Raw genomic sequence first — 72,089 nt, 5'->3', positions numbered from 1 at the left:
CTCTGAGTCTTGGTGAGGGCTTCTCCAATCCTTACTTCCGGTTCGTCCTCTCCGGAGGTCGCTGGAGCCGGATGTGAACGACCCGAAGAGGAGGGAGGTGGGGAAAAAACAGCCATCAGGCTTTCCCGTTCCTGCCAAGGTTTTAAAAGGTTGACATGGTATTTTTGTTCAGGTTTCCGCCTACCGGGCTGCAATACTTTATAGTTAACCCCCCCGACTCTTTCCTTTATCTCGTAGGGGCCTTGCCACTGAGCCAGGAATTTACTCTCCGCCGTGGGGATTAATACCAACACCCGATCCCCGGGTTTAAAGGTCCGCACGGTGGCTTGTCTATTGTAGCGGCCGCTTTGCGCGGCCTGAGCCTCCTGTAAATGCTCCTTCACAATTGGCATGACCGCGCTTATGCGGTTCTGCATACCTAAAATGTGTTCGATCACACTTTTATGGGGGGTGGGCTCTTGTTCCCATGTTTCTTTTGCCAGGTCCAACAATCCCCGGGGATGTCGCCCGTATAACAATTCAAAAGGCGAAAACCCCGTGGATGCCTGTGGCACCTCTCGTATGGCAAACATCAAATAGGGAAGCATCATATCCCTGTCTTTCCCGTCTTTTGAAATCACCCTTCTAAGCATGGTTTTCAGGGTTTTATTGAAACGCTCGACTAAACCGTCCGTTTGAGGATGATACACAGACGTACGCAACTGCTTGATCTGGAGTAGCCGACATAGCTCTTTGGTCACTTTAGACATGAATGGGGTCCCCTGATCCGTAAGGATCTCCTTGGGCAACCCCACCCGGCAGAACACAGCAAACAACTCCCGAGCTATAAGCTTTGCTGCAGTATGTCTGAGAGGTATCGCCTCGGGATACCGGGTGGCATAGTCAACGATCACTAGGATGTGTTGGTGCCCTCGAGCGGACTTTACGAGGGGCCCCACCAGATCCATCCCTATCCGTTCAAACGGGACTTCTATAATGGGTAACGGTACCAACGGACTGCGAAAATGGGTCAGGGGTGCGGTAAGCTGACACTCCGGGCAGGTTTCGCAGAACCGTTTTACCTCCCCAAAGACCCCGGGCCAATAGAACCTTTGCAATATTCGCTCCTGCGTTTTCTTGACCCCTAGGTGGCCACTCATCAGGTGTTTATGAGCCAAGTCGAGGACCCGCCGGCGATGCGGCTGGGGCACCACCAACTGTTCTACCCCCACGCCCCGTATTTCATCTACCCGGTAGAGTAAATCCTGCTTAAGAGCGAAATGGGGGTACCTTACCTGGGCACCGGGCAGCTGTGCCACCCCGTCAACTACTGTCACCCGACTCCGGGCATGTATCAACGTAGGGTCCTGGAGTTGGGCTGTCCCAAACGTATCCGGGGACGCCTCCAACTCCGGGATGGGCTCGACCGTCTCAGCCTCTCCTGCCAACACCTCTAGGGGTGACCTACCGGGTTCACACTCTGTCCCTAACATGGTGACCCCTACGGCAGGTGTCCCGGATTCAGGATTGTAGGGCTCAGGTCCCGGATCAACCGATATCTGAGGGGACTTAGGGGGTCCCCTCCACAAAGTCCAAAAATAGGGCAGATCCCTTCCTAGGATCACGTCATAAGGAAGAGTGGTAAGAAGTCCCACCTCATGTTGCACCTGCCCGCAAGGTGCTGTGATGGTGACAATCCCCGTGGGATAGTCGCGGCGGTCCCCATGTATGCAAACCACCCCCACGGTGCGTCCTGTGGTCTTTACTTTAGCCCTCAAGGTGGATCGCACAAGGGTCACTAAGCTTCCGGAATCCAACAATCCTGTAACCGGACATCCATTCACCTGTATTTGGCACAAGTGGGGCTCCGTCTCTGGGGAGACCCGGTCAGCGGTACACACCACCTGAGCATACATTGAACCCCGCCGGGTAACCCCACAATCCATGGGCTCCGTGGTGAGTGGACACTGGGCTTCCATATGTCCCACCCGCTGGCACCGCCAACATCTAATGGGGACGGAAACCCCCTTGACGGGTTGTCGTTTAGGGTACAGAACCTTCCGGACCTCAGGAATGGTGGCCACGGCCTCAGACGGGACGGTAGGCGACTCCTGCACCGTTGTCAGCGGTGGGTCCTTGGCCCTAGGCCTGGAGGGGCCGGACCGACGGGCGGTACGCAAAGTCTCAGTGTCCCGTATCAAGTCCTGTGTAGCCACATGCCGCTCTACCAGAGACACTAATTGGTCCAGGGTACTCGGGTCACCCTGTCCGACCCACCGTTGAACAGTGACGGGTAAAGTGCGCACAAAACGATCCACTACTACCCTTTCCACCATTTGCGCCGGGCTCAGAGTGTCAGGCTGCAACCACTTTTTTACAAGATGCAACAAGTCATAGGCCTGGGAGCGTACGGGTTTGGCTTCCTCAAAGAACCACTGATTTACCCACTGAGCCCGTACATAGGTATTCACCCCCAACCGAGCCAGTATTTCGGCTTTCAGGGTCACATAGTCAATGGCGTCCTCGGTACAGAGGTTCAGGTACGCTTTTTGGGGTTCCCCCGTCAGATAGGGCGACAATACCTCAGCCCACTGCGGGGTCGGCAGCTTTTCCCGCTCGGCCACCCGCTGAAACACCGCCAGGAACGCTTCCACATCATCACCCGGGGTCATCTTTTGCAACGCTTGTCTCACCGCTTTCCGGACGCTGCCGTCGTCATCCGGTCCCGGGGTTGTTGCTGCCGGTCTGGCACGGATCGACTTGGCCAGGAGAACCATCTGTTCTTGGTGCCTTTTTTCCTGCAATTGCAAGGCTTGCTGCTGACGTGCATTGGCCTGCTCCATCTGTTCTTGGTGCACTTGCAAGGATTGCTGCTGACGTGCATTGGCCTGATCCATCTGTTCTTGGAATTTTTTTTCCTGCATTTGCAAGGATTGGAGCAGGTGTGCATTGGTTTGTTGCTGCTGTGCATTAGCCTGAGCCAAATGCTTTAGTATGTCCTCCATGGCGTCGCCGGGTTTGGGCTGTAGTATAGCCGCTCGAATCCAGGACATGTGCTACTGGGTCACCAGGAATGGATGCTACACCTCACCGGCTGTCATGCCCGCCGATTCTCCACCATATGTGAGGTAGCGTGGTCGGCTGCGCAGCAGAAGACACGGGATCCAGGCATTAAGGTTCACAGCACACGGTTTAATGTCCAAAACAAAAGTCCATAACACAATACATGTGCCTCTCCAGCAGAAAAACTCAGGGAGTTGTGTTCACTCCCTCACACCCGGCACACCTGCCCTTGTTCCTGATTCTATTTAACCCTTCCCTCAGCCTGTAGGGAAACAGCATTAACCCTATAGTGGATTCACTTCCTATCATGGAGTGAGCACAACCGGGGCGAGACATACCGGCCGTCATAGATAACCCCGGTCACAGTCTCACACTAGTCAATTGAAACGTGTGACATCCCTCATACGATTTTGGTGTCTGATGCTATGTGCGCAGGTGTGCGCTCTGCACCGCAGCTTAAAAAAGGTCCGCTTCAGAGCGCAGCTGAAAAGCTGCGTTCTGAAGCGCTTCACAATGTCAGTCATTCACTAATCTCTGTCAGTCGGTCACTATCTCTGTCCCTCTCTCTCTGTCCATGTCAGTCTATCCCCCTCTCTCATACTCACCGATCCCCGATCCCCGGCGCTGCACGGCGTTCACACTGCTCCGGCGGCTTTTACTGTTTTGAAAAAGCTGGCCGCCCATTAAACAATCTCGTATTCCCTGCTTTCCCCACCCACCGGCGCCTATGATTGGTTGCAGTGAGACACGCCCCCACACTGAGTGACAGGTGTCACACTGCACCCAATCACAGCAGCCGGTGGGCGTGTCTATACTGTGAAGTGAAATAAATAATTAAATAATTAAAAAAACCGGCGTGCGGTCCCCCCAATTTTAAAACCAGCCAGATAAAGCCATACGGCTGAAGACTGGTATTCTCAGGATGGGGAGCTCCACGTTATGGGCAGCCCCCCAGCCTAACAATATCAGCCAACAGCCGCCCAGAATTGCCGCATTCATTAGATGCGGCAGTTCTGGGACTGTACCCGGCTCTTCCCGATTTGCCCTGGTGCGTTGGCAAATCGGGGTAATAAGGAGTTATTGGCAGCCCATAGCTGCCAATAAGTCCTAGATTAATCATGTCAGGCGTCTATGAGGCACCTTCCATGATTAATCTGTAATTGACAGTAAATAAACACACACACACCTGAAAAATCATTTATTAGAAATTAAAAACACAAACAAATTCCCTGGTTAACCACTTTAATCAGCCCCAAAAAGCCCTCCATGTCCGGCGTAATCCAGGATGCTCCAGCGTCGCTTCCAGCGCTGCTGCATGGAGGTGACCGGAGCTGCAGCAGACACAGCCGCTCCTGTCACCTCCACACAGCAACTGAAGACAGCCGCGGGATCAGCTGAGCTGTCACTGAGGTTACCCGCGGCCACCGCTGGGGATTAGCGATTAGTTCACCCGAGTTCATTCCGATTGTGCGGCTCTTTCTGTGTCTGCTGTCATCTGCCATTCAGCTCTGCTACATGGCTGTCTGTGTCTGCTGTCAGCGGCCATGTAGCAGAGCTAAATGGCAGATGACATAGTAAAAACGCATCCCTACACATTACACACGCTCGGCAAGTCAATAAATAATAAAAAAAAGGGTGCCCAATGCATACGTCACAGAACACATGATCTAAAGGATTGCACACAAAATTGATCAATTTAACATAGACTACTAACGCTCGTGTGTCAGCAAATGAACGACCTACGTGCAATCTCATTAGATCGCATATGCGACCTGGGTGTGTCACATCACATACGAGATCGCACACCTAATTGTAAGGTGTAAAGCTGGCTTAAGGCTGCATTAGCCTCATGCCATTGTGGAAAAAGTTCAGCACAAATTGTTCCCCAACAGTCCATCCTCTTTGTTTTCTGCATATAATCTGGGCATGTAGGCTTTTCCCATAGACTTTGCTGGAAAACAAAAACGCATGCGTTTTAGCGCAAAAACGCTGCTGCTCAAAACGCTGCAGAAACGCGGAAAAAAACGCAACGTGCGCACATAGTCTAAAGCCCAGAAAGGAAGCAGTGCAAGGAGATGCCAGAACAGTGACCGCATTATACAAACTGTACCCCTCAGTGAATACATCTAGTGTTGTAGTGAGGATATTGATGCCATTGATCTGTTACAGAATTTTATATCGTTTTATGGTGAAGAACTATTATTTGCATTTTATCACTAAAACACTATTTTAGCCCCAGATCTTTTATTTTCACAAAGGGAAATGGCTACAAAAAGGCCATATAATGTGTTACTGCTATGGTTGTGTTGCAACTCACAATAGATATAGGTAAGACACTAAAAACTGCAACTGACCCTGTCAGATCCTGTATAGACTAAATATCCCAACCTCACAGTCCCTAGTGGTTCCTGCATGAGTTGAAGTAGCCCTGACCATAGCCTAAACAATGGCAACTCAGACCTATTCTGCTTGATCGTCCATCAATCGCTTCACGTTCCTCCTAAAGAACCAAGGGCAGAGCTAAGTGCAAATTACCTACAGAAAGGAAAGTGCACTGAAGTAGAAAGTATTCCCATATATCTTTATAGCTGAAGAATATGATGCCTACTTAATCACAACAAACAGTAGATAGCTAATGAGTAAAGAGCATAAATAGCAGAGAGAGATGTACCCTATCCGGTCCTTCACTAATTGGTATAAACAAACAGCAATATGGCTCGACATCCAAATGGGAATATCACAGCAGAAAATACCAGCGGGGGAAAGAATTTAATGCCACACCCAAAAGGTGAATGGGCAGACAAATGAGCAAATGAATACACATGTTTCCTAATAGAACTAAAGTAAGAATAACAGAAACTAAACCCCCGAAGAGAAGTTGTAGCTGCTGTGTCTCGGCAGACAGAGAAAAAAAGCATAGACTCAAGAGTTCGAATACCAACCCATGACAGTTACACAAATTATGCTGAATGTGGAAGTACCCCATGTACAGTAAGTCTGTAAAACTGTTTGGCCACATGTCACTACTAGTAAGGAAAAAAGAGCTATTTGACTTTTGAGGACCAGATTTTTCTAGAATAGTTTGTGGACTCTATTTGCAGAGCCCCTGATGTGCTTAAACAGTGTAAACCACCCCCTCTAGTGACCCCTTGTTAAAATTTACATCCTTCTAGAAATTCATCTGTCAGTTAAGTGACTAACTTAACACTATGGGCGTTTTCTAGAAACAAACACTCAGTGGAAGATGAAGAGTGAAAATTGCAAATATGCCATTTTAGTGCCAAACACATTGTGGTGCCTTTACATTGTGCCCACCTGGTGCTTCTGGAAACATGCACCTGTAAAACAGATGGGCACTCCTAATAACGTGTGGAGAGTGTGTCAAACATGCAGGGGTCAGAAGGGAGGGGTCATTTGGCTTGGGGAGTGTAGATTTCTCTAGATTTTTTTATTGGGAACCTTGTCGCTTTTACAGAGCCTATGTGCTATCGGTAACGTGAACACCCCTTATATTTCTGTTAAAAGGTGACGAATACAAGTAGTGATTTGTTTTTTGTGGATTTAGTTGAAGCTTTTATAGCTGGTATTTTGGGTAGACAACAATTGGCTCATTTCCCATGTACATAGTGCTCTATGCTGAACACTTAGATCAGGGGTTTTCATCTAAAGATCTGAAACACATGAATGCTATGAAACCCCCAACAGATCATCACTGAAGAGGCAAGTGAAGTTACTCCTTTCTCCATTTGGTCTTTGTTTACTGATGTCCAGCTTTTTAGAGGTTCATTAACCTGTGGCCGACTACGCTTTTGTGCACGCCTTAGAAAAGGACACCGTTGGACTACTGGCCAGACAGCATCCACAGTGTCTCCAACTGCCTCATTATAGTGAATCTGTTGTTGGGGCTTTCGTCCAATTGACGTATTTCAGAGATTTACTCACCCAATTGTAAGCGCTCAGCGTGGAGCGCAGGATAAATTTGAACAGAGCTTTCCTGCAATCTTTTCGAGGCAGAATGAACAAATCAATAGCAGGTCAAGAATTGGTTTATTTTTTTTTATGCAGTTCACTTTGCGGTACAAGGGATTAAATATGTTTATTCTTCAGGTAGATGTGATTACAGGGCTGCCAGATTTATAATTTTTTTATATTTGGCTGTAATCACAAACTTTGGAATGCTTGCCATATTTTAAGTGCTATAATTTTCTGTATTTCTGCCAAAACAGTCATTTGGGGGCTTATTTTTTGCAGGATGAGTTGAAGTTTTTATCTGTTCCATTTTCAGGAACATAATTTTTTTTATCACTGTCCGTTCTGTTTATAGTAGTAAGAAAGTACAAAAACCAGTAATTCACAAATTGTTTTTATTTGTGCCATTGACTGTGTAGTAACAATGATGACACACCTATTGTTCATGTCAGTATGATTACAGCAATACCATATTTATATTGTTTTTTTTTATTGTTTTGTACAATAAAAACTATTTTATTGCAAATCCTCCCGCCATCTTTTGGGCTTTAGTCACGGAGGCTGCAAGGTGGCTGTAACACTACCCCCCACACTCACTGATAGCCGCTCATCATTAGACCTGGCTGTCAGTCACTGTGGGGGGGGTTGCAGTTACAGCCGTCGCTCTAGATTTACAGAGCGGTGACTTGAACCCACACCGGCACCACCTCTGTGACTCAAATCTCAATGCTGGCGGTGGGATTAAAGTTAATTTTCTCTCGGCAGTGGGGTTCAATAATTCAACAACATATTAAAGGGAATCTGTCAGCAGATTTGGGGCCTATAAGCTGCCGCCACCACAAGTGAGCTCTTATATACAGCATTCTAACATGCCGTATATAAGAGCCCAGGCTGCTGTGTAGAAGGTAAAAATCACTTTATAATATGTACCTAAATAGTCGCTGCGGTGGAGTTGGGTCATATGGGGGTCTCCATTCTCCAGTGCTGGTGCCTCCTCTTTCGTGCATCTTTGTCCTCCTTCTGAAGCCTGTGTGCATGACACGTCCTACGTCATACACACTCACCGGTCCCACACAGGCGCACTACAATACTTTGATCTTCCCTGCTTAGTGCAGATCGAAGTGCGCCTGTGCAGGACCTCAATGCTGACGAGTGTGGATAATGTAGGACGCTTCATGCACTCCGGCTTCATAAGAAGGATGACAAAGATGGCCGACAGAGGAGGTGCCGCCACTGGAGAACGGAGACGCCCATATGACCCAACTCCACCACAGTGACCGTTTAGGTAGGTATTATAAAGTTATTTTTACATTCTACACAGCGGCCTGGGCTCTTATATACAGCATGTTAGAATGCTGTATATAAGAGCCCACTGGTTGTGGCCGCAGCTTTTAGTCACCAAATCTGGTGACAGGTTCCCTTTAACCCAATATCTGTAGGTTAATAGCATTTTTACGGGTGACAGGTTCCCTTTAATGTCTTATTAATACTTGTATTTTAATCTCTTTCCAATATTGGACATATCGGTATGTCTTAAAGCTGCTTTACATGCAGCAACATCGCTAGCGATATCGCTCGTGAAAGCACCCACCCACGTCGTTTGTGTGTCACGGGCAAATCGCTGCCCATGGCGCACAATATCACTAGGAGCCGTCACACATACTGACCTTCCTAGCGACGTCGCTGTGGCCGGCTAATAGCCTTTTTTCTAAGGGGGCGGCTCGTGCGGCATCACACCGACGTCACACGGCAGGCATCCAATAGAAGCGAAGGGGCGGAAAGCAGCCACATGGAAGTCACGCCCACCTCATTGCCGGAGGACGCAGGTACGGTGTTGTTCGTCGTTCCTGGGGTGTCACACGTAGCGATGTGTGCTGCCTCAGGAACGACGAACAACCTGCATCCAGAACAAGGAACATCATTTGTGAAATGGACGACGTGTCAACAATCAACGATTTGGTGAGTATTTTGCATTGTTAGCAGTCGCTCGTACGTGTCATATGCAACGACGTCGCTAACGAGGCCGGACGAATTCCGTGACCCCAACGACATCTTGTTAGCAATGTCGTTGCGTGTAAAGCCCCCTTTATTTGTTAAAGTGTTCCTACAAATAGATGCACCAGTTTGTCTTGCAGGAAAATAATCATCGTGTGATAAAACATTTATTGCAGATTTCACTCTTTGCTATTGGAAGTGTGAAATCAGTGGCAAATTGGCAACACAATCTACAGCAAAATCACCCTATAATAAGTGCATATTATATTGCAAAAATGCCGATGAAAAAGCTGCAGCAAATCTATGTGTAAACATACACAACTAGTGATTAATTAATACTTTGGTATTTCTTCTCATCTGCTAGACCTACGGCTGCTATTGTAGACAATTACTCTTGTCTTGACAATCAGAAGATGGAATTTGGTTGTTCATGCTTACCCTTTAACCCCTCCCTACTACATCTGTTTCACATAAAATAAATACACAACCTCCTCCAAGTTTATTTAAATGGCCGCAGCAGCCTCCATATTAAATATTATAAACTTAAACTGGGGCAGCCATAACAATGGCAGCCAGGGTATGGTATAAACAAAGTAAACATTGCACTAAAATAAACAGCTAATAGGTCTGATCCAGACACAAACACCACAACCTTATAAATACCCCTTAACAGCAATGCACCAGCCCAGGGGTGAGGTGTTAATATCCCATAATATCTCTACCTCAGCAGGACCTATACCCTCAAATTACCTTCTACTGTAACAGATGTCCATTCCAATGAAGAGGACATTACCAATCCACCAGCATCTAAACAAGACCTATCCCACCACCACAGACTTGGCCACATGACACCTTATGTGGCCTGGTCCCACCAAACCACCAAAGCTTGTGCAATACTGTTCCTCAAACCCAACATCCATAAATCAGTGCCAATTGCATTGAAGTGAACACCATCTAACATCAAATGATCCAACAATGTTATCTCCATCTTCTTATGTCTCACCACTATGCCACCATTACTAGAAACAAAACAAGCTACGGCTTCTTAACTTTGATTCTGGCTTAAATAAATAGCTCCACCAACCTTGCATATCTTCAAGTAAGCCTAGCCATGATATCCGACCAGAAGATGATAATCCCCAGATATAAAGTCCACAATCTCAATAGGTCAAAATTTTATATCTCAAATCAACTTCCTAGAAGATCTCATTATAATATTATGGCCTCCTTCATGAAACACCAACACATTTGGTGGTCGATCCACTCTGCAAAAGTAGGAGAATTCCAGTAAAAAGCCTCCATCATGTCAAATTGCGGCTTCCGAGAGTTTTGGTCAATGCCAAGGACTGAGTTGTCAGCCATCAGGACGAACATTAGAAAACGACGCCAACCAGAACATGTACGAGTGCCCCAGGATCCAAACTAAACATGTACCTATGATGAAACAAACCAGTGAACACATAATACCCAAAAAACCTCCCATGAATCAAACAATCCTTTAGAAACTCAAACAGTCCTTTAAGAAGCTACCTAATGAGGGAGAGCATATGATTGAAAATGGGAGGATTCCCTACTCCCAATACCCCAAACCACTTCATCCCCCAAACCTCAGCTTGAAGACTCAGTTGCCTCCCCAATGTGAAAAGAATGCGACCCACACTTTCCAGACATTTCACCTTTATTAAAATTCCTCCCATAGACCCTTTTTTTAAGAGTACACCTATAGAGCCTGATGCAGAGCAGCCACACAGGCTTTTTTAAGAGTACCCCCACAAACTTTTTTAAGAGTACCTCCACTGTAACGTAACACTATCTGTTTCAAAGGCAGCATCCTGTCCCTACAGACGTTAGAGCAAAATGGTAGCACCACCCGCCCAGGTCACATGATGCACCTGCCAATCACAATTATGCTAATAATCAGCATAGCTGCGATGGCTTTGGAAGTACCACAGCCAAAAAGCTTGTTGATTGGTTGAGCTGCAGCCTTTCAACAAGCTTTATTCAGTATCGAACTACGAACTTAGAGATAAGGGGGCTTTACACGCAATGACATCGCTAACGAGATGTCGTTGGGGTCATGGAGTTTGTGACGCACATTCGGCCTCGTTAGCGATGTTGTTCCTTGTGACACATTCGAGCGACCTCTAACGATGCAAAATACTCACCAAATCGTTGATTGATGACACGTCGTCCATTTCCCAAATGTCGTTCCTTGTTCTGGACGCAGGTTGTTCATCATTTCTGAGGCAGCACACATCGCTATGTGTGACACCCCAGGAACGACGAACAACACCGTACCTGCGTCCTCCGGCAATGAGGTGGGCGTGACTTCCATGTGGCTGCTCTCCGCCGCTTCGCTTCTATTGGACGCCTGCCGTGTGACGTCGCTGTGACGCCACACGAACCGCCCCTTTAGAAAAATGGCTATTCTCTGGCCACAGCGACGTCACTAGGAAGGTAAGTTTGTGTGATGGGTACTAGCGATATTGTGTGCTATGGGCAGCGATTTGCCCGTGACGCACAAACGACGGGGGCGGGTGCTTTCACGAGCGACATCGCTAGCGATGTCGCTGCGTGTAAAACAGCCTATAGACTTTCTTTAAAAGTTTGTGTTCAGATTTAAGCACCTTTACAGTTTGGGCACGCTCATCCCTTCTGATGATGTGATGCTGCCATCACAGTAATGCCAGTAGCCAAAATGGATATAGGCATTACCATTTATGACAGGCAATGCCCGCATGTTTATGAACTGTCTAACAACAGGTAACTCTAGCATCCCACATGATCAACCTCGATATTTGGCCAAGTAATGAGCATGCCCGAGCAACCCCTGATGCTCGATCAAGTATCTAGCACTGCTGAGCATGCTCCCTCATCACTATTAACTACTATAAGAATTGTAATTAGAAGACTAACCATTCACAATGAAAAACAGAATAAAAAAAAGAGTGTTAAGTGCATAACTTAAATGGTTGGCCAAGACTTTAATATTGATTACTTAACCTCAAAATATTTTATCAATATTTGATTGGTGAGGCTGTTCCCAGTGTTGTTGCCGGCTGGAACTACTCAATTGCGGAGCTTCACAGAGCACTTATTAATGAGTATTGCATATCCACCTTTCTATAGAAATCATTGGGTGTGTGAGGGTCTGCAGCAAAGTGCGGGGTTGCAGATAAGTGCATAGTTTAAGCATAATCTCGTAGTTGTGATAACTGTGTAATTGTTTCATTTCATTAGGGAATTGTGTGTCTGTTTGTCTGTGATACTGTGAAAAAGTAAAAAAAAAAAAAAAAAGTGTCTTGTGATTTAATTAGTAGAATTAGCCACACCTGTTTCTAGAAGCTTCTGGAAGCTTCTTGTAGTTCTTCTGGAACTATATAAACCAGCCAAAACAAGCAAGGTTACTGAGCGTGCGAGGGTCTGCAGCAAAGTGTGGAGTTGCAAATAAGTGCATAGTTTAAGCACAATCTCATATTGTGATAACTGTGTAATTGTTTAATTTCATTAGGGAATTGTGTCTCTGTTTGTCTGTGATACTGTGAAAAAGCAAAAAAAAAGTGTCTTGTGATTTAATTAGTAGTATTAGCCACACCTGTTTCTAGAAGCTTCTGAAACCTTCTGGTAGTCCTTGTGGAACTATATAAACCAGCCAAAACAAGCAAGGTTGCTGAGCGTGCGAGGGTCTGCAGCAAAGTGTGGTTTGCAGATAAGTGCATAATTTAGGCACAATCTCATAGTTTGACACAAGAACATAGTTTGAATTTATCCTTATACGTTTCCCTTTGTTTTTTTTTTCTTTGTTTTTCTACTTTTTCTGTACTGTTTATCCCCATTTAATAGAGGCTCCATGGACAATGCTACCAGGTGTGTATCTTGTTGGATGTATGCATGCCTTGAACAGCCGTTCACGGGTGAATATGTCTGCACTCGATGCAAGTATGTTGCATATTTGGAAGCCCAGGTAACTGATCTAAATGAGCAGCTTGCAACACTCAGGAGCAATGCAAACCTGGAGAGGAGTTTAGAGCTCACTGAGCTTTCTCTGGCTGGGGCCAGTGATATGGAGGAGGGTGGAGATGGGGAAGATCAGGACCCAGAGGTAGGTAGCTGGGTAACAGTTAGAAGAAGAGGTAGGGGGAAAAGTGTCAGGAAGCCTAGTCCTGATCTGGCACAACCTAGTAAATATGCTTGTTTGGCTGATATTAGGAATGAAGGGCCAGGAATAGGATCACTACAGCAGGACGTTGCTCCTAGCAACCAGGAAAACGACTGCTGTAGGAAGGAGGGAAATAGGAATGCAGCAAAGCCCAGACAGATGTTGGTGGTACTGGAATCTATAATTAGGCGGACAGACAGGGTCATCTGTCGCCGAGACCGTGAACGCTGAACAGTGTGTTGTCTGCCGAGTGCTCGGGTTCAGCATATTGCAGATGGGATAGACAGATTGCTGGGTGGTGCTGCGGAAAACCCAGCGGTCATGGTGCACATTGGTACTAATGACAAAGTTAGAGGCAAGTGGAAGGTCCTTAAAAATGATTACAGGGAACTAGGAGAGAAGCTGAAGTACAGGACCTCCAAGGTGGTGTTTTCAGAAATACTACCGGTGCCACAAGCATCACTAGAAAGACACAGGGAGCTTAGGGAGATAAATATGTGGCTTAGAAATTGGTGCAGGAAGTAAAGGTTTGGGTTCATGGAGAACTGGGCCGACTTCTCAGTCGACTACAGGCTCTACACTAGGGACGGGCTGCACCTCAATGGGGTGGGTGCAGCTGTGCTGGGAGATAAAATGGTCAGATGGATGGAGGAGCTTTTAAACTAGGATTTGGGGGGAGGGAGGGTAGTGGAGCAAATAAGGGGATAGATAGGGAAGATAGAGACAGTGAGACGGTAAGGGTCAATGAAGGATTGGGGGGGCTGGGAAATGCAAGGAATGTAGGGAGGCTAGGAGTAATAAATGTGTTAATATTATTAAATGTCTACTGGCAAATGCAAGAAGCCTTGCAAACAAAATGAATGAATTAGAGACTCTTATGTCGACCATGGATTATGATGTGGTGGGCATTACGGAAACCTAACTGGATGAAAGCAATGACTGGGGGACAAACCTACAGGGTTATACTACATTCAGGAAGGACAGGAAAGACAAAAAAGGTGGTGGGTGTGCATATTTATCAAATCTAACCTAAAACCTGTGTTGAATGATGACATTGGGGGGAACTGCAACAATGTAGAGTCAATATGGATAAATATATATGGGGAGGGGAATAATGGATAAATGCTAATTGGTGTTTGCTATAAGCCTCCGAACATACCTGAACAGGTAGAGGCTGAAATGCTGCAACAAATTGAAAAGGCAGCTAATAATAATAATAATAATAATAATAATAATAATAATAAAAATCAGATTCTTATTATGGGGGATTTCAACTATCCAGATACTGAGTGGGACATAGAAGCTTCTGGTTGTGCTAAAAGATGTAAGTTCTTATCCACAATTCAAGACAATTTCCTCCCTCAGATGGTAGATGAACCGACCAGGGGAGATAATTTGCTAGATCTGGTCCTGTTAAATAGGCCTTTTACAATTTTAGATCTTCAGGTCCGGGAGCACTTGGGCACCAGCGATCATAATATGGTAAGCTTCAACATAATATTCAATAGAACATTTCAAATGGGAAATGCTAAAACCTGGAATTTTAGGAAAGCTGATTTCAACAAATTAAGGGAAGAGCTTAACCTTCCTCTTGTGTTAGCTTTCTGTAATTCTTTTTTATGTTAATGGCTCAGTTTTGACCCGTGTCTTAAATCACCCCTAGGATACCCTAAAAACAGTTATTTATGATCCAATTTGTTTCTTACCTCTTAGTTACCTTGTTAGGGTTTCTCATCCATGGAAGGATTGATTTTAATATTTTTGTTGTGGCCCCCTGGGCCTTTCATTTGAGAGCATACCCTTCATTTTCAATATAAAAATATTGTCAAATGAACCTCAAGAGAATAATATAAACTTAAAAAAGTTTGTTATATTATCTGACAATTACTGAAGGGTTTTAGAACACATTTCTTAAATTTAAAAAAATATACATATATATATTTTATATTATTAACTCTAGTAACATCTATGGTGTTATGGGTCAATTTTGACCCATATCTAACTACTTTATGAAAAAGGCAAAAAACAGATTTTTTTTTTTATAGACCTTTAATACAAATAAAAGATGAAAATTCTATTAACATTAATAGCAATAACAATAAAAAGTAGCTTTTCTAGGTCAAACAAACAAACAACAATCAATAAAGCAAATCAAATCAACAGAAATCAAGTACTAGTTTTTAGATGCATTAGTATTTAGATGCATGTGTGGCAAAAAGTGACACTTTTTGTGTGTTATTTGCAGAGGTATTTTTTGCAGGCAAAGCACGATGTGTTTGTCTTTCTGTCATTATTGCTAGGGCAGACCTGACACCTCTTTCTTTTAGAATCAGGTGGTCTCACTGGGGTTGTGGCTGTTGTGGTTGATGTTGAGGAAGGGCTGGTTGAGGAGGATGCTGGTGATGATGCTCTTTGTGTTGCTGTAGGTGTGGGTGAAGCACTTGTTGAGCTCTGGAGTTGTCAGACCAAGGCTGCAGCGGCTGGGTCTCGGGGCACTCGTTCCCTTTGGTCAATGTGCGCCTTGACAAGGGATCTTCCTAGTTCCTCAAGAAACATCCTCCGCTTGTTTTTTTTCTTTGAATTCCATCCTTGGTGAATGTGGGTCCACAACACAAATGCATTGTATAAGCATAGAAAGAAGAAATGGAGCTTGCAAGGCTATTAGTGTAAAATATCCAAAATTTTATTATACAAATTTCTTATTAAAATGGTTTCAATCACTATAGAAAAAGTACATATGCGGTGCTAATAAAGAAAAAGGTGAATTACCACACATAAGTGGGAGAGCAAAAGTGATAAACACCCCAAGTAAACATAAATTACTAGCAAGGGCAAAGGGTCATAAATAAACATAAGTGGCTGGCTGATAACTATGGTGTCTCTGTCTTGGCAGGAAACGTAATTATATATAGCCAAATCAGCATAAATCCCTAAAACAGGACAGAGGTTCCAAATATCAGACTAAAAAAGTCAAAAAATGACCACCAAGTATGGCGCCTCCACCCTGACCGGGCACATGAAGTTGTGCGGCCAAATCGGCATAGGTCCGTTTAAACAGGGCAGGGGTCACCCAATAACAAGCCAGTCACATGAAAAAGACCCTAAGAACCCATAACTTACACATGATTAAGAAGGGGGGGTGGACACCAGAGCGTCCCACGACAGTGCAAAGAGCCTTCCTACGCGCGTTTCGCACGGATTACATCTGCTGGCTTCATCAGGGAAGGTGCTGGCTTCATCAGGGAAGGTGCATTGTATGCTGACACATCAAGGATGTTTGAAAATACAACCATTGGCCATCTCCTAGTCATTCACTGGCAAGTGTAGGTGGCAGTCAGCTTGTCCAGGTTGTCCACTCCTCCTTTGTTTTTGTTATAGTCCAGGATGATTCTGTGCTTTTTGTCACTTCCTGATGACACAGCTGCATTATTGTGAAGTGTGGACATCAGTACCACATTCAGTCGTTTTTTGGGGCAGTATGAAACAGCAGTGGTGATGTCTGTAAAAACAAACTTTGAGGAAAGTGGAGCCCTGTGCTTCATCTGCAACAATTCAGCGGGCAGCTCAGGTTTGTTTTTTTTCACTGTGCCCACCATGGGGATTTTCCTCCTGAGAAGTTCTTGTCCAAGATCATAGCTGGTAAAAAAAATTGTCACAAGTAATGTTGTGACCCTGCAGTCCAGTAGTCATATCGAGGACTACACGTTTTCCTTGTTTTTTTTCAGGGATGCCGCTTGCAGACTTGCCTGTGTAAATCTGTAGATTCCATGCACAGCTAGTTTTTGCATCACTGGCTGCCCAGATTTTTATGCCGTATTTGCCTGGCTTACTTGGCATGTATTGCCGGAAGGGGCATTTTCCGCGGAAAGGGAGAAAACGTTCGTCTACTGTCACCTCTGGCCCTGGGTTGAACATCAGTGGAAAGAGCTGCACCCATTTCTCTCAAACATCCCTGATGGGAGCAAGTTTGTCAGATTTTGTTCTGGTGTCTCTGTTGTCAAATCTGAGGACTCTTGATATCATTTGAAACTTTTGAAGTGACATTGTTGCCCGGAAAATATTCCTGCCTGTCGATGCGTCCCAGAGATCAGTGGCCTCATTGCAGGATTTGTACACTCCAGCAAGGAGAAGAACACCAATGTAGGCATCCAGGTCATCATCATGAAGGTCATTCCACATGTTGCCGTGGACTTTTTTTCCTTCAAGGTTTGTCATAGCAATAATGACTTTTTTTTATTGACAATGGCATAAACAGATCAAAACATGTCTTGATGTCACTTACTCTTGTCACAGCAAACCTTGTGATCCCAGGGGTCATTTTTATGACATTTCCAGCATCTGCCTTGCCATGTACATCTGGAGGTACTGAGCTCCAACTGATCTTGCCACTTTGGGATTTGAATCTTTCAGCGGGAGCACTGCAAATAGAGGAAAAGTCCTGCACCGCCCGCCCTCAGGTTACCTTGTGGTTTGTTACACACGTGCAGAGGATGGGGTTGTAGCGCTTAGTAAGCTCCGGGTGCAGCGTGCACGTCAGAAAAGAAGATCAGTCTCAGTCATCCAGCAAGGAAAGAAGAAAAACTGACTGCATTCAGCTGCTGTGCCGGAAGATTTATTTAGGATTTTTCTCCATGAGTGCAGGTAAAAAAGCAGGAGGTAACCTGGATGCGAGTCCTTCCAGGAGGACGACGGCCATTTCGCCTGTCAATCAGGCTTCTACGGGTCCACATGTGGGGGCGATCGTACACTCCTTAAATAGGGGAGTGCACCCAGGTCACATCACCACACATTAAAAACAGAGGAATCACCACAAGTCAGTGATTTGCATATATGCAATCAAATGTTCAACATTAAAAAACGTGTTTACAAAACATCACTGTACAAATTTAAAAACATATCCAACAGAAAAAGGAACAAAGGGTTACATGGGCATAATCCAATGACATATCGTAATATACAAAATATTATTTTTGCAGACTCAATTGTCTGCTTCAAAATTATTTATAAGAACACCGTTAAATCGTTGCGGTCATTCAGTCCCAGATTACCCTGTGCTCCAAATTTTATTATTAATTTAGCCTCCTTTTGCAACAATAATTTATGGAGATCGCCCCCCTGGGGGGGCAAAGAGATCTGAACTAAACCCGCAAAACGCAGGGTATTAGGGTTACCTTCATGTGCTGTACATATATGTTCTATTAATCTCGGGGAACCCTTCCCAGTGGCGATGGATTTATAATGTTCCCTAAAGCGTATGTACATACATCTGATTGTTTTTCCAATGTAGAATCTTCCACATGGGCAATATATAATGTACACAACATACTTCATTTTACAAGATATGAACTGCTTAACCTGGTGTGAATAAGAACCAATCTGGAGAGAGGTGCCGGTGAGGTGTAAGCTACAAAACTTGCATTGACCACAGCGGAAATTCCCTACTGGGGAGCATTTTTCTAACCACGTGGATGAACAAGTTAACCTATTTTTCACCAGCAGATCTCTCAGATTGCTACATTGTCTGTAAGAAACTAAAGGTCCTGCATCTGTCATTTTTTTCAAATCGGAATCATTTGCAAGAATGTGCCAATTCTTATTTATAGCTTTTCTTATTACGTTATCTAGGGGGCCAAATTTAAAACTGAACACGAATCTATTTTCAGTATTTTTTCTCTTTTTTAATTTCACTTCATCCTGTACTGGAGTACAGACATGTGTCACCCAGGGCTCCTCCAGCTCCTCAACTAACGTTCTCTTATAGGCTGAATCAACTACTGTATTAGGGTACCCCCGTATTAATAGCCTTGATTTTAAATCTCTAGCTTGTTCCTCGAAGGTCTCCCTATTACTATTGACCCTTTTTAATCTCAAAAATTGGGAATAAGGTAAAGCCGTCTTCGTGTGAATAGGGTGGGCACTCTGGTAATGTAAGAGGGAGTTGGAGGCTGTCGGTTTTCTTTACACTTTGGTCGATATAGTCCCCTCTTTTATCTCAACCTCTATATCCAAAAAAGTGATTGTACTCCCTCCAAACAAAGAAGTGAAAGACATGTTCATGGTGTTGACGTTGTTAAGGTAAGTGACAAAACCTGAGAAATCCTTCTCAGTTCCATCCCACACCATGAACACATCATCCACATATCTTAGATACAATTTAATATGTTTTAGGAAGTGGTTTGTGCTGTTGAAAATGTACACACTTTCAAAAAATCCCAAAAAGATATTAGCCATGGCACAAGATACGGGGGTACCCATAGCGGTACCCCCGCACTGAACGTACCATTTTTCAAGGAACATGAAGGCGTTTTTAGACAGCACAAATTCCAGGGCCTCATTCACAAATTCACAGAATAAACGGCTTTTACCACAACGTGCTACGGTTTCCCTCACTGCCTGCATACCTAAAACTTGTGGGATACGTGTATACAAACTTTCCACGTCAATGGACGTTAAACTGAAACCCTCCTGCCAATTAAAACCTCTCAACATTCCACATGTTGCCGTGGACTTTTTTTCCTTCAAGGTTTGTCATAGCAATAATGACTTTTTTTTATTGACAATGGCATAAACAGATCAAAACATGTCTTGATGTCACTTACTCTTGTCACAGCAAACCTTGTGATCCCAGGGTCATTTTTATGACATTTGCAGCATCTGCCTTGCCATGTACATCTGGAGGTACTGAGCTCCAACTGATTTTGCCACTTTTGGATTTGAATCTTTCAGCGGGAGCTTCAGCACCGGTGACCTCCTCATCAGACTGATCAGAACTGGATGTGTCTTCCGGTTGATACTCCACATCATCTTCCTCCTCAGAAACCTGTTCATCTGTATCAGTTTGCTGCTGTGTGTCCTCTGATTCATTATCATCCAAGATATAATCCAGAATTTGGCTTGCATCTAATCTTGTCACGCTCCCCGTGTCCCAGCACCACTCCTTACCCACTGATCCAGTCCATGTGGTCACCAGTCATGGCTGCCGCTCCCGCTCTTGTTCCCCTGAGTCCTGTTCCTGGTCTCAGGAGTCTGACTCTGAGTATTAGCCTCATGGTTCTGTATAGGACCAGGCCGCGCCCACTCTCCTGGTCTTATAGGCTCAGCACACCTGAAGCAGGAAATGACATGGTGCTGTGCTGGGTATATAAGACTTGCCTTTCCATGTGGGCGGGGCCTGATCAACGTGTCTTGTAGCTAGTCTTATGAGCTAGGTGCTCAGGTCCCCTGGTACCGTGTCCTACTGACTTCTTGTCCTTGCACTCTGGTACCTGTGTCTGTTTACATTATTGTCCTAAAGAACTCTGTGACTCTGGTGACCTGCTTATACTTGTCCCTGCCACGTCAGTGCTCCGGCTGCCGTGTGCCCTGCCCTCCGGTGGGGTGCAAGGTCCAGTGGATCCACCTCCTGGGCCCACCAGTACTCCCGGCCCTGACAAATCTTCTCATTGTTGCATGGTGTAAACTGAAGATGTATACTCTGCAAAGTACCAACTGTAAGCTGATTTGGCCATACATGCCTGGACATGTTCCTAACTTAAGTTGTTGGAGGTAGAGCTGGCTGTGGGCTGTTGGTTTATATTGTGTTTATGAGTTCAGTTTTATTATTGTTTTTTTACTCTTATTTTAGACCTGGGACAAAATTGACCCTAACAACACAAATGTTATAATTTTAATAAGAGCATTTTACAATTTAGTAAAATAGTTTTATTTTATTGTATTTTGTTTAAAAATAAGTTCCAGAAAAAGTCAAAAAGTCTTGATGTAATAAACAAATGTATGTAGAATTTGTATGCATTTAAAACCTAAAACGGGTCGGTCACGACCCTAAGGGGCACTTTGCACACTACGACATCGCAAGCCGATGCTTGCGATGCCGACCGAGATAGTCCCCATCCCCGTCGCTGCGATATCATGGTGATAGCTGCCATAGCGAACAATATCGCTTCGGCAGCTTCACATGGACTTACCTGCCCTGTGATGGCGGGCGGGTTGTGCGGCGTTATAGCGACGTCACATGGCAGGCGGCCAATAGAAGCGGAGGGGCGGAGATGAGCGGGACGTAAACATCCCGCCCACCTCCTTCCTTCCGCATAGCTGGCGTGAGCCGCAGGACGCAGGTAGGAGATGTTTCTCGCTCCTGCGGCTTCACACACAGCGATGTGTGATGCTGCTGGAACGAGGAACAACATCGTAACATCGGTCATTTCCAAATTATGGAAATGACCGATGCTACACCGATGATACGATTACGATGATTTTGCGCTCATTAATCGTATCAAAAAGGCTTTACACACTACGATATCGCCTGCGACGCCGGATGTGCATCACTTTCAAATTGACCCCACCGACATCGCACCTGCGATGTCGTAGTGTGCAAAGTGCCCCTAACACTAGAGGAAGGTTAAATGTGTAGATTGCGACAATGTTATGGTAACTGGGGATACGGAACATAAATGGGGTAAGTTTAAGGATATACTCCTAGAGTCCTGTAAAAACCTTATACCCTTTGGTTATAAAATGTCCAGGAATAAAAAGAAACCACTATGGATAAATAAGACTGTACAAAGTATAATAAAACCAAAACAAAGGGCGTTTAAAGTCTTGATCTTATATTTTTAGACTCACTTGTAACAGGGTTGGTGCCTCAGGATTGGAAGATTGCTGATGCGGTACCGATATTTAAAAAAGGTAAGAGGGTAGATTCAGGCAACTACTGTTCAGTAAGCCTGACATCAGTAGTATGCAAAGTTTTGAGGGCATTTTAAGGGATGACATGCAAAAATATATTGCAGAAAATAATATAATAACTAGAGATGAGCGAACTGGTCCCGGTTCGGCTCGAGGTCGGCTCGCCGAACGGAGGTCCCGTTCGAGTTCGGTTCATCGAACGTTCGACGAACCGAACTCGAACTGCATAGGAAACAATGGCAGGCAATCACAAACACATAAAAACACCTAGAAAACACCCTCAAAGGTGTCCAAAAGGTGACAAACAACTCACAACACAAACACATGGGAAAGTGACAAGGACATATACTCATGCGAAAACAAAACAGCTGGACAAGGAAAAAGAGGAGGACACACAGATATATGAGTATATGCAAGGAAACATCGATTCCATTATTGTGCAACTTGAGCCCTGCTCATTTTAGGCTTCCAATCTGGATAAATTGCCTGAGCTCGCCACGTACGCCTTGGGGATCTTGTCGTGTCCTGCAGCCAGCGTTCTCTTGGAACCTGTCTTCAGTGCTGCTGGGGGTCTGCTGGCAGATAAGCACACGTGTCTGTCCACTGACAACGTGGACATGGCTCTCAGAGGACTTTTCTTCCCCTGGGTCAGCCAGGGGAGGCGAAAGGCACGCGTATTTTTGAGAGTGCTTCTTGCAAAGCATCTTTTTCATCTTGAAAATTGGGTCAACTGATGCCAGTCAAGTGGGGTGTGTGTGGCCCAGTTAGTGGCAACGAGGGAGACTGTGGTTGGAGTCCCCTCGCTGTGTTTCTAAAAGAACCAAGATGAACAAGTCATGGCTCTAAGAGGACTTTTCTTCCCCTGGGTCAGCCAGGGGACGGGAAAGGCACGCGTATTTTTGAGAGTGCTTCATGCAAAGCATCTTTTTCTTTTTCAAAAGGGGAGTCAACCCATGCCAGTCAAGTGGGGTGTGTGTGGCCCAGTTAGTGGCAACGAGGGAGACTGTGGTTGGAGTCCCCTCGCTGTGTTTCTAAAAGAACCAAGATGAACAAGTCATGGCTCTCAGAGGACTTTTCTTCCCCTGGGTCAGCCAGGGGACGGCAAAGGCACGCGTATTTTTGAGAGTGCTTCATGCAAAGCATCTGTTTCCTATTCAAAAGGGGGGTCAACCCATGCCAGTCAAGTGGGGTGTGTGTGGCCCAGTTAGTGGCAATGAGGGAGACTGTGGTTGGAGTCCCCTCGCTGTGTTTCTAAAAGAACCAAGATGAACAAGTCATGGCTCTCAGAGGACTTTTCTTCCCCTGGGTCAGCCAGGGGACGGGAAAGGCACGCGTATTTTTGAGAGTGCTTCATGCAAAGCATCTTTTTCTTTTTCAAAAGGGGAGTCAACCCATGCCAGTCAAGTGGGGTGTGTGTGGCCCAGTTAGTGGCAACGAGGGAGACTGTGGTTGGAGTCCCCTCGCTGTGTTTCTAAAAGAACCAAGATGAACAAGTCATGGCTCTCAGAGGACTTTTCTTCCCCTGGGTCAGCCAGGGGACGGGAAAGGCACGCGTATTTTTGAGAGTGCTTCATGCAAAGCATCTGTTTCATTTTGAAAAGGGGGATCAAGTGATGCCAGTCACGTGGGGTGTGTGTGGCCCAATTAGTGGAAACGAGGGAGACTGTGGTTGGAGTCCCCTCGCTGTGTTTCTAAAAGAACCAAGATGAACAAGTCATGGCTCTCAGAGGACTTGTCTTCCCCTGGGTCAGCCAGGGGACGGGAAAGGCACGCGTATTTTTGAGAGTGCTTCATGCAAAGCATCTGTTTCATTTTGAAAAGGGGGATCAAGTGATGCCAGTCACGTGGGGTGTGTGTGGCCCAATTAGTGGAAACGAGGGAGACTGTGGTTGGAGTCCCCTCGCTGTGTTTCTAAAAGAACCAAGATGAACAAGTCATGGCTCTCAGAGGACTTGTCTTCCCTTGGGTCAGCCAGGGGACGGGAAAGGCACGCGTATTTTTGAGAGTGCTTCATGCAAAGCATCTGTTTCATTTTGAAAAGGGGGATCAAGTGATGCCAGTCACGTGGGGTGTGTGTGGCCCAATAAGTGGAAACGAGGGAGACTGTGGTTGGAGTCCCCTCGCTGTGTTTTACATGCTTTTAGAAGGGCATGACATGGCTTAGAGGTTGACTTTCAGCATCTTGAAACTGTTGGCTACCAAAATGCTGCCTTTCCAACCTTTTTAACCGAGGATTTTTGAGACCTTATGCCCATCGCAGTGCCCCAAGAGCCGATGCCCAGGCGCCACTCCTTCTCCAACAAAGGCGTGCACGCGCTACACCAGCATGTCGCACTAAACATCACTGATTCCTTGAGAAACTCTGTGTGACAGGGTGCATTTCACCACAGATAATTGGCCCAGTAAGCATGGACAGGGGTGTTACATGTCGCTAACTGGGCAATGGGTTACTGTGGGGAGAGATGGAGAAGGGTCTGCTGTACAAGTCTTGCCGTCCCCACGAGTTGTTTCAATCCTTCTTCTGTATGTAGAAGTTAATACACTGCTTCTGCCTCTTCAACCTCGTGTGGGTCCTCCACCTTGGCGCAAACCCTGTGTGGTCAGGCCACCCTTCCTTGTAACTGCGCACAAGGAATACCACACACCTCCTTACTATGCTGGCAGCAGAGCTCAATGCCATCAGGCGGTCAAAGGTTTACTTTGAAATGTATGGGAAATGTGAGTCACACCGCTGAGAAGTTGTGGACGGTTAGCTCTGGAGACCGAGTTTCATCAATGGTTGTCTCCACTCAACCAGCAGCCAGGGAAGGCCGGGTGCGACAATGATGCAAACATGGGTGCGGCCCTTCACTGTGACAATGTGACACACGTGCCTTGTGTGGTTCACGTGTTGAACCTGGTTGTCCAGCAATTTTTAAAGCACTATCCTGGCCCACATGGCCTTCTGCAGAGAGCACGGTGTAACGCCTTCCTTGATCCACACACTCAGATGGGCTGTAAATGATAGGCTAGAGGGAAGCCACTCACCAAGCAGGACCCCTAGAACCCTGAAACCCTTTAACCCCTATACAGGGATTAGGAATTACACAGGGCCCAAGGTGATTAATACCTGTGGAAGGCTGCAGTTCCGGAGAATAGTAGTCAGGCAGGGTCAAAACATTAATTGAGGAACAGGAACAGAATGGGACGGCCAGGACTTAATCAGAAAACAAGCAGAGGTGAAATGCGGATCAACCAACAAGGTACATAAACAGCAAGCAGGAAAAGTAGTCAGGTAACAAGCACACAAAATCATAAAACTGAACTGGGGGTAAAAGCAGAGCTATGTCTGGCAGTGGTCTGCAGACAGGATGGGCATAAAAAAGGGTGTGGTGTCTTCCCATTGGTTGTAGCTGAATGATGGTATTTCATCTGTGAGATACCCACCAGCTACATTCAGCCAGAGATTCTGCATCTGTCAAGGTAATGCAGCCCAGTGGGTGAGCATAACCTGCGTCCACCTGCGCCGCTGGCATCGACTCCTCTCCCATCATCAGCACTATGCATGAAAGGAACACGTTGTCACCTGGCGACCGGAGTACAAATTGACGGAGCGTACTCCGTTGGTGACTTAACAGCCGTGTGCGGCAATGATGCAAACCTGGCTGCGGGCCATCGACAGGGCAATGTGACACACGTGCCTTGTATGGCTCACGTGTTGAACCTAATTCTCCAGCAATTTTTAAAACACCATCACGGCCTACATGGCCTTGTGCAGCGGGCACGCTCGCTATGTGCTCACTTCCATCGTGCGCACACAGCAGCTCAACAACTTTCGTCGCTACAGAAGTCTTTAGGTCTGGCGGTTAAACGCCTGAAATGCGATGTGCCCACACGCAGGAATTTGAATCTGCACATGTTGCAGCATTTGTGGCAGCACCGCCGAACCCTGCTGCAATACGTTATGACATATAGCCTGGGATAACTTGATCCAGAGGTGGTGCAGATCACGCTGCTGGAGTGGTGTCAGATCAAGGACCTATGCACCCTGCTACACAGTTTACAAATGTCGACGAAGATGTTTAGCACTGGCAATGTCATTCTCAGCATGACAATTCTGGTCATCTACATGATGGAGCACACTGTAATTATTATTCGGAGTCAGGTGTTGGGACAAGAGGAAGGGGAGGAAGTACAGGAGGAGTCATATGCGGAAGGGATAACAAGATCTACGAGGTCCAGATGGTCAGCGGCACCTATGCGGCAGTCATGGTGAGGGAGAGGGATTAACAAGGGCGCATAGTATCAGCAAAAAGTGTTGAGGAAGGTGCAGGAGCCCATGAAGAAATGGAGGACGAACTGGCGATGGGCATGGAAGACTCAGCAGATGAGTGAGAGCTTGCTCACATTTAGGTTGTGCAAGGTTGTGGGGAGAGGGCAGAGGAAGGAGGCACGATTCTCACCTCTCTGCCACCAACACACCAAGGACTTGGTCCTCCTGGATGCACAAGACACATGAGCGCCTTCTTGCTGCACTACCTACAACATGACCCTCGGATTGTACGAATTCAAAGTAATCCTGACTACTGGGTTGCCACACTGTTAGATCCCCGGTACAAGACAAAATTTGGCAAAATAATTCCTGCCATAGAAATGGACGCACGTATACAGGAGTATCTGCAGAATGTGGTACGCAATCTTAGATCTGCTTTTCCACTAAACACCAGTGCTGCACAGAGTGAATCTCAACGGTTTGTCATGGATAGGAGGAAATGGTCTTTTACTTGTCCACATCTGAGGGACCGAGGGATGGCTGCTGTGCTGAGATGGCGTTGAGTACGGTGTCCCTGCAGAGTTGCACTTTTGGTCATATACAAAATGAGTTGAAAAAGGACAGATGCGGGTGAAAAGGGGAACAGGTGTGTTTGAAAGGGGAAAAAAGTTTTGGTCCGTGGGTTTGGTGGTTAAGCAAAAGTAACATTTGATGAAGAAACACCATCTGTTACGGTGGGACTGGCAGATTTGGATAAGGTGGTATATACTATGTTACCGCTATATAACGAAAATTAATAAGAAAAGAAAGATAAAGGTATATATCCCCATCAGCAGTCAGTGTCCACCGTGCTCCCAGATGGAAAAGGAGAGGTTGGCAACTGGAAGGTTAGATGGAGGATACAGATCTGTGTGGCTATGAAACTAATAGTAGCCTGAACCAAGTTAGATGCCACTCGGATCTTGAGACTGGGAGCCCTGTTAGCGTCACAGGGTCCACACGCCCACCCAGCCCAGGAACTCCCTGTTAACATCACAGGGGCCATTCAGTACGCTGACCGTGTGCATTGGGGCCACACCTGTGAACAGCAGGCGCATCAGCAGCAGCAGGCCTGTTAATGCCACTGGGCTGCACAAGCAGGACTTGTAGGACAGGAGCTGGTCTTAACCGTTCTGCGTTACCAACTGTGGTGGTGGCCTGCATCGACACCCTATCCCTGCCTACCTCTGGCCTAAAGCCGCAATGGGTTCAACACATGGAGGTGTGCTCTTTCGGAGCATAATAGAAGACTGCGCACCTCCTTGTTGTCTCCAGCACCTTCTATAACCTGGGTCCGTCCCAAACCAGGGTGGACCACAATGCACCTCCTGGAGACAAAAGCAGAGTGACACGTCATGAGTGGCATAACTAGCGTCCTATTTGGAACCGCAACTTCAATGATGACCTCATGGCTGTCATGACCCAAACACCTCACCAGTCATCGTCTGACCATCAATAATGAGGTGACAAGTCATAGGGGCGGGCCTCTGCAAGCCATATGGGAGTGGCCTGGCCACATCGTCAGGACACCTGATGCCCTGTGGTCTATATGGGCCCCCCCACATCAGGGGCAGGGCCAAAGAGTTCATTACCGGACCTAGTCTCTGATGCAGTAAGTGCCTGAGCATGGTCAGTTGCATGAAATAGAGTCTCTGAAAAAAGACTATCAGCTTTAGCATGGTGTCTAGGCACAAAACAGGACTTAGACCTGGCACGGAATGCAAGTACCTGTGCAAAGAGGCTTTTTGCACTAAGTGTGGGAGCATGCGCTGTATCCCAAAATGAAGACTTAGCCTCAGGAATGGCACAGTCAGGCTGAGCATACTCACTAGGCGAAACACTGTAGTTAGGCTGCAGCTGGGGTAAATCGGCACACGCATGCGCACTAGCTGCCTCTCCACACTTACACGTGGCGGAGAAATTGCTCTTCAGGTGTGGACTTGGAGATGCTGTCTATGAACAGAAGGAAAAGCTAAAGAAAGCCTCACTTTATATCCCTCCGAATTATCAAATGCAGCAATGAATTCCCTGAGTTTGCTATAACATTAGCGTAGCAAAATCTGCATGAGGGTGTCCTGCACAGGTGCTAGAAATAGCTTGTCACCAGTGGGGCACTAATGAAATACAACATCCAGTTCTATGATGCCACTAAATGGCAGTATTTTGTGCTATCATTATAGCTTATTAAAAACAGAGCAGGAGGGTGTCATGCAGAGGTGCTGCACATAGATTTGCACCAGTGGGGCATTAATGGAGTACAACAGCCACTTCTTGTATGACACTAAGTTTACTCAATTTTTGGTATTATAATGTATTAGTAACAATGAGTTTGAGTGTGCAATGCAGGCAGACGTGCTGCAAATATCTTTCCACTAGTGTGACTACACAAAAGTCCAATAGCCACGTTTAGGATGCCACTAGGTACACTGACTGTTTGCTAGTATAATGGCTTAGTTAAAAATAGTTTGAGTGTGCAATGCAGGCAGAGGTGCTGCAAATGTCTTTGCACTAGTGGGACTATAGCAAAGTCCAATAGCCACGTTTAGGATGCCACTAGGTACACTGACTGTTTGCTAGTATAATGGCTTAGTTAAAAAGAGTTTGAGTGTGCAATGCAGGCAGAGGTGCTGCAAATGTCTTTGCACTAGTGGGACTATAGCAAAGTCCAATAGCCACGTTTAGGATGCCACTAGGTACACTGACTGTTTGCTAGTATAATGGCTTAGTTAAAAAGAGTTTGAGTGTGCAATGCAGGTAGAGGTGCTGCAAATGTCTTTGCACTAGTGGGACTATAGCAAAGTCCAATAGCCACGTTTAGGATGCCACTAGGTACACTGACTGTTTGCTAGTATAATGGCTTAGTTATAATGAGTTGGAGTGTGCAGAGGACAGGAGGGTACAGTGCCAGGATTGTGGGTCTGGGTAGAGGAATGGAAGCCTGCCTTTCTATTCCCTCCTAATGGGGAAATGCAGCGACGAAATCCCTGACCTACTCTGTTTTCAGGACCTGTCACCTATGGCTCTGACCCTGCCCGTACGAGCCCTTAAAAGGACTTATAGAAAGTGCTCTCCCTAAGCTGTCCAGCGCTGTGTATACAGCAGTATCGGCGATAGGGCTCAGTCAGGACGGAGCTGCGCCAGTGATGTCTGACACCAAGGACGCAGAAGAGATAATGGCGTGCTGGAGGAAAATGTCCGGTTTTATAATGCAGGGACATGTGACATGGACATCCTATCACATATGCCGTTGCTTCTCTGGCTAAAAGTCCACTTAGCTGTGTGTGTGTCTGGGATTGGCTGACATGCTGGCCCGCCCCACAAGACGCGCGCGCTTAGGGAAGGAAGACAAGGAAAAAAAAAAAAAATGGTGATCGCCATTATACAAACAGGAGTGATCTGAAGGCGCTGTTCACGCACACTATACACTGAAATGTCATAATAGTGTGAGTCACAGAGTGACTTACACTATTACAGCGGAAAGCCATCTAGGAATTTGCTGGTTTTTTGCTGCTAGAACCGTTCTCGAACGTTTCTAGAACTATCGAGCTTTTGCAAAAAGCTCGAGTTCTAGTTCGATCTAGAACAGGCCCCAAAATCACTCGAGCCTAGAACTGGAGAACCTCGAACCACGAACCGCGCTCAACTCTAATAATAACTGACAGACAGCATGCATTCATGAAAGATAAGTCGTCTCTAACCAACCTGTTGGGGTTCTATGAGGGGGTAAGTGCAAACCTGGATATTGGTAATGCAGCTGATGTGATTTATTTGGACTTTGCAAAGGCATTTGATACTGTACCACATAATAGTCTTATACTAATGCTCCAGAAGCAAGGACTAGGGGAAACTGTATGCAACTGGGTAAGGAATTGGCTAAAAGATAGGAAACAAAGAGTAGTCATAAATGGTACATTCTCTAAATGAGCTATAGTCAGCAGTGGGGTGCTGCAGGGATCTGTGCTAGGACCAATTCTTTTTAATCTCTTTATTAATGACCTTGTAGATGGGATTGATAGTAAAGTGGCAGTCTTTGCTGATGATACCAAACTATGTAGGACATTAAAAACTGACCTTGATAGTATAATATTACAAAAAGAACTGGATAAGATGTCAAAATGGGAAGATACTTGGCAAATGAGATTTAATGTTGATAAATGTAAAGTAATGCACCTAGAACGGAGTAATCCTTTTTAGCTACGTATACATTAAATGGAAGTAAGCTCGGGACTACAGAACAGGAGAAGGACTTGGGTATTCTTATTACAAATAAGCTGAGCAGCAGCACTCAATGTCAGGCAGCAGATGCTAAAGCAAACAAGATTTGAGGGTGTTTAAAAAGAGAGATTAGATCCCGTGATCCCAATGTATTGTTACCCCTCTATAAATCACTTGTAAGGCCACATCTGGAATATGGGATCCAGTTTTGGGCTTTTAAAAAGGACATTCAGAAGTTAGAGTCAGTTCAAAGGCGGCAAACTAGACTACTACAAGGAATGGAAGGCCTCCCATATGATGACAGGTTGAAAAAGTTAGATATGTTTAGCTTAAAAAAAAGATGTCTCATAGGAGATCTCAATATAAAGGACTGGCACATGACTTATTTCTTGCAAAGACAATACTAAGGACCAGGGGGCACTCACTGTGAGTGGAAGAAAAGCGATTCTGGCAGCTAAATAGGAAAAGGTTCTTTAGTTAGAGCAGTCAGACTGTGGAATACACTACCACAAGAGGTAGTAATGGCAGATACTATAAGAGCTTTTAAAAAAGGGCTGGATGATTTCCCCAGCACACACAACCTTGTTGGTTATAAGTGACTTAGGGACAAAATGTATAAGTGGTGGAGGACGGTTGAACTAGATGGACTTAGGTCTTTTTTCAACCTCAGTATGTAACTATGTAACTATGTAAGGTCTCCGACACACATCCGTGCCGCCGGTACGTGTTTGGTACGTTTTTGCACGTACCGACGGCACGGAGACACGTACACCAATGCTACCCTATGCTACCAGGCACACACACGTAAAACCACACGGAACGTGTGTCCGTGTCCGTTTGTACGTGTGTGCGTTTTCCAACATGCTGACATGTCCACGTTTTCTCCGGCGTCACGGGTGTCACACGGCCCGCACCCGTACCACACGGATGTAGTGTGGATGCGGTCCCATGTGACATGCGCCGGAGAAAACTCACGTATCAGAGAAAAAAATAACAAATCTTTACTCACCTTCTCCAGCCCTCCTGTCTTTGCCGCTGCTGTCACTTGCTGCCGACCGCCTCTCATTATGCTCATTTAATATTCACTTCACAGCGGCCCGCAGCAGCTGGGAGTCGGCAGGGCTGGAGACCAAAGATCAGTACCCTGGACAGCAGGAAGGACCACGTGAGTATGCAAATTACCGGTTCTTCATGTTTTATCGCGGATAGTACATGGAGAACACATGTGGCCCGCACGTACCGGAGAAACGTACTTACCTACACGCAACACACAGGGAAAATACGTGTCTCGCGGCACGTGCGTGATTTTCACGAGTGTGGCAGAGGCCTAACTATGTAACTATATAGAGTACACTGCAGTGATCAATATTCAATCTATGGAGCTGTGCAGCGCCACAATTGAGTAGTTCCAGCCAGCAGTGGTGATATCACCAGGAACAACTGATCGGCAGGGGTTCCATTTGTCTAACAATAGGTCATCAATAGAGAGAGTGGACTCACAAAATAACTGGGACCGGCGGGTCCCTGTTATCTTTTTTTAAAAATCTGGTTCCAGTTCGGAATCCAGTCTCCATATTAGTCTATGGGGACCAGAATCCGGCGATTAAAAATAGTGGTAGAAGGGTTAGGGGGAACAGAGTGCACGCGCTGTACTTACGGCACTGTGAAAAATGAACCCTAGCCCTTTTATTGGAAAAAAAACTAATAAACGACATTGTCTTATTTTTGGAAAAACACAATATGTTCAACCTGGTTAGGACGGATCATCGAAGTTGACTCAGGTGACTGAAGAAATATAAACTTGACTGTTACAATGGTAAATGTGAGTCTAAAGCTCAGTTCACACTGGTGTCATGCTTTCTTTTTAAAATAGATTGAAAATAAAATAGAATAATTTGGTGAGTGACGGACTCTATTGGTTATAATGAGGTCCATTGGGATTTCGTCAAGGTTTCTGTCATTATGACAGGAAAGAATAATGCTGCGTGCTGCATTATTCTTGCCAATATAAAAGATGGAACCCTCAAGAGGATCCTTGCTTGAGGCCAATAGCATAAGTGTGAACCTTGATTCAAAACTATAAAGAATTTTTTTTCTGTTATATTATGGGATGAACATACCTCTTCGATATTACCAATTCAGTAACAACTAATTTATAGATCAAATGTGTCACAAAGAGTTGTGTAATATATTTGTGATATTTATCTAAATAGTTTGAAGAAATTATCATATTTTTCTAAACTAGTTTATTTTTTTCAGCAAAAGTATTGTGATACTACTCTATAGTTTTTTGCTTTCTGTGTCAGTGAAGTCCCGCTACATGTTTTAGCCTTTGTTTCATTTTTAATTTGATACAGGACCAAGCGCAATAAATTCACGATGCTGAGCCCTGGGCCCCAAATCTGCACAATTGTAAATTTATGGTACAAGGTTCTGTTCCTGTAATGTAACAGGAGCAAGCTCTATGCTCAAAATGATTGAGATACACAGCAAAGAGTTTAAAAATAAGAATGGGGGTACTCTATGCCCATTAATACATGGGAAGAAACAGTGGCGTAACTAGAGTGTGATGGGCCTCGGTGCGAAAGTTGGACCTGGGCCCCCCTCCGGACTTTGGTCAGATGAATGGGCACCTGTAGTGTTTTAAATCCTATAAAGACATATTAATTGCTCCTTCATTATGCAGTAATGTTCCCAATCCTGGTACATATGTCCCCCATACTGGTATATATGTCCGCATCCTGGTATGCATGTTCCCCATCCTGGTATACATGGTATATAACGTCCCCATACTGGTATATATTTATCCAATCCTGGGCCGATCCTAGTAAAAATGTTGCACATCCTGGGCCCATCCTAATATATGTCTCCCATCCTGATATACAGTATATGTTCCTCATCCTGGTATATATGTCCCCCATCCTGGTATATATGTCCCCCATCCTGGTATATATGGTCTGGGACTGTCTCTAATTCATAATTAAAAAAATATAAATAATTTTAAAAAAATTCTACTCATCTTGCCTCTGCTCCCACATCACCAAGTGTCCTCTGTAGCGAGCGTGGAGTGGCCTGCAGCTGACATCAGAGTGTGTGCTATAGAGCATGACAGTACTACCATGCTCTGCCCCCAGTCACGGTATGGACGTCAGCTGCCAGCCACTGTTTGCCCGGCAGCGTGTATCACAGTGCAGTGACCCAGCGGGTCTATGTGCTGTGATGCATTTTAGCCCTCAGACGCTCATCCAGCTGAAGTAGGAGCTGGGGTCGGCATGTCCCCTGTACCTTTGGACCTGGTAACAATCTCTACGTTTGTGATCGTTACACCCCTGTCTGCTCTCCTCACCCCAACCACCAACTATTGGCTGCTGAAGTCAGCTCACGTATTGTAAAGATAAAGCACCCTCCGAGGACATACTGCATCAAATCTACTTTAGGCTATGTGCCCACATTGCGTTTTTATATGCAGAAAATCTGCACATAAAAACACGTTTGGAACGAAAAAAAGCAACTGAAAAAAACGAGCATATTTTATTGCGTTTGCGTGTTTTTTCACCTACTTCTTTTTGAGCGTTTTTTAGTCATGGCGATCATGGGGGTTCAAGTGCTGTACCCCCATCGGTCGCCAGGTCCTGGCTCTCGCTGCCAGGAGCAGTACCCGTGCCGGTCTCGGCAGTTTAACCCTCCAAATGTTGCAATCAATGCGATTGCTACATTCAGAAGGCAGGGAGAGGAATACCTTACCCCTCTCTGGCGATCGGGTCCCTGTAGTGCAATCACAGGGATTCGATCACTGCCATGGCAACCCTGGGTCATCACCATGATGACCCCGGTTTACTGATGTATGGATCGCCTCACAAACCAGGGCACCTCCGTCACCAGAGTTCCCTGCAACAAGGTCCTGTGGTAAAGACCACAAGGCCTAGGTGCAGGAAACCCTGGTGACATCACAAGGTGAACTGAGTTCATGGCGGCGGATCTGCAGGACACCCCGGTGATCCGCAAGCATGAACTTGATTCAGCTTGTGATATCACCGGACTTCCCAGAAGCAATGTCCTGCAGTAAAGACTGAGATAAGGAAATGGCTGCAGGGAGCCTCAGTGACGTCAAAAAAGCATATAACACACAAAAGTTCAACGTGGGCATTACACATGCGTTTTTTCCTGCATTTTTCACTGACTCTATTGAAGTCAATTGGTGAAAAAGCAGGAAAAAAAATGCAGAAACAACTGACACGCTGCTTCTTTTTTCAGCAACAAAAACTGCAAGAAACAGCGTGGGCACAGCAAGTGAGGATTCACAGACTTTGCCGAGATGATTTTTCCTTGCTTTTATTGATTAAAAAAGCAAGGAAAAACGTATGAAAAAAGCCACGTGTGCACAAGGTCTTCTGTGTATGTAGCAGAGCAGTGCACAGTAATTTAGCTGGATTTAGATACAGGACCTGGCTGTGCTGCTTTCAACAAACTGCTGCAAAAACTTCCCCCCTCTGCTCACAGTGTGACTGATTCTGTCAAAGCAGCACCTGATCAGTTTGCATTAAGATAACATAGAACGTAAAGAAGGTCAGATAAACTTTCCTGCCATACAGCTCACCCCTCTCCACATGGTCGCACATCAGTAAATAAACAATCAGATGCTGTCGGTGACTGCACAGAGCGAGGAAGGGAGGCAGAGTATGTACAGCCATGCCTGCGCTGCTGGGACGGAGAGGCACGGAGTGCTGCCTCACAAACATGTGCCGGTCACACTGCACTGCTGCCCTCACCTGATCTATCTCCTGCAGAGGCCGGCAGCACAGTGTACAGTAATCACATGCAGAGACTGGAGGGGGCGGAGCTCACGCTGGCGCTGCGCGGCCGCTTCTACTGAAAATGCAGGAACAGCGCAACTCCTCTCACTGACAGGAGCGGCTGCTGATCTGCAGCGCGGGCCCCTAACCTGCGGGCCCGGTCGCAATCGCGGCCCCTGCGACCGCGGTAGTTACGCCCCTGGGAAGAAAGAAGAACGGACAAAGCACATAATGAGCACACCACCACAATATTGGACAAAATATTTATTGAATACAAAAAGCAACACACACTTTAAAACCAGTTAAAAGGGGAAGTTGCCTTATATAAAATAAGCTGGCCCTATACACCAAATGAATAACAGAGGAAAACTACCAATGACAATTAAGCAGAACAACAACCTGCTAGGAAAGCCAATACACAATGCATTAGATCATACGAGATTCCAATAACCCAACTCTGGTGCAAAGTCAGCAGTAATGAATACTATCAATATACTTTCCTAATTCCATGTGATCTGTTTAACATATTACCCAATGGCAGGTATTTGGGTGGGACAAATCAACACTCAGTTGATGATTTGCAAAATAACAATATGCAGTAACTTAAAACTCTAAGCAACAGATTCCTCAAATATAATAATAATAATAATCTTATTCATTTATATAGCGCTGTTAATTCCACAGCGCTTTACATACATTGGCAACACTGTCGCCATTGGGGCTCACAATCTAAGTTCCCTATCTGTATGTCTTTGAAGTGTGGGAGGAAACCGGAGTACCTGGAGGAAACCCACGCAAACATGGGGAGAACATACAAACTCAATATTAATCTAATGCTGGTCTCTTTTCTCAGGAATCGTCACTATCACCCACTGTACTAAGTCTGTATTCACCTTTCGCTAATGACTCAATATGGTTAACTATCTATTGATACAGTCAGTTTGCACTATACTATGTCACCAGTCCAATTCTTACAAATAGCTTTCCCTTGTTAATACTGTACACAATTCAGGAAGCAATGGCCCAACCCGTTTGGTTTATGCATTGGAGAGAAAAGGGGCTGCTCTCGACCACCAGTTTTCTGCCTTCGGTTCTTGACCGGTGGAGTCTGAGCTTCTGAAATGGAATGGATATTTGGTATTCTATCTTTTGTGCCTCACTAGCAAAGTCTGCTCTCTCTGGAATGGATTTTCAGCATTTGATCTTTGTGTTCTCCCTGTATTTACTATGGTTCAGGTTCTCCTCAGCTTTTGCTCTCCTCAAGATAACTTTGGCGCAATCAATACGGGCCTGGTCTTCTGTGAGCAAGTGTTCTTCCCTGCAAGTCTTGGAGTCCACTCCTCCCCTTTTCTTGTGTCATGACATTTTATATTTTGTAACTCCGCCAAAGCCATCACTGAGCTGCCATCCCCTTCAAACTCATCCCTCGAGGAAACACACTCATCATGCTTTAGTTCCGTTAGGTTCTGTATAACCAGCAGGTGGCAACATTAGTTTGGAATACAAGCAGTGACTGCTTGCCATTTCCTTACATTGCTCTTTCATTTTAACTCACTAGTCCTCAGGTGAGGGGCTCTGTTGTTCTTCAGGGGCGGCCCTAAGTTGACAGCAGATGAGCACATTCTTTTACCTTCTGCTCAATGTTCTGCGATATGAACTCACCATGCATATATCTGGTAGGTATGGATACCAGCATTGGCACATTCAGTTCTATGAAGTTCTTCCTTCACTGGCCATATAGAGACATTTGAAATCTCAGGTATTTTATATGGAGTTTCGTCTTCAGGTACTGTATATTTTCCTTCTCAGCTGGAGGTAAGGACTCTCCTGTGGTCCAATGGATACAGCAAGCCATTCATCATCAATGTCAGTGGTCTTTCTGGCTGCAGCATTTCTCTGCTCCTTCGTAGGCTCAGCTATTTTATATTCTTCCTCAGACAGCGGCACAGCATGTTATAATGTAATCCTGGCCACGTGCTTCCTCCTTCCTTCTGGTCGAACCTCATATAAAAAGTTGTCAAGGTGAATTCTTCTTATCAGCTCAATGTAAAATGTTGAAATGCATATACATACTGTATATATCTCATTATAAGCTCTTTTTGCCCTTGACCAAAAGAAAATGTGTACGCACCCTTGAATCCTATCCGAGTGGCTTCTTATTATTATTTCTGTACTTCCTTAATAAGTCAGTCATCTCTTCTACGTGGACCGTAGCCTTAGTGTCTCTGGTCTCTGTTGATATATATGCCTGAGATTTGACTGCTCATTTGAACTGCAGACTTTTAAGACATATATGCATATTTGAATTTCATTCCCCAAAATTGCATTTATCAAAAGAGTAGATGGGAGTTGTGATCTTGCTGTTGCGGGACCTCCAATCCTGGGCTTTATCTCATCCACACGGTTATGGTTGCCTCCAGTCCGTAGATGGATGTTTTGTGGCCTTAGGTCTCATCTACGAAGATCCTGACCAGATCTCCTTGGCTAATCAAGGCTGCGTTGCCTTCAGCATAGGAATCGGTCAGTTCCACTTATTGTTCTGAATTTCGTAGATGGGCTCTTAGAAGCCAATTTTGTCAGGGACTGTCAGAAAGGTTGAAAGATGCTCTGGTTATTTATGAGACCACTGACTCCCAAGAGGTCACCATGTTCTTAGCTATAAAGTGTGGATAAATGCCTTCAAGATAGATTGGTGAGACCATCTTTCACGGAGACCCTATCTTGGGGCAGTGCTCCATTGCCAGGGAGGGCAATCTAAGTAGGGAGCTTCCTACTTTGTGTGATTTCACCAAGATCCATTATACAAAAGGGGTTTCATAGTTTCATAGTTTTTAAGGTTCAAGGGAGACTCTAAATCCATCTAGTTCAACCCGTAGCCCAGGGGTCTCAAACATGCGGCCCCTCAGGTTGCTTCGTGCGGCCCCCAGGCTCGGGCCCCTGCCACCAACGCAGCTGGTGCATAAGCCGCAGCCACTGCCTGCACCCTGTCAGATGAATGTTTTGCCGGCGCTGATCTCTGAGTCAAGGACTCTGCGCTCTCGCGCCGGCAAAACAATCATTCGACAGAAGTCACTGACAGGGGCTGCGGCCCCTGCAACAGCCACAACAGCCGCGACAGCGACCAGGGGCACGGGCCTGGGGGCCGCACGAAGCAGAGATGAGGCAGAGGAGGGTGCGCGGGACAGGTGAGAAGAATGGTGTATGTGTGTGTGTGTGGGTGTGTGTGTGTGTGTGTGTGTGTGTGTGTAGGACGGCACATTAACCCCTTAGTGACCTATGACGTACTGGGTATGTCATGGCTCCCTGGTACTTAAGGACCCATGACGTACCCAGTACGTCATGGCGAGATCGCAGCCTCGGTGGCTGCGATTGCTTTGCATTGCAAATACCTTAGATTCGGGGAGGAGGGGACCTCAGGAGGGGTGGTGTCTCCTCCCCGGACCTACGGAGGCTGTGATTGGCTGAGCGGCGTTCGTCAGCCAATCACAGCCACTAATGTTTCAGCCATTGAAAACGGCTGAAACATTGAAATAATCCAGCCATGATCAGGGCAGCTGTAGCACCGATCATTGGCTGGAGCTGGGTGACCTCAGTTTCACCCGCCCCCAGCTCTGATTGGAGAGACCGGCCTTGTGACCGATCTCTCCAATCACTGTGGATCTGGGGCCGGAGACCGCTCCCCTCAGCTTCATTCCAGCGTCTGTGGAAGCTGAGAGTGATCGGTAAGTTATAGCGCCCCTGCCCCCTTTCAGCCACCGCCGCCGCCATAACGGTTTGTTTCTTTTGTGGTAAGAAAGGTCATAATGTTGGAGTCTGCCCCTCAGTACCTAAGCAAAGAGTAACATCTGGGACTTGGCTTACCCTTGGAGGGGTGGGGGAGGGCAGTCAAGGCTGTGTGTTTTTCCTTGACATGTAATATTGAGAATATTACTGTGTTCATGGACAATGGATCATGAGTCAGCATGGTGGATGCTCAGTTTGTAAGGACTCATAGGCTTGCTTGTAGTATGTTAACTAAACCTATCTCAATTTTTTCCATCGATTCAGTGCTGCTTGCTAAAGAATGCCTTACGCAGATTGTACATAATATACAGTGGGGAAAAAAGTATTTAGTCAGCCACAAATTGTGCAAGTTCTCCCACTTAAAAAGATGAGAGAGGCCTGTAATTCACATTATAGATAGACCACAACTATGAGAGATAATATGAGAAAACAAATCCAGAAAATCCCCTTGTCATTTGGCAAGATTTTTTTGCCAATTATGGTGGAAAATAAGTATTTGGTCAATAACAAAAGTTCATCTCAGTATTTTGTTATATATCCTTTGTTGGCAATGACAGAGGTCAAAAGTTTTCTGTAAGTCTTCACAAGGTTGGCACACACTGTTGGTGACATGTTGGCCCATTGCTCCATGCAGATCTCTTCTAGAGCAGTGATGTTTTGGGCCTGTCACTGGGCAACACAGACTTTCAACTCCCTCCAAAGGTTTTCTATGAGGTTGAGATCTGGAGACTGGCTAGGCCAATCCAGGACCTTCATATGCTTCTTACGAAGCTACTCCATCATTGCCCTGTAGGTGTGCTTGGGATCATTATCATGCTGAAAGACCTAGCCACGTTTCATCTTCAATGCACTTGCTGATGACAGAAGGTTTGCACTCAAAATCTCACAATACATGGCATTACTCATTATTGCATGTACACGGATCTGTCATCCTGGTCCCTTTGCAAAGAAACAGCCACAAATCATGATTTTGCCACCCTCATGCTTTACAGTAGGTATGGTGTTCTTTGGATGCAACTCAGCATTCTGTCTCCTCCAAACACGACGAGTTATGCTTCTACCAAACAGTCCTACTTTGGTTTCATCAGACTATATGACATTCTCCCAATACGCTTCTCGATAATCCAAATGTTTGCTAGCAAACTTCAGATGGACCCAGACATGTACTAGTTTAAGCAAGTGAACACGTCTGGCACTGAATAATCTGAGTCCCTGGTGGCGTAGTGTGTTACTGATGGTGAAAAAAAATAATTCATGCAGCATTTGCTTGGGACTGTCATGCCCACAGCCATGATTCAGTCAAGGGTACGGGATTGAAATGCACCAGGTAAGTGCTGCTATAAACAGTTCTACTTTTTCATATGTGAGACCGTATGGCACATATTAAATACAAAATATTTTGGAGTACGACTGCCCCAAAGAGATTTGCCGTGACGTGGCAGGGTAGCTCAAGAAATTGCAATTTTTTGCCAAAAATCTCAAATTTATAATAGTACAGTTTGGAATTTTTAGTGCAGTTCACATCTCATAATACATGCCATTTTGAGTTTAGCTGGCTTTCTGGGGTTTTTTTGTTACTGATGGTAGCCTTTATTATGGTGGTCCCAGCTCTATGCAGGTTATTCACAATGTCCCCCCATGTGGTTCTGGGATTTTTGCTCACCGTTTTTGTGATCATTTTGACCCCATGGGGTGAGATCTTGCGTGGAGACCCAGACTGAGGGAGATTATCAGCGGTCTTGTATATCTTCCATTTTTTTATTCTTGCTCCCACAGTTGATTTCATCACACCAAACTGCTTGCCTATTCCAAATTCTGTCTTCCCAACCTGGTGCAGGGCTACAATTTTGTTTCTGGTGTCCTTCGATAGCTCTTTGGTCTTCACCACAGTGGAGTTTGGAGTGTGACTGTTTGAGGTTGTGGACAGGTGTCTTTCATACTGATAACAAGTTCAAACAGGTTCCATTACTACAAGTAATAAGTGGAGGACAGAGGAGCCTCTTAAAGAAGACGTTACAGGTATGTGAGAGCCAGAAATCTTGCATGTTTTTAGGTGACTAAATACTTATTTTCCTCCATAATTTCCAAAAAAATCTTTCAAAATCAGACAAGGTGATTTTTTGGATTTGTTTTCTCATTTTGTCTCTCACAGTTGTGGGCTACCTATGATGTCAATTACAGGCCTCACTCATCTTTTTAAGTGGGATAACTTGCACAATTGGTGGCTAACTAAATACTTTTTTTCCCCACTGTAAGACTGAGGATAGGAGCCTTGCATTATAAGATAATTTCTTGTTATGTCTTGTAGGGCCCTCCTAGTCATTTTGTACTGGGGCTACTCTGGTTGGTGAAGCATATCCCTGTAGTGTATTGGCAATCCAGGAAAATTGTGGAGTGGAAAGATTATTGTTTTGATAACTGCTTGAACACTTTTCTCTCTGCGGTCTCTATGGAGACCTTACCTGCAAATTTATCTGGTTTAGAGGATATATTTGCAGAGAGGGGATGTCAAGATTTACATCCCTATCATGTACAGTTAGGTCCAGAAATATTTGGACAGTGACACAAGTTTTGTTATTTTAGCTGTTTACAAAAACATGTTCAGAAATACAATTATATATATAATATGGGCTGAAAGTGCACACTCCCAGCTGCAATATGCGAGTTTTCACATCCAAATCGGAGAAAGGGTTTAGGAATCATAGCTCTGTAATGCATAGCCTCCTCTTTTTAAAGGGACCAAAAGTAATTGGACAAGGGACTCTAAGGGCTGCAATTAACTCTGAAGGTGTCTCCCTTGTTAACCTGTAATCAATGAAGTAGTTAAAAGGTCTGGGGTTGATTACAGGTGTTTGGTTTTGCATTTGGAAGCTGTTGCTGTGACCAGACAACATGCGGTCTAAGGAACTCTCAATTGAGGTGAAGCAGAACATCCTGAGGCTGAAAAAAAAGAAAAAATCCATCAGAGAGATAGCAGACATGCTTGGAGTAGCAAAATCAACAGTCGGGTACATTCTGAGAAAAAAGGAATTGACTGGTGAGCTTGGGAAGTCAAAAAGGCCTGGGCGTCCATGGATGACAACAGTGGTGGATGATCGCCGCATACTTTCTTTGGTGAAGAAGAACCCATTCACAACATCAACTGAAGTCCAGAACACTCTCAGTGAAGTAGGTGTATCTGTCTCTAAGTCAACAGTAAAGAGAATACAAAGGGTTCACATCTAGATGCAAACCATTCATCAATTCCAAAAATAGACAGGCCAGAGTTAAATTTGCTGAAAAACACCTCATGAAGCCAGCTCAGTTCTGGAAAAGTATTCTATGGACAGATGAGACAAAGATCAACCTGTACCAGAATGATGGGAAGAAAAAAGTTTGGAGAAGAAAGGGAACGGCACATGATCCAAGGCACACCACATCCTCTGTAAAACATGGTGGAGGCAACGTGATGGCATGGCCATGCATGGCTTTTAATGGCACTGGGTCACTTGTGTTTATTGATGACATAACAGCAGACAAGAGTAGCCGGATGAATTCTGAAGTGTACCGGGATATACTTTCAGCCCAGATTCAGCCAAATGCCGCAAAGTTGATCGGACAGCGCTTCATAGTACAGATGGACAATGACCCCAAGCATACAGCCAAAGCTACCCAGGAGTTTATGAGTGCAAAAAAGTGGAACATTCTGCAATGGCTAAGTCAATCACCAGATCTTAACCCAATTGAGCATGCATTTCACTTGCTCAAATCCAGACTTAAGACGGAAAGACCCTCAAACAAGCAAGACCTGAAGGCTGCGGCTGTAAAGGCCTGGCAAAGCATTAAGAAGGAGGAAACCCAGCGTTTGGTGATGTCCATGGGTTCTAGACTTAAGGCAGTGATTGCCTCCAAAGGATTCGCAACAAAATATTGAAAATAAAAATATTTTGTTTGGGTTTGGTTTATTTGTCCAATTACTTTTGACCTCCTAAAATGTGGAGTGTTTGTAAAGAAATGTGTACAATTCCTACAATTTCTATCAGATATTTTTGTTCAAACCTTCAAATTAAACGTTACAATCTGCACTTGAATTCTGTTGTAGAGGTTTCATTTCAAATCCAATGTGGTGGCATGCAGAGCCCAACTCGGGAAAATTGTGTCACTGTCCAAATATTTCTGGACCTAACTGTATACGACTGAAGAAAGGAAGAAATTCCAGCAACTTCAGGAGAAAGTAGAATTTTCTTAAAAAACAGTTTCTTTATTGGTAATAAAAATATTAATATTCCATCCAAGCAAGACAAAAATAGAGAGGCAAGACAGAGGAGCTGTTTCCTACGCGTTTCAACCTGAATAGGTCTTAATTGGCATTCCATGATTAAGACCTATTCAGGTTGAAACGCGTAGGAAACAGCTCCTCTGTCTTGCCTCTCTATTTTTGTCTTGCTTGGATGGAATATTAATATTTTTATTACCAATAAAGAAACTGTTTTTTAAGAAAATTCTACTTTCTCCTGAAGTTGCTGGAATTTCTTCCTTTCTTCATGTGTTCCCACCCAGGTCAGGGTGTTTCCGTGCACCGGAGGTAAGATTTGGGAGTGAAGAGGGGAGAGCTGAAGTTTCTTCGTTTTTGAAACTGTATACGACTGCCCTAATAATCTTCTTCCTGGAGCAAAACTGCTCAAGTCCAGACTGTATAATCTTTCATGTCCACAGAGATAGACAATGAAAGATTACATTGCTGAGAGTCTTGAGAAAGAACATATCAGACCCTCCTCCTCGCCCGTGTTGGCAGGCTTCTTCTTCCTAAAGAAAAAAGATGAGGGTTTCCGTCCTTGATTGGATTTTCGGGATTTGAATCAGATTACCCTCTGAGACCTATATACTCTTCCTCTGATTCCGGATCTATTCAACCAGACTGTGAGAGCTAAATGGTTCTCCAAGTTGGACTTAAGGGGGGCCTACAATCTGTTAGAATCAGAGAAGAGGATGAATGGAAAACGGCTTTCAATACACCTGAGGGACATTTCGAAAGTCTGGCTGCACTCACGCCCCCAAAGTTTTCCAGTGTTTTGTGAGTGATATTTTTCACCCTCTGGTGGGCAGGTCTGTTGTTGTCTACTTGGACTATATCCTGATCTACTCACCCGATATGGAGACACATCTGATACGTGTAAAACAGGTATTACAGATTTTAAGAGATTTTAAACTGTATGCCAAACTGGAAAAGTATATTTTTACTGTTCAAGAGTTGCAGTTTTTGGGGTACATGTTGTCATTCTTTAACTTTCGAATGCATCCAGAAAAGGTCCGTGCTGTACTTGACTGGGATCATCTAGAAAACTTGAAAGTGCTACAATGCTTTCTATGGTTTACTAATGTTTACTCAAAATGTAGTCAGAATATTTGGTGATTGTGAAACATCTTACTGACATGACAAAAAGCGTTCAGATTTCTCTAAATGGTCAGATTTCTCCCAGTAAGCTTTTTCCTCTATAAAGAGATGTTTTTTCCAAAGCACCTATGTTCAACCAGCCTGATGATTCACAGCCATTAATTGTAGAGGTTGATGCATCTGAGGTGTGTTGTTGGGACTGTGTTTTCAAAGGGTCCATCACCTGGTAAATGGTGTCCGTGTGCTTTTTTCCAAAGAATTGACTTCAGCTGAGAGATACTATGAAGTTTGTAATAGAGAACTGTTGGTGATTAAGTTATCTTTCGATGAATGATGTCATTGGCTAGAGGGAGCAGTTCATCCCATTACTGTAATCACAGACCATAAAAACCTGTCATATCTTGAATAGGCCAAACATCTCAACTCTATGCAAGCTAGATGGTCTTAATTTTTACTAGGTTTGATTTTACTGTTACTTATCCAGGGGTTAAAAACATCAAGGTAGATGCATTATCCTGGAGCTTCCCTGGTGAAAGTGATGACGAGAATCCTGTTCCTATTTTGCAAAAGGGGGTGGTCATCTTTGCTTTTTGCCCACATCTGGAGGGGGAGGTGTTGGAGGCTTAGCTGGGCGCCCCAACCTCCTGCTCTTCAGAGTGATTATTTGTGCCACTTACCTTGCGCCATAAAATAATTGGGAACATCACAATATTGTACTTTCTGATCATTCAGGTAGGAAAGCAACCTCGGATCTCCTTTTGTTGTCATTTTTGGTGTCCAAGGTTGCATCAGGATTAGGGGCGCACATAGAAATCATAGGGCCCCATCGGAAAAGTCTGAAATGCCCCCCCCCGATAAAAAAAAGAAAAAAAAATTACAATAAATGTTAACATAATAATCATCATACCTGTTACTGGGGGCCAGCACATAATACTGGGGGTGGTTTATAGTCAGAAATAACAAATACTACTACATAGTGTTACTGAACAGCACCCGCCATGCAAAGGCCAATATTACATTGGAAAATAATGCCGCTACACCATGACCAAATATCCCCACATAGAATCTGAATATAACCACCGTCCTGTTACTGAGCGAAGTTCACTGCACCAAGACCAGTGGGTTCACACTGCAAATCCCCAAAAAATCTGCAATGTTTGAACTTGGCCTAAAGTAGTGATGTCCTTCTTCGTGCCCCTCACCACATAAAACAAAATAAATTTTCACATCTGTATCCCGCATATAATGGGAATGATTATAACCCCCTTTATAGCCTTAGGAACTAGAGTAAAACTCTGCACAGTACAGGGATAACAAACACACGTAGTAATGGCACAGGGGCATCACACACACAGTGATGGCATAACCCAAGGGCAACACACACACACAGTGATGGCACAGCGAAGGGGCAAAACACACACACACACACAGTGATGGAACAACACAGGGGCAACACACACAGTGATGGTACAGCACAGGGACAACACACACACAGTGATGGCACAGCACAGGGGCAACACACAAAGCAATGGCATAGCCCAGGGACCACACACACAGTGATGGCACAGCACGGGGCAACACACACAGAGTGATGATGTAGCACAGGGGCAACACAAACACAGTGATGGCACAGCACAGGGGCATCACACACACAGTGATGGCACAGCACAGGGGCAACACACACACAGTGATAGCATAGCACAGTGGAAACACACATACAGAGTGATGGCACAGCACAGGGGCAACACACATACACAGTGATGGCACAGCACAGGGGCGGCAACAGGCACACAATTATGGCACAGCACAGGGAAAAAACACACACACACAGTGATGGCACAGTACAGCGCAGTTTCTTTCTGTATTGTTATAGACAGACATTAGTACATTATGATACTCACCTGCTCCTATGATGTGAGAGAGGATGTTTGTGGCTCCAGCCTCCCTGCTGCGCTCCCTGTGGGTCCTCCTGGGTGTGTTCAGATCCTGTCATCTTCTTTTTCTTTCTATTCCTTATGGTCTCTGCTTCTCACTGTTTTTTCTGCTCTCTATTTGCTCTTCTCTCTTTTCTATGGTCTCTACCCCTACTCCACTGCAGCACTGTTTTCCTTTTCCTCTTTGTTTCTCTTGCGCTGTACTGAACAAGCCCCTCCCCCTCTCCTGATTGGTTGTTCTCCTCCTGGCATCTCTTACAGCTCTCTGATGGGAAGAAGAAGCTGCCTGGCCACTACCTCCTCTTCAGCACCAGCCGCGCACAGTGTGCAGTGTGGGCAAGTCTCCATCTCTGTGTTGGCTAGCCTGCAGCTGTACAAACAGTGCCAGCACCCAGCCACCTTACTTGGCTGGTTAGTGACCGCCCCGGCAGCATGATACATGAAAGTGAAAATGCACACACCGCAGGCAGCCGCCACGAGTCCATCCAGCTCACGAGCCCCATAGCAATGGCGTGGTCTGTCTCTATTGATGGTACGCCACTAATCAGGATCTGTTTGAATATATGTCTGTTTGCAATACTTGCGCACATTCGGAGGTGATGCACACTCGTCTGTCTAGCACTCTCCTACTTTTGGTTATCCTTAGTAGTCCATGGATGCATTTATCTATGGATTTCATCACTGACCTACCTTAATCTGAAGGGAAGACAGTGGTTTTACTAGTTGTGGATAGGTTCAGTAAAATGGTACATTTAATTGCATTACCGGCACTACCAAATGCCATGATTTTGGCTCAGATGTTCATCAAAGAAATCATGAAACTTCACCCGGTTCCTTCCAATGTGGTATCAGATCAGGGAAACCAGTTTGTTTCCAACTTTTGGAAATTTTTTGTGCTTATCTGGGGGGTGCAGTTGTCTTTCTCTTCTGCCTTCCACCCTCAATGGCATGGTCAGACCCAATGTATAAATCAAAATTTGGAAATTTACCTGAGGTGTTTTGTCCCTGAGAACCAAGAGGATTGGGCATCTTACTTACCCTTGTCCGAATTTGCTATAAACAATCGTCACCAGGAGTTTACTGGCAAGTCACCATTTTTTTGGTGCATACTGTTTTCATCCACGGTTTGGTACCTTTAGTAGCAGGAGGACTTTGGGGATGGCTGATGAGAAGCATTTAGTTCAGACTAATTTGAAGCTTATGGGGTACAAACGTATGGCTGATAGAAGATGCTTGCAAGGTCCTGACATAGGTGTGAATGACTATGTGTGGTTGTCTACCAGGAATTTTAAATTGAAAGTTCCTTGCTGGATGCTTGGCCTTAGGTTTATTGGTCCATACAATGTTATCACCATCAATAACACAGTGGTGTTTCGTTTGGAGTTACCTCAGGCTCTTAAGATCCACAATGTGTTCCAAAAATCACTGTTCAAAAAGTATGTTGTACCCTTCGAGCCATCCCCCTTGAGGATGGCCCCAGTCATAGTTACAGGTAATTTGGAATTCCAAATAGCTAAGACTGTTGATTGTCACTTTCTACTTTGTTTCCGTCAATAAATACTTGGTGCACTTGAGGGGTTACGAACCAGAGGAGAAAATGTCAGTTCCACTGTTGGATATGAATGACCCAAGGTTGATTTCTTCATTTCATGCATCCGATCCGGATAAACTGGTCCTGAGTGTACCACTTGTAGAAGGAGGGGTGCTGTCACGGGTGTGTCGTTGACAGACAACCCTGTGGAACCCAGCTGCAGAAGGTTGCTGCATTTGGCTGCACAAACTGCTCCTTGATATTCCATTCTTTCTTCCTTGGTGTGAATTGAGTTCTATGTATCTTCCCTGTTGGGGTTAACTCTTTCCCTTTTTGCTGCTGTGGATTTCTTGGCAGTTCAACTGCAAATCTCTTTAACCCCACTCCCTGTGTCTATATATACACACCTGCATTTGCCCTTAGTTTATTGCCAGAGAGAGAGTTTACTCCTATGTTTTCCAGATTGCAAGCAGTTGGCTTGAAATCTCCTGACGTACCATGTTGTATGTAAGGGGTGCTTCACACACAGCGAGCTCGCTGCCGAGATCGCTGCTGAGTCACGCTTTTTGTGACGCAGAAGTGACCTCATTAGCAATCTCGCTGTGTGTGATACTGAGCAGCTGTAACGGGGGCAGGGGGCGCCTCAGGGGGTGTAGTCGAGTCCCGTCGCCTTGTGGGCCGCAGGCTGAACCCCGGCCCGGCCGTTACTTGCAAAACAGGTGTGTTGTTGGGGCAGAGTGTGGATGCATGGGGCCCATTCATGACAGCGTTCTTTCTGTGCTCTCCAGCTCCTTCTTCACTTTCAGGAAAGAGACAATTGCAGGTAGCAGATAAACCAAACACCGATTTATTAAACAAAGCTTCCATCTTTTTGTTTGCAGCAGGTTTACTTTAGTACGTTACAAGTTACAGGTCCTTTTCTACAAAAACGGTTTCCTTTTTCTCTACGGGCACTTTCCTTTGCCTGCAGGGGACATACGTTAACCCCCTAGTAGCTGCGCTCTAACCCGGATTTACTGTAGGGCAGATCCAGCACACACTACCGGCTCTGGATAAGTTCTCACCTCTCCACTTCTTTGTCAGGGCACTAACCTTCGCCTGCAGGGGCCACTTGTTATCCCCCTGATAGCTGCACTCCACTCTAGTACACACCACCGGCTCCAGACTAGTCCCAACTCTTCCACCGTTTCTCATGGGTTTCCTCTGCTTTCTAGCCAAGAGTACTCACTCAGGCTGACTGCCTCGTCTCACTCCCACACTCTGCCCCATCACCTCAGACCGAGCTTGCTCGCCTCTCACATCTCACTGCACACTGGACTCTGCATTCAGAACCCTTCCTTCCCCACCTAGGCTGCCCTGCCCCTTCCTTCCCTGCCACTGTTACCAGGGGAACCACTGCTCTACACTGGCACCCAGTGAGGAAACAGTTTATGACAGGTAACATTTTACCATTAACATTTACAATTTGCCACCATACTACTGTGGCGTCTTCAGGGGGGGAAAACCGCTCCTTCACTACCAGGGGTCCGACTACCCCTTACATTCCTCCCCTCTTTAACCTCAGCCTCCTGGCAAGGTTCGTACCTGCAAAACAACACATGTAGGAAAACACACAGACTGGCACACAAGTTTGGTGCCCGGAGTCCCTCCAGGGAAGCTCCCGGTCTTAGTCGCACATCTGCCCGGAGGCCCTCCTCAGGCGCTCCCGGTCTTAGATGACCTTCTGCCCGGAGGCTATTTCCAAGCGCTCCCGGTCTTTGGGTGGGCAGAAAACAACAAGACAACAAGATTCCTTCTTAACAGTCACGGAAGGAGTCCACGCACAGTTCTGCATTAAGCTCCTCCCGGGTTCAGTACTTTTAACGTTACTGTAACTGGAAACATTCACCGGCTTTCAACAGTACCGGTTTTCAACGGCAAACAAATCACTCTCTTCCGGACGATTACCTCTGGTTCTGGGATATCTTGCCAGTACGGGGCCTTAACTCCTGAGGGGGGCAGAGGGCCTACCTTAACAGACGCGGGTGCCTCCGGAATCTGTATGGATGCTCCTGGTGGCCCGCTCCCCAGAGTCAGCCGGGACTTGTAGGTGGCCCGGACTTCCGGTAACGGCATCCCATGAGGTAAAAAACGTGACCTTCGCTGGTTTCTCCGAGACTCCAGTCACGGCCGGTATCATGCTTGCCGGCAACGTGATGATGGGTAACTCTCCCACCGAGCTCTCCATTGGACGTTCTCTTCCGCGTCCTACGGGCACCAGCGCGCCCGCTACGGCTTGCTTGTCTGTCCTGGCCTCCATTTTGTGTAGCACAGGTAACTGGAACTGTTGCTTCTGCTGCTGGGATTGCAATGGCGCCGGGGAAGGTGGAGGCGGTTCTTCTTTTCCCGCTTTAGCACACACTCCGCCCCCGGCTTCACCCACCAGGTCTGCATAGCGTTGGCGACGCCTTTTCTTTCTTGCGGCGCCGCCCACGTCTCTAGACCTCTGCAGCTTCTTGGGGAAAGTACCTCCCCTCTTTGGGCGGCGCACTCCAGGCTTCTTCCTCCCAGGCCAGCCCAGCGCTTTTCGTTTGGCGCCAACTTTTCGCGCCTCCACTGAGTCCATGAGGACGGCCGCCATCTTGCCGCCATCTTGTGGCCCCTTCAGCATGTCAGGCACCACTTGATCTTCCTCACAGTCTCTGGTCAGGGTTTCTTGCATGCAGGCTTGATCCTGCCGACTACGCCAGAATGTAACGGGGGCAGGGGGCGCCTCAGGGGGTGTAGTCGAGTCCCCTCGACTTGTGGGCCGCAGGCTGAACCCCGGCCCGGCCGTTACTTGCAAAACAGGTGTGTTGTTGGGGCAGAGTGTGGATGCATGGGGCCCATTCATGACAGCGTTCTTTCTGTGCTCTCCAGCTCCTTCTTCACTTTCAGGAAAGAGACAATTGCAGGTAGCAGATAAACCAAACACCGATTTATTAAACAAAGCTTCCATCTTTTTGTTTGCAGCAGGTTTACTTTAGTACGTTACAAGTTACAGGTCCTTTTCTACAAAAACGGTTTCCTTTTTCTCTACGGGCACTTTCCTTTGCCTGCAGGGGACATACGTTAACCCCCTAGTAGCTGCGCTCTAACCCGGATTTACTGTAGGGCAGATCCAGCACACACTACCGGCTCTGGATAAGTTCTCACCTCTCCACTTCTTTGTCAGGGCACTAACCTTCGCCTGCAGGGGCCACTTGTTATCCCCCTAATAGCTGCACTCCACTCTAGTACACACCACCGGCTCCAGACTAGTCCCAACTCTTCCACCGTTTCTCATGGGTTTCCTCTGCTTTCTAGCCAAGAGTACTCACTCAGGCTGACTGCCTCGTCTCACTCCCACACTCTGCCCCGTCACCTCAGACCGAGCTTGCTCGCCTCTCACATCTCACTGCACACTGGACTCTGCATTCAGAACCCTTCCTTCCCCACCTAGGCTGCCCTGCCCCTTCCTTCCCTGCCACTGTTACCAGGGGAACCACTGCTCTACACTGGCACCTAGTGGGGAAACAGTTTATGACAGGTAACATTTTACCATTAACATTTACAATTTGCCACCATACTACTGTGGCGTCTTCAGGGGGGGAAAACCGCTCCTTCACTACCAGGGGTCCGACTACCCCTTACACAGCGATCTGGCCCCTGCTGCGAGATCGCTGCTCATTACACACAGCCCTGGTTCGTTTTCTTCAAAGGCGCTCTCCCACTGTGACACACAGATCGCTGTGTGTGACAGCGAGAGAGCGACAAATGAAGCGAGCAGGGAGCAGGAGCCGGCGTCTGGCAGCTGCGGTAAGCTGTAACCAAGATAAACATCGGGTAACCAAGGTGGTTACCCGATATTTACCTTAGTTACCAGCCTCCGCCGCTCTCACGCTGCCTGTGCTGCCGGCTCCGGCTCTCTGCACATGTAGCTGCTGTACACATCGGGTTACTTAACCCGATGTGTACTGTAGCTAGGAGAGCAAGGAGCCAGCGCTAAGCAGTGTGCGCGGCTCCCTGCTCTCTGCACATGTAGCTGCATTACACATCGGGTTAATTAACCCGATGTGTACTGTAGCTAGGAGAGCAAGGAGCCAGCGCTCAGTGTGCGCGGCTCCCTGCTCCCTGCACACACAGCTAAGCGGTGTGCGCTGGTAACTAATGTAAACATCGGGTAACCATACCCGATGTTTACCTTAGTTACCAGTGTCCGCAGCTTCCAGACGCTGGCTCCGTGCAAGCGCAGCATCGCTTGCACGTCGCTGCTGGCTGGGGGCTGGTCACTGGTCACTGGTGAGATCTGCCTGTTTGACAGCTCACCAGCGACCATGTAGCGATGCAGCAGCGATCCTGATAAGGACAGATCGCTGGTTGGATCGCTGCTGCATCGCTAAAGTGTGAAGGTACCCTTACTGTCATTCTCCCAAAGTCATCTTGCAGATAAGTTGTCTGTTTGTAGTCTCCTGTTTGTTTTCCTTGTGTGTTCCTTTGGTCTAAGTGGGGTTAACTAATGCTCAATGCTCATTAACTAATGCTCCTCTGGTCATTACTTAGGGCCTATTTCAAAGTCAGTCAGGGCCTAGATAACCTGATTGGCGTATAGGTGCAGAATTTATCTAGGGATGTCAGGGGAGCCAGGGGCCAGTGGTAGGTTTTACCAGGGGTCACCATCTTGCCCCTTCCCTATAGACAAGGTTTCCCTCTCCCCCCCCTTTGCTGTTCGTCTGGTATTCCCCTATACATAGCATAACAATGATTGTCTATAAAATGAAGGTTATCTCATGCTCAAACATGTAGTGAATGGTGAGATATGGAACCTGAAAGTCAAAAGTTCAAAACATTGTTAACCTTTTGCTTGTCAGTGTATATATATTGTTCTATGGAAAGGACTTATCCTAGAATGGATCCAGTAGTTTCTTATTATGCCCTTGACTGTGTAATCTCTCATTCTTTTCATTTATAATCTAAGGAGCTTCATGTTATGCATACTAGATGGCTGAGCTACTTACACTCATTTTACTCATTGACAGGTCCCTGACAATCTTTATTTTCAAACCAGTACTATTCTCCTGTACAGGTGTCAGTCTCTATTGACTGTATTACTTAAACACCTATTATTTCATTTTTACCTTGTCATTCAGATATCCATAAAGTTATTCCTTCTTAAGACATAACCAGCTACAAAGTAACCATTGCATCTCCTTGCTTTTACAGTAATGCTGTGAAGTATACTGCTATTTGTTACAAGTCAGGGTGATAGATGGAAGACATCTAAAACAGTTAAACTTGGCTTTATCATTTCTGTTTGACATATCTTTGAAGGTTTGCCTGCTCACAGGAACACAGTGTACTGTACTTGTGTTTCCCTAAAAAATTCTACCACTGAAAACACAGATCTAAAGGAAATAGTCAAAAATGAAAAAGATACAGAAGTTTTAAAGCCATAGGTATAAATTGAGGACAAGTGACTAGTTCCGGTTTGTATTATAAAAATGTGTTTTAAATTTTTAAACCATTTTGAATAATTCTTCAATTAAAATTAGTCTATTTGCACATTGATAGTGTTATTAGCATGTAGTCTTTGCATAGCGGCATAAATGTACAGGGTACAGAATTGTGCTTACACTTCAGCAACATCAGTAGTAGAAATTTAAAATGGAAATTAGAAATTAATTTATCAATCCTCTAAAATTGACTTTCAGTTGAATTTTTAAAAATTCAGAGGTGATTAACGACATTTTACAAATTGCTGAAGATCCAATCAGCCTGAAAGCAAACTCAATAAAACCAAGAGTGGCCATGCAGGCTTCCAATGAATGCCATACAGTTATCACATCACATGGTCAAGTATAATCAATCGGTGGAAATATCACAGCAACTATAAAAGATGAGGGCAAAGAAAGCAGCACTCTGCTGAGTTGTGGAGATGTTTCTGTGTACTCACTGGACCACTGGGTGAACAATGGCAGCAGATTACCTGATACAGGAAGAGAATGGAGAGAAGTTTGAGGAAACCAGAAGATGGTTTATTTAAAGAAATTGTGAACAAAGCTGAGGATGAGAGGGACCAGAGGGTGACGATGCTGAGCACCGCCGGAGGAGCAACCGGAAGGAAACCCCTATACAGGGATTATCCCGGCACAGCCCCGGAAGGTCGGAAAGCCACTTGCCAAAGGGATGACTCAAATTGTCCGTAATAGTTTGTACTAGGATGTGGAATGTTGGGTCAGTCAGAGGAGGAAATCCGGAATGCTTTGCACCATCCTAGCGAAATGGATCCAGCCATAGAAGGAATCCAAGTAACTCTGCACAATTCTGGTGAAGCAGATCCAGCTGTAGAAGGAATCCAGAATGCTCTGCACTGACCTGGCAAAGTGGATCCAGCTGTTGAAGGAATCTGGAATGCACTTCACCGATCACGGAGGTTAAACAGCAGAAGTAGAATCCGAGGCATGCAGTGCAGCCAGGAATGTCGGGCCGTTAGCAGGAGATACTGGGGAGAGAGAGGTAAGTACAGTATCTTGCACAGCAGAGCAGAGCACAGTCAGTGAGCACAGAGCAAAATAGTAGAGGGCCCGAACCCTAGCAACGTTTCAATGGAATGAGCACATCGTGCTCACAGGGGATCTGCTCAGAGAGCGCAGGTTCCGGGAGGAGAAGGAAGCAGGTGAACGCACATCACCACAGACAGGATGAGTGATACACCACATAGAAGCGGCGGAACCAGCAGCGAAGGACAACCTAGAGGCAAAAATGGAGAACATCAATCTCCCTGCCCAGGGAAGACTGACCCCGTGACAGAGGGCATGACAACCCTATGCTGACAGCCATTGCTTTGCATGCACTGTCATATTCAAAACTGTGTAGTTGCTTACACTGTCACTGCTTCCAGACACCATCACACATATCCTGTGCAAGTTCAGTTTGTTGTAAAGCTATACTCTACTGCTGCCGGGAAGCACACCTTCTTCAGGGTAGACAAAATGAAACTGCTCCCATAATATGGATAACTTTTGACACTGCTTTCCAAATTATGATGCAAATTTGATTTAAAGGGGTATTCCCATCTCCAACATTCTATTTCAATAATTAGTTGTGGTAATAATAAAGCAAATGCCTCCAATTAGAAAGGTAGTATAGTTCTCCTAATTAGCTATGACGCTTTCCCATCTGCAGAGCATTAGAGTAGCTTAGATATCAAAGGTTACTACCATTACGGTAGCAACTAACTACCTGTCCCTATATAAGTGGATGTAACCAAGCGATACCAAAGCTGCTGCAATTCCCTGCATTTAAGGTAAGCAACATAGCTAATCAGGAGAACTATACTACATTTCCAAAGTACTATACTACATTCATTTCTAAATTGCATATTCGTATAGGATATTGTAGATAGAAATACCCCTTTAAGTGTCAGAAAGATTTAATTTTTATTTTTAAAATAAACTCATGTATGGTCTTGTGTCTCAGAGTTGTTTGGATCACTAAAATCAATCTCAAACACCTGTGAAAATTATAAATATTAAGTATCTATCGTGCATCTAAGATGAAAGATAACAATGTTGCTAGCAATACTGGGGTACTTGCCTGTAGGAAAATGTGTCCTATCCAATTTAAAAGGAAGCTGGCTTTGGTGCGTTAATGATAGAGGCTTTAACGGGAATCAGTCTGGAGATAGAAAAAAAAAAGGGGGAGAGAGGTAATTCAGGAGTATATGATAGACTAGGGTGAGATATTTGTAACCTAATAATAATAATAATAATAATAATGATGAATTAAGGCACAATACCTGATGAGTGCTAATTATTTTGTGGGTATTGTTGATACTTTGATTAGATGATACAACTTATAGACCTGGATAGAGAGAGTAGGGAGAAGCTTGTACAAAAATCATCTTCATGCATGCCAATGCAAAATCTCATGCTACAAATAATACCTCTGAGTCATTGGCTGCTATGGGCATAAAATGAGAGAAAATCATGGTGTGGCTTCCAGCCTCCCCTATCCTCAACATATTGAGACCCTTTGGGGAATGCTCAAGCAAAAGATCTATGAGGATGGGAGGCAGTTCACATAAAAATAGCAGTTCTAGGAGGCTATTTGACATCACTCAAAGAAATTCATGCAGGAACCTTTGAAAAACACACAAATTCAATGGATGCAAAAATTGTAAAGGTGATATCAAAGAATGGGGTCTTATGTGAACATGTAACTTAGCCTGTTAAAATGTTTTTGATTTGAAAAAAAAAATTGATTTCAGTAAATGTGACCTCATAGTGCAGTGAATTCAACAAATGCCCATTTCCAGCATTTTACAGCGTATAACAACTATGTAATTTGCAATAGTGCAATTTGTTTCGTTTTTTTAGTTTTCAAAAAAAGTTATCATTGGGAGGTTTGTACAATAAAAATTGATTTATACTATAACGGTTGATAATTTGAACATCGACTGGCTAATTGGTACCACCATCCACTATCCACCAATAGCAAAATAGTACTTTCATAATAATTTGGAATTCAGTGTACCGGATTGTTGACAAGTCATTGTTTCTTCCCTTTGAAAAGAGCTAAGTTTTTCCTTCTAACTTAACAGGACAATTTTTTGACGGCTTGATAAAAAGCCATTGGAATTGTTTTTTCATTTTGAAAATCGCAAACCAGTTGCGTGTCCCAAAACTAGAATCATGTTTTTACTCTTAATTGAGAAGCCATTGCATTTTCATTTGTTCTTGCTCCCTAAAAGGATAATTTTTTCATTTCTTGTGTCTTGTCTTCATTTTGAAAACGAAAAACTTATGTTAGATCCCAAAATAGGAATTAGTTTTGTGCAGTTTGCTAAGAAATTGCCAAATGTCTTCTATCTAAACAGTGAACGTGTTGATGTCTGCTGATTTCAAAACATGGATCATTTTTGGCTGGCCTATGAAAAAGCTTATTAATTTAGCAAAAAACAAACCTCTTGATACTTGCCAAATAAGAATATTTTTTTTGCGCACAATCTTGTGAAAAAGCCATTAGTTTTTTATAAACACCTGCAAGGCAGGCATCTGTCCCCAAAAAAGGGATAATTTATGAAACATTTTTTTCAATTAATAAAGCTTAAAAAGTCAGTGCAGTGTGTTGTTAAACAGTCTGTCGGTTACCAGCAGTTACCATCTGTTTATATGGAGAGGTCACTTTGATATTCCTAAGGCTGTGTTTGTGTTAAGCTCTATCAAGGCTCCATACCGTCACAGCAGCCTTCAGAGAGTTACACATCTTTATGGACCAATAAAATGCTTAGAAATATTGGTGATTTACAAGCAAATAAATTTCATGCATATTGAATATTTTTTTTGTTTAAAGTAATCAAACTTGGAAAATTGCATTTACTTTAACCCCTTAGTGACGGAGCTAATTTTCACCTTAATGACCAGACCAAATTTTGCAATTCTGACCAGTGTCACTTCATGAGTTTATAACTCTAGAACGCTTCAACCGATCCCAGTAATTCTGAGATTGTTTTTTCGTCACATATTGGACTTCATGTAAGTACCAAATTTAGGACAATATTTTTTGTGTTTATTTATGAAAAAAAATTTAATTTTGGCAAAAATTTTGAAAATTTAGCAATTTTCAACTTCTGAATTTTTATACCGTTAAACCAGAGAGTTATGTCACACAAAATAGTTAATAAATAACATTTCCCACTTGTCTACTTTACATCAGCGCAATTTTGGAACCAAAATTGTTTTTGTTAGGAAGTTAGAGGGGTTCAAAGTTTATCAGCGATGTCTCATTTTTACATCAAAATTTACAAAACCATTTTTTTAGGGACCACATCATATTTGAAGTGACTTTGATAGGCCTAGATGACAGAAAATACCCAAAAGTGACCCCATTCTAAAAACTGCAGCCCCCAAAGTACTCAAAATCACATTTAAGAAGTTTATTAACCCTTCAGGTGCTTCACATGAACAAAAGCAATGTGGAATGAAAAAAAGCAAAAATTAAATTTTACCTAAAAATGCTGCTCTAACCCAAATCTATTCACTTTTAGAAGAAATAACACAACAAAATGGACCCCAAAACTTGTTACCCACTTTCCTATGAACGCGCCGATACCCCACATGTGGTCAAAAACCTCTGTTTGGATAAATGGGAGGGCTCGGAACAGAAGGAGCAATATTTGAATTTTGGAAAGCAAATTTGGCTGAAATAGATTGCGGGCACCATGTTGCATTTACAGGTCCGCTAAGGAACTTAAACAGAAGAAACCGCTCACAAGTTATGCCATTTTGGAAACTAGACCCCTCAAGGCCTCTAGCTAGGGGTATAGTGAGCATTTTGGACCCACAAGTATTTCACAGATTTTCTTAACGTTACGTTGTCATATTGAAAATTTTAATAATTTTCTCAAAAATGTTGCTTTAGCATCAATGTTCTCACTTTTTCAAGAGGTAATTCCAAAAATTTGACCTCAACGTTTGTTACCCACTTTCTTATGAGCGCGGTGATACCTCACATGTGGTCTGAAACCTTTTTTTGGACAAATGGGAGGGCTTGGAATGGAAGCAGCAGTATTTGAGTTTTGGAAAGGAAATTTGGCTGAAAAAGATTGCGTGCACCATGTCGCATTTGGAGGTCCCCTAAGGTACCTAAACAGCAGAAACCACCCACAAGTGAGCCCATTTTGGAAACTAGGTCCCTCAAGGAATTTATCTAGATGTTTAGTGACTACCCTGAACCCCCAGGTGCTTCACAGAATTTTGTAACGTTGAGCCATGAAAATAAAAAAATAACATTTTACCACAAAATCGTTACTTCAACCAGGTAGCTTTTTTTTATAAGAGTAAAAGGAAAAAATTCAGCATAAAATGTATTGTGCAATTTCTCCTGAGTTTGACGACACCTTATATGTGGTGGAAATAAACTGTTTGGGCGCATGGCAGGGCTCGGAAGGGAAGGAGTGCCATTTGACTGCAAAATTGGCTGGAATCAATAGCGGATGCCATGTTGCATTTAGAGAGCCCCTGAGGTGCCAATACAGTGAAGCTCCCCAACATGTGGCCCCATTTTGGAAAATAGACCCTTCAAGGAATTTATCTAGAAGTTTAGTGAGTACCCTGAACCCCCAGGTGCTTCACAGAATTTTGTAACGTTTAGCCATGAAAATAAAAAAATTACATTTTTCCACAAAATCGTGACTTCAACCAGGTAGATTTTTTTTTTACAAGAGTAAAAGGAAAAAATTCAGCATAAAATTTATTGTGCAATTTCTCCTGAGTTTGGCGATACCTTATATGTGGTGGAAATCAACTGTTTGGGCGCATGGCAGGGCTCAGAAGGGAAGGAGTGCCATTTGACTGCAAAATTGGCTGGAATCAATAGCGGACGCCATGTTGCATTTAGAGAGCCCCTGAGGTGCCAATACAGTGAAGCTCCCCAACATGTGGCCCCATTTTGGAAAATAGACCCCTCAAGGAATTTATCTAGAAGTTTAGTGAGTACCCTGAACCCCCAGGTGCTTCACAGAATTTTGTAACGTTTAGCCATGAAAATAAAAAAATTACATTTTGCCACAAAATCGTGACTTCAACCAGGTAGATTTTTTTTTTTACAAGAGTAAAAGGAAAAAATTCAGCATAAAATTTATTGTGCAATTTCTCCTGAGTTTGGCGATACCTTATATGTGGTGGAAATCAACTGTTTGGGCGCATGGCAGGGCTCGGAATGGAAGGAGTGCCATTTGACTGCAAAATTGGCTGGAATCAATAGCGGACGCCATGTTGCATTTGGAGAGCCCCTGAGATGCCTATACAGTGAAGCTCCCCAACATTTGGCCCCATTTTGGAAAATAGACCCCTCAAAGAATTTAGCTAGATGTTTGGTGAGTACCCTGAACCCCCAGGTGCTTCACAGAATTTTATAATGTTAGGCCGTGAAAATAAAAAAAATTTTTTTACCACAAAGTTGTTATTTTAACCAGGTAGCTTTTTTTTCACAAAGGTAACAGGAAAACAAATGCACCATAAAATGTATTGTGCAATTTCTTCTGAGTTCGCTGATACATCATATGTGGTGGAAATCAACTGTTTGGGTGCACGGCAAGGCTCGGAAGGAAAGGAGCACTATTTGACTGCAAAATTGGCAGGAATTATTAGCGAACGCCATGTTGCGTTTGGTGACCCCCTGAGGTACCTAAACAGTGGAGCTCCCCCACAAGTGACCCCATTCTGGAAACTAGACCCCTCAAGGATTTTATCTAGGGGTATAGTGCATTTGAACCAAGAGATACTTCATAGAATTTCATAACCTTATGTAGTCATATTGAAAATTTTGATTTTCTTTTTCAGAAAAATGTTGCTTTAGCACAAAATTCCTCACTTTTTCAAGAGGAAATACCAAAAAATGGAGCACACAGTTTGTTATCCAATTTTTTATGAGCGCAGTGATACCCCATATGTGGTGAAAAAAGCTCTGTTTGGACAAACAGTAGGGTTCGGAACGGAAGGAGCATGATTTGAATTTTGTAAAAGTTGAAACAAATTGTGGGCACCATGTCCCATTTGCAGGGCCCCTAGGTCACCTATACAGCAGAAACCCCCACAAGTGACCCCATTTTGGAAACTAGACCCTTCAAGCACTTTATTCAGGGGTATAGTGAGAATTTTAAATCTACAGGTACTTCACAAAAATGTTGCTGTTGCGCCAAATTTCTCACTTTTAGGCTATGTGCCCACAATCTGGCGACACTGTCTAGGATGCAGTGCGAGCCCTCCTGCAGAGATGTGAGTTTTGTCCACGGGAGAACACAGCTACCTGTGTATACACTCCGGGTTCAGACCACTGCAGACTTTATTCTTCCTTCGAAGAACACTTTAGTCTCTGCAGCATAAATTGACATCCTGCTGCTCAGGAAGCCGCACCGCAGGTCAGTTTATGCTGCAGAGAAAGGAAGTGACGTGGTCAGGAGATTTCTAAAAATCCTTCCACTGTGCTTGTACTGCACAACGCAGCGTTATGGACGCAGTGAAAACACTCTGCATCCAAAATGCTGCAAATCCTGATTGTGGGCACATAGTCTAAAGAGCTAGGATTGATGGATGGATGGATAGATGTCTAACACATATATAATGTCCTACCCCCTGCATATTCTAAGCTGGTGCCCGTTAGTGACTTTCATTGTGTTGTGCCTTGTATTTAGCCCAAATATAAATAATTAAAAAAAAAATGACGTGGGGTCCCCCCTATTTTTGATAGCTAGCTGGGGTAAAGCAGACGGTTGCTGCCTATAGACCACAGCTGGCAGCTTCACCTTGGCTGGTGATCCAATTTGGAAGTCACCCCAAGCTGTTTTTTTATAATTATTTATAAATAATTAAAAAAAAAGTGGGATCCCCCTCAAATTGGATTACCAGCCAAGGTAAAGCAGACAGCTGTGGCCTGGTATTATCAGGGTGGGAAGGGCCATAGTTATTTGGCCTTTCCCAACTTAATAATAGCAGGCCGCAGCCGCCCCAGAAGTGGCGCATCCATTAGATGCGCCAATTCTGGCGCTTCACCCCAGCTCATCCTGTTGCCCTGGAGCGGTGGCAAACGGGGTAATAAATGGGGTTGATGCTAGATGTGTAATGTCACCTGGCAGCAAGCCCAGAGGTTAGAGATGTCACAGCATCTAAACAGATACCCGACATCACTAACCCAGTCAGTAATAGAAAAAAATAAAGACGACAAAAAAAATTTATTTGAAAAAACACTCCCCAAAACTTTCCCTCTTTCACCAATTTATTGAAAATAAAAAAAATTCCGGTCCGCCGTAATCCATTTTGGAGGTTCTGGACCTTCTAGAATATGGGGGGTACGCTCAGGGAACGTATCCCCCATTTTCTGGAAGAGCAAGCTCTTCCTGTGAGCAGTGTGGGTGCAGTAATCTGAGAATACTGCACTCACACTGCCCCAGTCCAACCTAGGGCAGAGTGACCTGCAGTAACCTCATTCCAGAATATGAGGGGCACGCTGAGAGAACGTATCCCACATTTTCTGGAACAGCAGGCCCTCCATGTGAGGAGTGTGGCTGCAGATTACTGCACTCACACTTCCCCGGTTCACAGTACAGCAGTTGCGGTAGTGAGCTCAGCGTCCCTGCTTGCAGGGAGCCAACTGACAGCCGCTGTCTGCGCATGCGCCTCCCGCTTTTCAGAGGGAGGCGGAGTGATCGCGGGGACGGAGCGGCAGCCAGGTACCGGGGAAGACCGGGGGCTGGGGCTGACGGGGGGGTTGACCTGGCAGGATGTGGGGACGACTTTTCTGTCGCATGTGACGTGTCACATGTGACAGAAATGAGAGGAGGATAAATGCGGCCGCGCGTTACTGTGTGCGTCGCCATCTTGGGGAGGGGGGATTGCTCTGGAGTACCGGAGGAGGGCTCAGTGGGAGGACATTTCCCTTCGATCTGAAATGTTTCATCATTTCAGATTCTGAGGGAAATGAATGCAGAGCCGGCGGTGGCGTCATCCTAAATGCTCCGGAGGGAGGGCTCTGGAGAACCGGATGGGGCTCCGGGGGACCAGAGATCTCCGGTGTACCGGAGGAGGGCTCAGAAGGAGGACATTTCCCTCTGATCTGAAATGTTTCATCATTTCAGATCAGAGGGAAATGAATGCAGAGCCGGCGGCGGCGGCAGTTTTCGGCACACGTCAGTGCCATTTTGGATGTCCGGTGGGGGTGGGGGTGGTGGGGGTTGATTTCTCTGGTACCGGGGGCTTTGGGGGCACTAGGGGCTTATATTTCTTTATCATCTGACATGTTTGATCATGTCAGAAGAGAAAGAAATCAGTATTATTTGCCATTTATTTTTTTTTAATGTGACCGGCGGTATACGGTGTATACCGGCGATCACATTATCGGGGTCCAAAAAAACACCCCGATTCATAATCTTGGGGGTCTCAGCTACCTCCAGTAGCTGAAACCCCCGAGATTTTCCGTCACTGGGGGGGGCGTTACAAGCTTTTTCCGGCCTGACGTCTCAAGACGTCGGAACAGAATAAGTACCCTGTTTTTACGACGTCTTGAGACGTTAGGCCGTCGCTATGGGGTTAAAATCATTTGCCAATCAAAACAAACATTTTGTATTCTTTTCAAATTGAACTTATTTATAACCTATTGCTATTCACAGTGGATTATATATCTGACTGGCGATCAAAATATGGTGGGAGCCCATGCATTTTTTTTTGTATTATTTTTTTAAATAATTTAAAAAAAAAAATAATGGGCCCTGTATTTTGATTTCCAGCCAAGGTAAAGCGCGGCAGATGGGCCCATAGCCGTCCGCTTTATCTACGCTGAGAATCAAAAATACTGCGGGGCCCTACGTAATTTTTTTAATTATTTATTTTTACAGAACTGTGATGTCAGGCAATCATAGACCCGGCACAGAGAATTAGCGTCTGTGATTTTCTGCTGGTGGAGAGGACCTTGGCTGGCAATCAAAATACAGGGAAGCCCATTAATTTTTTTTTTAATTATTTAAAAAAATAATTAAAAAAAATGCATGGGCTCTCGACGGATTCTTTCCAGGTGCTTTACCCGGCTTGTCCAGTGGCCCTGATGGCAGTTGCATGCTGAGTAATAAAGGGGTTAATATCAACTTTGTATTCTCAGATGGTACTAAGCCCGGAATTCATGGTGTCACGCCAAATTAGATATGGCCACCAAGAATTTCTAGTAAAAAGTAAAAAAAAGACAACACAGAGAATTTTTTTTTAATGAGAAATAAAACAAAAAAACATTTAGAGACTCCATCTTTATTATAAAAAAAATCCTTAGTCTGACGTAATCCACAGGGACAGCAATGTCATCTTTATCACCCTGTACAGACATAGTCTATACAAAGTGAGAAGCAAGCCATGTCAGCTCTGCTACATCACTCTGTACAGAGCGAGAAGCAGGCTGACAGTGAGGGTATGATTGTACTTGCATTTCACCATTGCTTCACCCCGCAAAGCCTGACGCTCTCAGGACAGGTTCGCCTAAGCAGCATGGAAATACATGCAGCTGACCACTCCTGTCAGGAGATTGTGCACCATAATGCAATGCGACACTCGAACAGTGACTATCAAAGTTCAGTTAACAGGACCTTTGATGACGTCATATTCATGTGACCAGCCAGTCTATAACCAATGAAGAAATACAACATTCACACCTGACTGGTCACATGGCCATGACATCACGGAAGGTCCTTTAGTCAGTGCTGGTTACCGGGGGGGGGGACGGCACAGTAATGATCGGACGCGGAAGCAGAAGTGCCGGGAGACAGAGTCTGCAGGACGCGTTGCGGGATCTGTAAGTATGAGCACAATGTTTATTATTAACTATATTCTTTATTTTACAGCCCCCCTCCCCATCTCATAACTGTTCAAGATCAGGATCGGAAGCAAGTTCGCGTTATCCCGATCCCGTTCTTTACAAACCGATCAGGCGAGGCTCCCGATTGTATTATATAGTGATCACCCATCACTATACAATACACACCCCCAAAATCTATTCTCCCCAAAATAAGGGCATAGCTAAGCTAGATGTGAGGTAGGAATAGTGCCCAGGCAATTAGATTACAGTGCAAGTAATGTGCTGTACTGGTTAGCAGAAAGAAAGTATAATACTATATCCACAAATGCAAATTGATAGACATGCTGTATACAGAGATGTATCTAAGGGGGGCTGGCGGGGCATCTACCCTGGGCACAGCTTTCAGGGGGGCGCTATCGGCCTGCCTGATGCAGTGGTCTGAGTCTCCTCTTGTCGCCCCTGTACTGACCGCAGGCTATTCTGAGTCCCGGCTGTCAAGCTGACAGCCAAGACTTAAGGCTACTTTACACACTGCGATATCGGTCCCGATATCGCTAGTGTGGGTACCCGCCCCCATCTGTTGCGCGACACGGGCAAATCGCTGCCCGTGTCGCACAACAGCCGTCACACATACATACCTGTCCGGCGACGTCGCTGTGATGGGCGAACCGCCTCCTTTCTAAGGGGGCGGTCCGTGTGGCGTCACAGCGACGTCACTGAACCGCCGCCCAATAGCAGCGGAGGGGCGGAGCTGAGCGGGACGTAACTTCCCGCCCACCTCCTTCCTTCCTCATAGCGGCCGGGAGGCAGGTAAGGGGAGCTTCCTCGTTCCTGCGGCGTCACACGCAGCGATGTGTGCTGCCGCAGGAACGAGGAACAACCTCGTTACTGCTGCAGTAACGAGATTTGAGAATGGGCCCCCATGTCGCCGATTAGCGATTTTGCACGTTTTTGCAACGATGCAAAATCGCTTATCGGTGTCACACGCAATGGCATCGCTAATGCGGCCGGATGTGCGTCACGAATTCCGTGACCCCAACGACTCCGCATAGCGATGTCGCAGCGTGTAAAGCCCGCTTTAGAAGAAGTGCAGTGCGCAGCTCCCACTGAACAATTCTCCTTGTATCTGTCAGATGCAAGGACAATTGAAGCGGTGAGCGCCGGACCTGTGTTCCGGGTCAGAGAGATGGCTGTAGTGTGATCAGGTCAGCTAATTTCACTGCTGACCCGGAAGTCAGAGCCGCAGCACAGAGGTGACAGAGATCGCTGGTGATAAGTGCTCCAGTGGAGCTGAAGACACCGCTGAAGAGGAACAGGGTGGGGTAAGGGGGAGGTATCTATGGACACAAAATGGGGGGAGAGGGTGGGGAGATGGAACTATCTGTGGACACACTGTGGGGGGACAGAGGGAGGAGAGGAGGCAGTATCTATATACACAGAATGGGGGAGAGAGGGTGGGGAGAGGGAACAATCTATTAACAAACTATGGGGGAACAGAGGGTGTGGAGGGGGTAGTATCCATAGCACAGTATGGGGATTGAGGGTGGGGAGGGGGCAGTATCTATAGGCACAGTATGGCGGAGAGAGGGTGAGATGAACATTATGGGGTGAGGGGGGAGGTATCTATGGACACAGAATGGGGGTCAGAGGGTGGAGAGAGGGAACTATCTGTGGACACACTTAGGGGAGACAGAGAATGGGGAGGGGGCAGTATCTATAGACACAGTATGGGGGAGAGAGGGTATGTGAGAGGGAACTATCTGTGAACAAACTAGGGGGACAGAGGGTGAGGAGAGGGCAGTATCCATAGACACAGTAGGAGGGAGAGAAGGTGGGGAGAGGGAACTATCTGTGAACACAGTATGGTGGGAAGAGAGGATGGGGAGGGGGAAGTATCTTTGGACACAGTATGGGGAAAGAGAGGATGATGGGTGAAGTATACAGACATAGTATAGGGAGAGGGAGAGGGGTGGTATATACAGACATAGAATAGGGAGAGAGGGTGATGGGTGATGTATACAGACATAGTACAGGGAGTGAGGGTGAGGGGTGATGTATGGGGAGAGAGTGAGAGGTGATGTATACAGACAGTATAGGGAGTGAGAGTGAGGGGGGAATGTATACAGACATAATATGTGGAGCGATTGGGGTAATGTACGCGAACATAGTATGGGGAGCAAACGGGAAAGAAATTTTGAGGACACAGAATAAAAAGCGACATAGTATGAGGAGTGAGGAGTAAAAGTGTAACGGGGGCAGGGGGCGCCTCAGGGGTTGTAGTCGCGGCCTCCCGCCCAAGGGGCGGCAGGCTGACCCCCGGCCCGGCCGTCACTGTTAGATCAGAGGTGTTGTTTGTGGGGCAGAGTGTAGGTGACAGGGACACTTCCATGTGGGCAATTTGCTTCTCGGTGACACCTTTTTCTCTCAGCTCACAGGCCTCTTCACCACTCCCAGTAAAGAGCCACAGACAGGCAGTTGATGAACCAAGAAACATTTTATTGAACACAGCTTCCGCTCTTCTTTACACCTTTCAGCATCAAGTCACTTTGGTTTACAGGTTAAACTTCTTGCTGACGGTTTCCTCTTTCCCCGGTAACTTTCCCTCGCCTGCAGGGGACATGCGTTAAACCCCTAGTAGCTGCACACTGAACCCTGTTTCACTGTAGGGCAGATCTAGCACAAACTACCGGCTCCGGATAAGTTCTCACCTTTCCACTTCTTTGCCGGGGAACTGCTTTACTTGTTTTCTACGGGCGTTCCCATTTACCTTCACTTCTTTGTCAGGGCACTACCCTTCACCTGCAGGGGCCACTTGTTATCCCCCTGATAGCTGCACTGCACTGTAGTACACACTACCGGCTTTGGGACTAGTCTTGACTCTTCCACTTCTTCTGCCACTGCAGCACTTCCACACTCTGCTCCGTCACCTCAGACTTCTTTCTCCAGTCACATCTCACTGCACACTGGACTCTGCATTCAGAACCCTTCCTTCCCCACCTAGGCTGCCCTGCCCCTTCATTCCCTGCCACTGTTACCAGGGGAACCACTGCTCTACACTGGCACCTAGTGGGGAAACAGTTTATGACAGGTAACATTTTACCATTAACATTTACAATTTGCCACCATACTACTGTGGCGTCTTCAGGGGGGAAAAAACCGCTCCTTCACTACCAGGGGTCCGTCTACCCCTTACATTCCTCCCCTCTTTAACCTCAGCCTCCTGGCGAGGTTCGTACCTGCAAAACAACACATGTAGGAAAACACACAGACTGGCACACAAGTTTGGTGCCCGGAGTCCCTCCAGGGAAGCTCCCGGTCTTAGTCGCACATCTGCCCGGAGGCCCTCCTCAGGCGCTCCCGGTCTTAGCTGACCTTCTGCCCGGAGGCTATTTCCAAGTGCTCCCGGTCTTTGGGTGGGCAGAAAACAACAAGACAACAAGATTCCTTCTTAACAGTCATGGAAGGAGTCCACGCACAGTTCTGCATTAAGTTCCTCCCGGGTTCAGTACTTTTAACTAGTGATGAGCGAGCATGCTTGTCACTACTCGGTACTCGCACGAGTATCGCTGTACTCGGGCTGCTCGGCGGGGACCGAGTAATCTCGCGATACTCGTGCTTTACTCGTGGTCTTCATTTCTGCATGTTGGCGCTCTTTTGAGAGCCAGCCCTCATGCAGGGATTGGCTGGCAGACCACTGCAATGCCACAGCCCTGTTAGTTGTGGAATTGCAGTGATTGGCCGGCCTGCACAGCGTGACCGAGCCTTTATATCGGCCGGCGCGCTGTGCTCTGCTCACAACTATCCAGACAGTCAGTGCAGGGAGAGTGTCGCTGATTCAGGGAAAGCTTTGCGGCCCTTTATAGTTAGTTCCGGAGCAGGGCTGCAAACAGTGTGACCAGAAGTCCTTCTCAGGACTATTCTAGTTGTATACAGGCAGGCAGGGTATAGCCAGGTCGGAGTACAGTAGCAGAGTCCTTCTCAGGACTATTGTTGCTATATACAGGCAGGGTATAGCCAGGTCGGAATACAGGCTAGTGACCAGAAGAGTCCTTGTCAGGACTATTGTAGCAGTATACAGGCAGGCAGGCAGGGTAGTGGTGACCGTATACCAGCCTTCATCATATCTGGGGCTGGTGTACACAGTGTAAAACAGTCCAGATAGTGTCAGACTTCTCAGTAATTGTCGCTCCTAAAAACCAGTTAGGTTCTTATTGCGTCCGTGCTTGCATTTAAAAACAGCACGTGTGTGGCAGTCGGTGGCAGCGTACAGGTGCGCATTTTGCACAAACTATTATATAACGCACAAGTCTAGTGTATAATACACGTCAGTCAGCAGTGTCTGATAGTGTCAGACTTCTCAGTAATTGTCGCTCCTAAAAACCAGTTAGGTTCTTATTGCGTCCGTGCTTGCATTTAAAAACAGCACGTGTGTGGCAGTCGGTGGCAGGGTACAGGTGCGCGTTTTGCACAAACTATTATATAACGCACAAGTCTAGTGTATAATACACGTCAGTCAGCAGTGTCTGATAGTGTCAGACTTCTCAGTAATTGTCGCTCCTAAAAACCAGTTAGGTTCTTATTGCGTCCGTGCTTGCATTTAAAAACAGCATGTGTGTGGCAGTCGGTGGCAGCGTCAGGCTCCATATTGTCCCTGGATAGAGACGTGCATGATGGCCTGTAAACATGAAGTGCCCATTGTAAGTAAGTGGGTCTATTGTAGTATAGCCCTTAGGCAGGGCAGCCAAAAATTGGGAGGCTCCACGTTGTCCCTGGATAGAGACGTGCATGAGGGCCTGTAAACCTGAAGTGCCCATTGGAAGGAAGTGGGTCTATTGTAGTATAGCCCTTAGGCAGGGCAGCCAAAAATTGGGAGGCTCCACGTTGTCCCTGGGTAGAGACGTGCATGAGGGCCTCAAAACATTGTTCCCATTGCAAAGGAGCGGGTCTCCTGTCGTTGTAATGTCCATTCTGCAAAGAATGGGCGAAAAAATTTACCACTGGGGGTATACCTGAAACAAAGGCCTAAGTATTGCAATTTGTAACGGTCATCATCATGGTGGCGCATGAGGAGAAGGAGGAGCAGTCCAGCGATTATCCAAAGTCCAGAAGTGTGTACCCATGGGTGAGTGGAGGTACATGGCAAACTTTAAATTCCGCTCTCATTTGCTGGTGGTGTGGTGAAGTCTGGCCCAATCCAACCCTTGTTCATCTTGATCAGAGTCAGCCTGTCAGCATTTTCAGTTGACAGGCGGGTGCGTTTATCTGTAATGATTCCACCTGCGGCACTAAAAACACGCTCTGACAAAACGCTAGCAGCAGGGCAGGCCAGGCCTTCCAAGGCGTAGAGAGCCAATTCATGCCACGTGTCCAGCTTGGATACCCAATAATTGTAAGGCACAGAGGAATGTCGGAGTACAGTTGTTCGATCTGCAAGGTACTCCTTCAGCATCTGGGCAAACTTAGGATTTCTTGCGGCACTACCCCGCACCTCAGGGGCTGTGGTACGTGAGGGGCTGAGAAAACTGTCCCACATCTTAAAGACTGTTCCCCTACCTCTGGCGGATTGGACTTGTGCCTCTCTCGGCTGTACGCCTCGGTTGTCCACTGATTCATGACCTATGCCGCTAGCGTTTTGTGAGGGGAATGCTTTGCCTACTTCCGTGACTATGGCCTTCTGGAACTGCTGCATTTTGCCTGACCTCTCCGCCTCGGGAATAAGAGACATAAAGTTCTCCTTTTAGCGTGGGTCTAACAGTGTTACCAACCAGTAATGATTGTCGGCCAAGATGTTCTTAACGCGAGGGTCACGAGACAGGCAGCTTACCATAAAGTCAGCCATGTGTGCCAGACTCTTAACAGCCATCACTTCAGTATCCTGACCAACACGATGACTGAACATGCTGTCCTCCTCCTCCTCCTCCTCATCATCTACCCTGTCCTCTGGCCAGCCACGCTGAACCGAGGATATGACTGCATGTCATATCCTCAATTTGGCCAGAGAGTTGCTCCATGTCTTCATCCTCCTCCTCGTCATAGTCCTCCACTGCACGTTGTGATGAGACGAGGCTGGGCTGTGTGTTATCATCACCCACACCCACTACTGTTTCTTGCTCAAACTCATCGCGCTCCGCCTGCAATGCATCATGATTGTTTTTTGAGCAGAGACCATTTTAGAAGGCAGAGAAGCGGTATGGTGACGCTAATAATGTCGTCATCGCCGCTCACCATCTTGGTGGAGTCCTCAAAGTTTTGGCGGATGGTGCATAGGTCGGACATCCATCTCCACTCCTCAGGTGTTATGTGTGGAGTTTGACCCATTTCCCGACGGCTTAGGTGATGCAGGTACTCAACAACTGCCCTCTTCTGCTCACATATCCTGACCAACTTGTGCAGAGTTGAATTCCAACGCGTGGGGACATCACACACCAGTCTGTGTGCCGGAAGATGCAAACGGCGTCTTAAGCCGGCAAGGCCGGCTGAAGCAGTAGGTGACTTTCGAAAATGTGCAGACAGGCGGCGAACTTGTACCAGCAGATCAGACAGCTCTGAGTATGACTTTAGAAATCGCTGAACCACGAGGTTGAGCACATGGGCCACGCATGGAACATGTGTCAGCTGGCCTCGCCTCAAAGCCGCCACCAGGTTCCGGCCATTGTCACACACGACCTTTCCTGGCTTTAGGTTCAGAGTTGTGAGCCAGTGATCTGCCTGCTGTTTCAGAGCTGTCCACACCTCTTCTGCATTGTGGGGTTTGTCACCTATGCAGATTAGCTTCAGCACTGCCTGTTGCCGCTTCGCCGAGGCAGTGCTGCAGTGCTTCTGTGTCGCCCTGGACAAGCCAGGGGCCACAGAGCACAACACTTAAACACCCCACACTCCCTGCAGGCATATCATAGTCAAAACACAAAATCCTTGTTGCCTTCCCCAGGGGCTGTTGTCCACACCAGGGTGTGGAGCCAGGCGGTTGGTCTCCACCCACCGAGGAGGAGGGAAAACACAGGCAGTGAGAGTTAAGCTAAGGAAGTGGAAGGAGGAAAGTAGTAGAGAGGAGAAAAGTGACAGCAAAGAGCCTGAAGTTGGTCCGGGTGTGTGGCCCGGACAGGACAGCAAGGTTGGCAGGATGTGGTGACCGTCTGCAGTGGAGGCCGATTGGAGTCTGCCGTAAGGACCGTGGACGGGTGGTGACCCGGCCGTACCGGACCGGTATACAAAGAGAAGCCAGCACCATTGGCAGAGGACTTTCGGATCCCGGCAAGGCTTGGTGTCGCCGTGAATTTGCCAAATCCGTTAGTGAAGGGGACCTCAGGGTTTCCAAACAGCCAAGTCCAGATAGAAGGCAACCGTACAACCGTGAAGGGGAGACACAGCCACCGCCAAGGGCAACCGTCTCCCAGTGCCATCGCCTGTGGGCAAAAGGGGCTCCTCCGGCCCATATCCAGGTCAGGGAGCGGGTTACCGTTGGGAAACCATCACTACCAACACTTAACTTAGGTGCAGGGAGAGACAGTCATCACTAACCTGCAGGGAGGAACAACCGCAGCCGTCCGAGTGACCCGTCCATCCAGCCTTTTTTTTTACCGTGAACTGTGTCATCATCATTGGGCTGAGTGAGTACCTCCGTGCCGTGCGGCACAGCGCTGCCCCTGCGACCCTCCACTTCATCAGGCCCCGCAACCCGCCTGTCATCCATCTCTACCCCATCACCAGGCCCCGGGACAACCAACCCCCCTACCCACGGAGGGGAGAAATAACAACAAAGCTGCTCCCTGTCACAGGCTCCCAGGATCCCCGTCCAGAGCAGCGGTGGTGTCCACACAATCACCACAACCGTGGGTGGCGTCACGGACAATATCCCCAAAACCCAAACCACCCCTTTTCACTCACGGGCGAGTAGCGCCGCTCGAGTCCCCGGGATCCGGCCATCGCTCGAGCCAACGAGCAGCAGCAGCCGTAGAGCTGCGTCAGCCGGACCCGAGCAGTGGGAGA

The sequence above is a fragment of the Anomaloglossus baeobatrachus genome, chromosome 7 (assembly GCF_048569485.1).
Source record: "Anomaloglossus baeobatrachus isolate aAnoBae1 chromosome 7, aAnoBae1.hap1, whole genome shotgun sequence".
NCBI classification, from domain to species: domain Eukaryota; kingdom Metazoa; phylum Chordata; class Amphibia; order Anura; family Aromobatidae; genus Anomaloglossus; species Anomaloglossus baeobatrachus.
Note: the sequence above shows the minus strand (reverse complement) of the source record.